This window comes from Oxyura jamaicensis (genome assembly GCF_011077185.1).
Source record: "Oxyura jamaicensis isolate SHBP4307 breed ruddy duck chromosome 4 unlocalized genomic scaffold, BPBGC_Ojam_1.0 oxy4_random_OJ72816, whole genome shotgun sequence".
NCBI lineage: Eukaryota > Metazoa > Chordata > Aves > Anseriformes > Anatidae > Oxyura > Oxyura jamaicensis.
Window position 1 is genome coordinate 714,275 of NW_023303850.1, and position 69,085 is coordinate 783,359.

The 69,085-nt window shown below is 43.5% G+C and overlaps 3 long non-coding RNA genes across 3 annotated transcripts in view; 2 read left to right on the forward strand and 1 right to left on the reverse strand.

The window, feature by feature from the left end:
• The window catches only part of LOC118157208, a 19,927-nt gene extending 18,741 nt beyond the window's left edge, over positions 1 to 1,186 (forward strand). The window contains exon 4 of the long non-coding RNA XR_004746577.1: positions 4 to 1,186. This is a non-coding gene — a long non-coding RNA (uncharacterized LOC118157208). The remainder of the gene's footprint in view (positions 1 to 3) is intronic.
• Positions 1,187 to 32,590: 31,404 nt separating this feature from the next.
• On the reverse strand, positions 32,591 to 34,874 carry LOC118157210. The gene is made up of 2 exons (XR_004746579.1): positions 34,723 to 34,874; positions 32,591 to 33,745 (listed from the first exon to the last, which is right to left on the reverse strand). It is a non-coding gene; the product is annotated as an uncharacterized LOC118157210 (long non-coding RNA).
• Positions 34,018 to 58,590, forward strand: LOC118157209. The gene is made up of 3 exons (XR_004746578.1): positions 34,018 to 35,254; positions 36,084 to 36,323; positions 58,454 to 58,590. It is a non-coding gene; the product is annotated as an uncharacterized LOC118157209 (long non-coding RNA).
• Positions 58,591 to 69,085: the final 10,495 nt, after the last annotated feature.

Here is a 69,085-nt window from a genome sequence, read left to right on the forward strand (position 1 = left end):
TAGGTAAACCCTTGGGGAAGACCTCATCAATATGATGTAAAAACAAACCAGCTGCCAGTTAAGTTGTTTGTTTTCTTGCAGCACCGCTTCACTGATCTGCCCACTTGAGTTGTAGCATTCCAGGACCAAAGTGTCTTTCATTACGTGATTACTCAGTTGCTCTTACTGAAGCTCTGAAACATGTCATGCTGTAAGGAATGGGAGGATTTCTTTATCCTAGTCTGTTTCATAGTCCGTACACATGGAAAATTCTGATGTCATTGTGACAGACCTTGAATTAAATACTTGGGTAGATGCATGCTGATGGCCACAGCTGCTATGGACACACTTATTTTGGAAGAATACTTTTAGTGCTGTAGTCCTTTCTCACTCGCTTTTGCCTGGTTTAACTCATTTCTGGCCGATGTAGGAATTCTCTTGAGTGAAACCTAAATGCTTCCATCATGTGTCAGTCCCCCTGTGTTGAAACTGGAAATTAAAAGAAAGCAGGTTTTGAGTTTCAATCATATAGCAAATTTTCATGTCAATTTTCATGATGAGAGGAAGGGGCATTATGGAAACTTCAGAAGAGAAGTGTGAAAGGAGGAGAGGAAGGTCAGTGTCCCTTTAAACACCTTACACATATTGCATGGCAGCAGGATTATATCAGTCTTGGGATGCTAGCATTTTATTTGTAAAAATAAATTCTTCCAGAAAACATCCCAAACTAGTGTCACATTGTTGAGTGCTAATGGCTGCATTAGCAGTTATCCGCGGTTATGCATATGTCCATCCATCTGCCTTATGACTTTGCATCCGAGGAAGGTGCTGTGCGTTAGTTATTTTACTTTTAAAAGTCTGCTTTTTATGTTTGTAAATAAAAAGATTACAAGTGGTGATGCACAGGGCTAAAACCACCAATTGTTAGCCAGATTAAGCTGCAGAGACACTCGTCCATGTGTAGAAGGAACCAGACTTAAAACAAGGCTGTAAGATGTACTTAATGGACTTCAGAACACCTTTTTCAAGCTTTTCTTAGTCAACCTTAACATTTTAATTTATAACTAAAAAAAAACTTTAAATTGTCTGAAGGACTCTTTCCTGGGAGCAGGTTTGTTGGTTTGTCTTGCGCAAAGCACTGGAGTATTATTGCTGGAGGGGGTCAAATCTCGCAAAATGGCATTTGCATATACACACAGCACTTCAATTGCAGTTCATTTCACCTGCACCTGGGTCTGCTTTTAACTTGCCACGGGTAAAAATTTCCCTTTTGGCAGCGAGCCAGTGCAAAATTATGCAGATTCAAATCTTAGTGAGACTTTGTGCTGAGTCTTCACATGAGGCTAGAATTTATAATAGAAAACATAGTGTTGGAACAGGAAGAATGGAAGTACCTAGCGCAATAGCATGTCATGGGAACATGTTGTTTATTCACTTCTTGCTATCTCTCTGTCTGGGAAGTTTCAGTCTTCCAGTGGGAGAGGAGAGACACAGACATGTAAGACAGATGCAAGTGAGATGTAACACATTGTGAGTACAAACGACTGCTTTGAAAATGTCTGAAACTCCACAATGTGGGGAAAAACGTCCTTGTAGCCATCTGACAAGCATGCATGGAATTGGGTTTGAAAATATATTCTGATCTCCAATGGTCAATGAGAGAAAGGAGAAAAATGTACAGCAAAATGTTACGTGCTCTTTTCCATTCAAGTTGAACTTGTATATACCAACTAGTGTTTGTTCCAGCAGTCCTCAAGCTCATAAGCATTAGCTGGTTTCTGTATGTGCTGGTTTATATCCATAAGGTTCTCGTACATCTATTTCCCTTTCTGTCCCATGCTTTTTGAAAACGTAAAGCTTCGGAAGACAAGGAAAATAGCAGGGCTGATTACTGCTGACCTGGTCAGGCAGTTGGACTTGATCTTTGTAGGTCCCTTCGAACTGCTCTGTTCTGTTCTAATATCTTGTATTCACTCTCTAAGCAGCTTCCATTTGTTCGCTAGTAAACTGATTTTTCAGTGAGTAGAGAAGAGAAACAACGTCCTGTGTATAGCTTTGTTTTGGCTATCTTGTGTGCCTTCTTCATGGTCTGGCACAAGTCTTTGTCTTTGTTTCCCTTAGTGGGATGGGATTTGTACTCACCCCGTATTTCCAGCATCAAGAGAAGGTAAACTTCTGCAGCTGTTATAGAATCTGCTTGTTGTCTGGCAGTGTCTATTTGTCTGGCTGGCTGATCCAAGTATTTGTAAAGTTCTCTGTAAAGTGGAGTGTTTCTTGCTTTAGGAAATAAAATAGTTAATTTTGTGTAGAAATACAGGTCACCAGTCTATCTTCGTGGCAACCTTGTGCAACTCCTGCCATGGTCATGGAGAGAAGGATCTGGAAAGGTATTTCCCTGCCATTAGTCATCTTTAGCTTTTGCTTTTTTTGTTTTCTCAAATGGAAAACCAACACTAAAGCAAAATTATCTTTTTTTTTTTTTTTTTTTTTTTTTCCCCTCTTACTCTTAGCTAATTGATCCTCCTGATCTGTTGTGTTTCTCTTGTAAAAAGAGGTAGAAAGTTTCATGTGATGGAATGGACTTTGCTAAATACAGTGCTGAATTTTAGCACAGGTAGTAACTACAGTGATGCCTTCCAGTGAAAGCCTCTGAGTCTCTTGATGGGAACAAAGCATTTCCTGCATCTGGCCATAGTAAGGCATCTGATACTTGTAGCACTGCAGTCCTTCCCTCCCTCAAATCAATTCAAAATTGATTATACAAATCTCAGGCAAATCTGATCTAGCAGGCAAGCTGCAGATGAAATGTGAAACAAGCACACAGGATTGCCAGCTGTGGCATTTAAGTATTACAAATATGCCCACCTCTCCAGCTGATCATATCCCAAAGGAAATGGCTGGAATACACTTGGAATAGATTCCCTCACAATCTGAGATGTATCGTGTGTTTTTTCTTTTCATTGACCTGCAGTTTGAAACAGTGAAAACTGTTCTAATTGAAGCGGTGGTGTTTTCATGCTGTCACTGATTTCTGTAAAGAAGTACAGAGGCAAGGCACCTTCCTGTTATTGACCAAGGCTTCCTCTGGTGGGCAAGTCCTGCTGGATGGAGAGCAGAGGGAGGTGGGTTGGGGTGACAGCTTTGTGAACTAGGCAAAGCTGTAACGGGGATGGTGGGCACCACAGAGGACCAAACTAATGAAATTCGCACGGGCTGGTTTTACGTTTGGTTCAGAGAAGTCTGAACCAGGTTAGAGTGTTAATGTTTTCAGTAGCTGAATCTTAGGGGGAAAAAGCACGTGTCGGAAGACTTTGGGCACCAGAGCCCTGCCTGAGCATGAAGTCCCAAAGCGTGTCCCCAGCTGAGCTCAGGCATCCCTTGTTCGTGTCCAGTGCAGTGGTGTGGTTTCACCTCCATGTGGAACAAGCCCTAGACTTGTGGGCTTCCGTTTCCAAGAAAGACTTGCTCAGTTCCCAGCCTGGTAACTGTTTTTGGGTGGAATGATGCCCTTCCCGTTCATTTTCCAAGCAGCAGATTTGAAAGGTTTTTCTCCTATTTTTAGGGGACCTTTTTAAAAAGCACTGTTTCACATTGATACAGGGCAGGAAGAAGAAAGAAATACTGAAACTTCAAAAACTCCCCCAAACCAGGACGACTGTTTCCTTCAGCATGAGTTAGGGTGGAGTATAGCAATAGTGCTCCTTTGGAATTAGTTTGGATGTATACTCCTGCATATAAGTTGAGATGTATTTCCTGCCAGCACTTCTGGGAAAATTTCTGGACTTGCATCTTCAGAGGGAGCGAGAACACCTCTCCAGAAGGAACTGATGTAAACGCTCAGGCATACAATGGTAGCAGTGTCTCTGCATTATTTGCCTTTAATGAGAACAAACCGTCGTTGGCACCGTTTCCAGGCAACTACCAAGAAATGCTTAACCTTACGCGGGGGTCTCGCAAGCCACACATTACAGCAGGTAACGGATGGCTTTACAACGAAACTAGCTTGAGAGAGCAAGCAGAAAGTGTTTATTTAATCTTAGTTTTAATTAGCATTTTTCCTGTTTTTCCGTGTCATTATTTTTCTGTCAAAGACTTGCTTTGCTTAACTAGAAGAATCGAGTAAAAGATTATATTTTTCACGTTCTGGTTATATTTAAACAGCCAAGAAATACTGTAGGCTACAGGAGCTCCTGTGGGGTCATAGGGAAAGATTGGGACAGTTTGAGAGAGTTCCCTTGTAATGAAAATGGGAAGAGCCAGTAGGCAAAGAGGGATTGCAGAGGCTCCCAGAGAGTCTGGAGCCTCATCATGCATCGTGTGCGCTGCACATGGTCATCTGTTTTAACAGGCTACAGCCTAAATCAATAAAGGATTGACAGAGCAATGAGGGTACAGTAATGAGTAAACCAACTTGCAACAGGCTAAGATCTTTCCTGATTCCCAAACAGCATCCCATGAACAGAGGGAGGCTTCGAAAATTAATTCAGCCTGGCAGTGACTGAAATTGCTTTTCACTAATTTTATGAAATAGTTGATATGTGATATTGAGTGTTACTGTGCTCCATGTTTGGCAGCATCTGAAGTCCATTTTTGTGGCTATATTAGAACGTGATCATCAACACATCTCATCACAACGCTGTTAACTTTGGTGTAAAAAAACGATAAAGTGATGAAATAGCATGCAGTCAGCAAATCCTACCCACAAAGAATATTTCTGTTCCTGCAGTAGTCAATGTGAAAACTTTCCATGCTTGTCCAAACATTAAGATTGCCCTTTAGGTACGTGGCTAGATAGGAACTTGTGGCTCTGCTGAATCCGTGAGGCTTTCTCAGTGCACATTTGTCCTTAGACTCCACAGCCATAGATGATCCAGTGGAAGGTCTTCCTGCTGTGCAGCCAGGTAGCTGGTGGAGTATATAGTAATCTGAAATGGAAATGGCCAACAGCAGTAGCAGAATCTCTCCAGTATGTTTCCTTGCCCGGTTCCCTCAGCCTCCAGGGGACATGGAGGGAAAGTGGAGAGAGGTTCAAGATAAAATATTCTTGTTGACAGACGTGTTTAAGTTACACTAATTGCCATGCTCTTCTGGCAAGTGAAATTTTTTCAATGGCAACACGTTCCCAAAAGCCAAAGCAGCCCTACTTTCTTGATCTCTGCTGAGATAGGCTTTGCTGTCTTATCTATGCCAATACACAGATGCGATGTCTTTTTTACTTCTAGCAAGAAATTCATGTAAGGCCTTGCACAGTGTAGCCTAAAGTGAGAGAGAGATTTGTCATTTTTTGACAATAATTCACATAGACTCCAAAACAAATGTACTTCTGAACAGTGACTCTGTGAACAATAAAGCAAACACTCTCAACTACCTACCAGCCCATCCATCTTTTTAAATCATGTCAGCAGACTTCAAATTGTTCCCCAAGTTTTATTGTTTTGTAGAGAAGGAAATAATTTGTGGTGAAATACACTGAGCCATTGAACTTTGCAATTGTTTATTACTTGGTCTTGATTTCTTGCACATTCCCTCTTCATCATTTCCCTGTCATTTGTTTTAGGTGACGTGGTTTATTCTCTCTTTGTAGCTATCTAAATTGCATAGGTAAATTTGTAAGCTGAACTGCACAGCCTCTCTGCTTGCAATAGCATCCACCCCCTGTTTGTAAAATTCGTGGTAGTGCCGTGTGTGTGATTTTGTTGTAGGCTAGGTGTGAATTCTTCCTCCTATCAAGAAAAACACGTTTATGCAGTCTGGCGTGAAGCTTGCTGGCAAGGAGACAGTCAGGCTTTTGTTTGAACTGGACGGCTGCTGAACAGACCTGTTAGAAAGTGAGATGGACGCAAAGTAGTTGGCATGGCAGGTAGGGTAGGCTGTATGCTGTAAGGAAGATCTTGTGGTGCAAGAACAACTCTGGTCCGGGTCATTTCTGCGACGTGAGGGAGAGAGAGGTGACTGTCTGAGCTGAGTCTGCTGCTGCTTCTCCCACATTGTCATTGCTGTTATAAATGAGTGCCCTAATTAGAACCGAGGGAATTTATGGGCAGATATGAAAATGTGGTTACTATAGTTACCAGGTGCTCCGGCTCAGTTGGGAAATGTTGCTAATATAATGATAGCCCAAGGGTAAGCTCATGAGGCAAATGATGAACAAGCCCCCCTGCTCCAAGAGAAAATCTCTTGCTTTGCATGTTGTTTCGTGGCTTGTTCTGCAAACCAACATCCACTACTGCAGTTCGTTTTCTGTTCACTTTCTTTCAGAGGAGTGATTTTTGCTAAGGATAAGGAGCTCTGGGGAACAGAAAGTGCAAAAATGAAATAGCATTTACAGCAAGGTTAAAGATCTATTTACATATGTTTTAAAGCTTTCTGCTAAAATCCCTCCCCACTCCTCTGTACACAGTCTAGACAGCAAGGTAGGCTATGTGCACCTCCATGAGCTCAAAAATAAAATTTCTCTTGTGTACTTCCTCTGTTCACCCTAATTCCAGCAACGACCCTCGATGCCGATCTCAGGCTGTGGACAGGGAAGGAGGAGAATGAGCAGTGAATCAGCTCTCCCCTTGCCCAAGATGAGGGGTATCTCAGTGTCTTGCTGCCTCAGTCCAACTGCTGGCTTTAGCCACCAGGTTTGGGAGGATTCAAGGAGAAAAACGGCATTTTAAGTGATAAAGCCCTACAGATGTGGTTGGAGTGGCCTCTTGCTTGGTGCTGCCTACAGGCAGGATTACACAGGTTATTACTGTTTGCTACAGGGAAAGGAAGAATTGTGGAGTCAGATTAATTCCCACTGCAATTTCTCTGAAGTCAACGAGGTGACACTACTGATTGCTTTGACATAGATTTTTCAGTCCTGAGTAATTACCTGGCCCTTTAGAAAAAATACAGGAGTAGACAGAAAATCAGAACAGCTGCTGCTAAGGGAGCTGATCCCCACCACCTTAAACAGCGCTCAAGAGAAGTTGCTCTCTGGTTTTGGAGGAAGCCTGCAAGAGGAGAAAGCCTAAAACATTTACATCTTGCTCAACCAGCGAGAAACTTCAGCTCTACGGAGCAGTTCCCAGCACGTTGCCTCCCACTTGTTATTGATGGAAAACACAAAACTTCTGTGAAGTGTGCTGAATCCTGTGATTCTTTACACGAGCACAAGGACTGACTCTGGTGATGTTACGGGGTAGCAGACCACAGCTGCAACAGTGGTCAGGTCAATGTCAGCACTATACTCCAAGAGAGCACCTGCTTCTCTCCAGGGCTCACTTCAGGCTGACAACCAAACGCCCTTTGAGCTTTCTGAAGCCAGAGACCATTGCCTATCCCATTTGAGGTCCTTTAATCAGATACTATAACCTCTGTCTTAAACCTTGGACAGAGAGAGAGGAGATCCAGAAAGTCGTTTGTTTACCCTAAGGTCTAAGCTCCAACCTAGCATACCTGTCTCTCCGTTGGCTAAAGATGCTAAAAGGCTTTAAACACAGTTGCTTCAGCTTGGATCTTAGTCACAGTCACGGCTGCCTTGATGAACCTGGCCATTCTGAGTGGCTTAAATGAATCGGGAAGGTGGTTTCACTTCACTAGCAAGAAGGTGATGTACTGGCTTCTGCCTCAAGCCTTCCCGCAGGAGGGTGCGTGTGCCGAGGTGCAGTGAGTGGGCTTTAAAATTTCACAAAGTGCATGTGAAAAGGCATCTGAGTTGGCAGTGCCTCGTTTCTGTAAACACTTCCCTTTCTACCCAGAGCTTTCTGGAGTGCTGTGCCAGCACCAGATGCAGATGAATCAGGTTTTAAGTGTAAGTAGCCAGCCAGAGATTACGTGAGGATCTATGAGCTGCTGCTTTGCTGTCTGCTCCAAGCATTGCAGTGGCTACAGAGGGCTCATCTGCTGCAGCCTACGATCCCATACAGAGGAGAAAACCCAGCTTATCCTTTCTGAAGGTAGTCCTTTACTGGGTGACCTGGGGCATGGCTGACAACCTCATGGTCTGTTGTTATAGTTCAGCTGCTGTTCCTGATCATCTGCTCTTTGCAGTGCTACATTTTTCCTGTAGCGGGCCCACCACAGTTAATGGGGGGAATAGAAAATATTGTTAAAAAGAGAGATATGTGGTAATAATGAGGGTGAGAATTCCTTTCTCATGATGCAAGAGAGAACACTGAAACAAAAGTGCCAAAGATGCCTGCTGTCTTAAGATAACCTAAATGGACTGTTGGTCTGACCCTAGTAATAGGGTCAATAAATCTCCCTCTCTTTTGTTTTGTGTACTCAATCCCCAAACCAAGGACAAAAGAAAGTAGTCTAGTTGTTTGATCTGGGTTTTAATTTTTGCATATTTTAAAGCATACACTGAATAGTTAATTTTACCAAAAATAAAATAATTTCAAACTAAAAACAAACAAACAAGAACAAAACAACAGCACTTCCTTTTGCAAAATACTGAATTTGACTCTTGATCTTAGGATCTTGAATCTGAATGAATTCAGCAGCACTGGCACATGCATTCTGGGGGAGTGTTAATGAGGGTGGAATTTCTTGAAAAATATTCAAATAGAGAAATGTGCTCATCTGCCGGAATCCTTTGCAGTCCCTAACTCTTGTGACAACATGGGAGAAATCCCATCTTCCTCATGTTATTAAGATCTACGGCAGCTGCTGTGTGCTGGATCTCTCTCTTTGCTAAGTTGATTACAAAGATTCCCCCCCACAAATTAATATCATGTTATAGATACTCTAATTACAATGCTGGGTTTCTCTTCACAACACGAATGCAGCACCTAGGCTTTGTCTGACAGGGTGCATCTCTTTAACTGTGTTGGATAGTTCCCCTGTTTGAATTTCGGATTGGACAGGCGGCACGAGCCAGTATTTTATTCTTTGGGGTTTAGTGAGAACCAGCTGCCAGACTGTGGGTAAGCTGTGAAAACGCTCTTCTGTAGAGCTTGGCTATTTATCTTGGCCACATCTTTAATGCCAAAACAGTCCAGGAGCATCTCCCTCTCGTGGTCTATCAGCTTTGAAATAGTGTTGTAGCTCAGGCTGCAGACCCAACAAAAGTAATTTTCCCCATACAATTTCTACAGGTTTTGGTCTTGCAGAATGTTTTGAAATGCAGTATCCACAGCAGCCTGAAAAGCAGTTTGTCTGTCTGTTTTCCTTCTTTGAAAGACAAAATCCCAGAGCCCTTCAGTCTCTGAGGACACGGAAAAGGGGCTTTTGCTCCACTGGCTGAACTGCTTTAATACTCCGGACGAGGGTATTAAATGGCAGTAAGGCAGATTTGCATCCTGCTGAGTTTTCTGGGTTAGCATGGAGTACAAGGCTGACAAGCTGGTTCGCTAAGATAGGGTAAGTACGCACCTCATTTTCACACCTCCTGTTAGCACTGAGATAAACAAGCCTGGATCTGAAAAACAATAAAGCTAGCTGCGAAATGATCTCCCATCTCTAAAGATGTTCCGGATGTCAACGCTTTGTCACTTTGGTCTCAGCTGGAGCTAAGGCCGCTGCAAAGTCCTCCTTTACATCTCTCAATGTCTGCTGTTTGCCAGGTGGCTGGGGCCATGTGGATTCTCCAGCTACAAGGTGGAGCTGCTCTAGGTGGAGCTTTTGAAACCAAGTCAGTTCATGCCATAAACGAACTTAAAGACTGGTGACTTTGAAAGCCTCTGCAAATCAGAAATCTGGTAGCTGGGACATGCAGAACAACCTGGACAAAGCCAAAAGTTGTACAGGGCTCCTGCAGGCAGGGCAAGTACCTCATGCACCACACTATCAGCTGCTGTGGGATTCAGGAGCTTTGTCAAGCAAGTTCGTCTGGAGGTTGAGAAACATTTTCTAAGCAGTTTTACCAAAATTAAAGAGCCCAGATAAGTCACTACCGTTCTGACAGTTCATTTAGGAATTAAGGAGAAGAATAAGTACTGCTGCTGTCAGTATTTTTTTGCTGATTTCTTACAGACGTGAGCTCAGGCACACTGTGCTGCCATTTCTCCATTCATCCTCCTGTTTTCTTGGTTCTAGCTTTCGTAGATAACTTCTGAATTTTTTTCCACTTGTAACCACGTATAACACAAGGTGAGATGCAGTATTGTATATCTTGCCAAAAGGGCACGCTCCACCACCGGCTGCAGCAAAGCAGTGTTGTAGAAACGTGTCCTGACAGCAGGAGAAGTTTGTAGACATCAGCAAAGTCAGCCAAAACGGTGGAACTATGCAGGAATGCAGATTTTCAGTAATAGTTCTATATGAGTGACTCATTTTCAGAAGAAATAATTAAAGAAAAAAAAACATCTTAAACAAAATAATAGTATATGTCACCTGTGGCAATACGATACCTATGAAGTTATACACTCTGAAAGCATTTTTACCAAGTGAACTATGAAACTTCAGGAAGTAACATAGAATTTCTTCTGAAATAGACTTGTTTGTTTCTAAATTAAATGCTGTTATATGAAGAACTTGAGAGATTTGTGGGAACATCCTCAGCATGCACGTTTCTGCTTAATTCCTGTTTCTAGCTATAAAAATGTGCTGTTTGCCAGTGGAGCAAGCTGGTGCCGTGGGGGGTGTATGTTATATAGCTCACAGAAAGGTGTTATAATCAGTTTATTCATCGTTGCCTTGAATTTCCATTCATTGAATTTTTTTTTATTATTTATTTATTTATTTTTATTTTTCTGATAGCGATCCCATACATGCCATACAGACTGCCACATACCTGAAGTATAATTAGCAATTGCTCGCGCGTGCACAGGCAGTGTAACAAATAGCATGAGCTCAGTGGAGTGATGTCCCAGCCACGTGCTTGCATAATGATGTCACACACAGTCCAATCTGAAATCTGGCCCTGTTCTTTCTCATTCACGTCACCCCTCAAGTACAGCTGTGTGACTTGTGAAATGGCTGTTAAATGTACCAAAATACTTCATGTTTTATTTGGTACAATTACTGACTGCTTAGTGTCCTCTGAAAGGATAAAAAATATATGGAAGCATCCAGATGAGCATGATAGGAGACAAAACAGCTTCATCTCTGTGAAATGTTCCTTTTTTGGAAAGGAAAGACCTGGAAAAGGGTTGGTAGTTACTATCTAGAGGTGGGTTCTTCCATTAGAGTTCTTTCTGGGGGTACTTTTATCTGTTTGTTGGAGAGGTAGGACATTAGAGGACTGTAATCCCTAAATGGCTGGGTAGGATTCAAGTTGGAGAAAGCAAAAGGTGGCTGGTATCTGAGTTCTGTCAGAGCTCCCATCAGCTGTGGGCTACATCTGGGTGAGTAAATTAAACAGTAGCAGAGAGCGGATTTGGGCTCTTTGGCCAGCTGGCTGGACTTGGCCTCGTCCACATGGCTGAGCTCCTTGGACATGGAAATTGGATGCTGGATGTGGTTCCTAGGCTCTGGTAGTGGCAGAATTTGGGAAATGCCTTGTTGGCATAGGCTAAAATGTGCTGGAGCTGTTCTGCAGATGTAGGAGCTGACGGTTAGGCTCCAGTGTCCAGAAGTGTCTCCTGGCACTGTATTTTTGACTCGTGCAGCTCCAACCTGCCTGTCTGCCTCTGGATGCTTGTATTTATTCAGCCAGCCTGTTATTTCAGAGATCCCAGTTATCATATAGTCAGAAATGTGGCGTGTTGTGAGAAGCACTTAATGTTTGAAAATACCTTAAACTTTTCCCTGACTTTCTGAACCTGACTTAGGCAAATCCTCATTAGTCTTGTTAATGACATGAGGTGCCTACAGAGCTGGGAGCGGGAAAGTTGCTTTGCAGTAGTGACAGCTGATGTTTTGCAAGTCAGACGTGTCACGGAGCTGTGAACCTTTGGAGCTTGCAGCTTCTTCCCATCAAAAAAGGGAAAGCTCATAGCTAGTAGTGTGGAAGGAGCATCGCCAGGCAGGCAGGTTCTGGAGTCAAACAGTTGTCTTTCAAAACGTGTCCTAGATTTTAACCTCTTAAACCAAGAACATGGCAAATCAAATGGAAAACACGCGGTTCGCTGCTCTCGGTTTTGATAGCATCAGGAAGGGGAATCAAAGATTAATGGGTGTAACTATTTTCTAAGCCTATCTGTAATGCTTTTAGCTCGGTTTCCAGCAGAACTAGTGTGTCTGTAGTAACCCTCTTCTGTTGTTTTTTCATCCCCAGTAATTCTTCCTCTGACCAAGTTTGAACAAAGGTGAAAATTATGTTAGTCCTTACACATTTTATCTAGCCATGTATATAAGAGAGTCTCGTTAGTGTCTCCGGCAAGGAAGGACAGTGTCTGAACTCAACAAAAAAAGGAGCAGAGATTGCACAAGGATGAGTGTTTCTGAAAAGACCACAAGTGAAGGAAGAGCTTCACACTGGGTTTTCTCCTTAATCGACTGAGGTCCTTAGGAAAAGATGGCTCAAAACCTGCCTTTCAGGTACTCTCCATCATACCTCCATCTTTTTCCAGAGGAAACATTTTGCAAAAGTGGCAAAGTAAATAAAAGTTACTTGGGAAGGTGAATATACCTTGCAGCTATGCCTTGATGGGTAAGATCAGTAATTGGTAGAAAAGGAGGGCAACGTGGGGCTCTGCTGTCTGGAAGTTGCATTGCTCAATGAAGCAAGTCGCAAAGGGATCTAGCAATATGATCATGCAAAAATACTGCGTGCTCTGAAACCTGTCTGTGTTGTGACTTGTTTACAGTGTTAATAGACACGAGCAAAGAGGTTTGTTTTGCCCTGAAATGTAGATTTTAAAGCACTGTGTTTGAAGGTGCCTGAATTCCCCAAGGACAGACAGACACCTACCTACCTTCATTATGTTGCTTTTTAAGCCTGTGTTTTATTTCCATGTCATGGGTCCAGCAAACCAGAAGTGTCGCTTCAGAGATGGGGCCAGTATCAGAGAGGCACAGATGTGACGTGCGTTTTCCAGTCCTGTGGAGTTGTGACTTTTCCCAGCACAGTGGGAATTGCAGGACATGATGTTAATCCAACCAAGGTAATATTAGATTCATCCTGAAAAGCTGCAGTCTGGATTAGCTCTTGGCTTTTGAGGTCTCTTTGGAGCAAAAGGCCAAGTATGCATCAGGCTCATTTGACACCAAATAAGGGGTCATGCATATTACAAGCTGTGCTTGATTTTGTCCTGATTCTTAGGATGTCGTAGCCGCTGTTGAAACATACAGATTGTGTTTCCAAAGTCAGTACGACTCTGTCTTATAGGACACTGTGCTTGGCTTTGGGGAGAAGTAGCACTCCATCTGTGTAGAGATGTAGGATTCCACTGTTCGGGAAGTGTTTGGGAGTGTAACTCCAGCAGCTGCATCCGAGATGAAGCCCAGCAACACCTTTGAAAGCAGCCAGTTCCTGGCCATGTGCTAGCAGAAATTTTGTGTGTTTTTAGGAAGGTTCTACAGGGAAAAGGTGATACCTGCCAAAAGAGAATAAACTCAAAGAAAAGTGGTATGCTTAGAAAAAAGTGTTTGTAAGGATGTGACTGAGGGTGTAGGCCTTTACGAGTGCCAAGAATTTGCAGAACAATCTCTCTAATTTGTAGCAACAATGCTGTCCCACAAAGGCTTTGCTTCATCTGCAGTTGCATTGTGTTTGGTGGTAATATTAGTAATTTTCAGTGTTTGTGTGGTGCGTTTAGCTGAAAAAGGGAAGCTGAGAGACTTCCGGAGACTTTCCTTCCTCTGTATTTCATCACTATTGTTGCTGTCTTAATTCAAGGACTGTGACTTGTGTGGATCCCCATCACATGGAGTGTATGTGCAGTACCGAGGCAAGCTTTCCTAGGTTTGATGGGGACCCACTAAAAACCAAGCTTGAGCATCTTTATTCTTATTAGAACAATGCCGTGTCCTCCCTGATCATGGCCTGAATTTTCTGGCCAGCTACCCAGGGTCATTTGACACACAGGTATGAGATTTGCGGTACGGTGAACCTGGGGCCGCTAATGGTGCTCGCAAACAAGAGAGACAACGAAAATGAGCTCTTGCTCTCAGCCATTTTGGTTTGCTATTATTTTGAACTGTTGGCCATGAATCAAGTTCAAGCCAAATTGCCCATTCGCCACCCAGAACCGCAAGTAAAAGGTCTCCAATGAAATTAGCAGACTGCTGCTCTATGCTTTGCCTTCCTGCGTGGCATTTTGTGAGCGTGCTGGCTGACCTCTAAAGGTTTGACAGCGGGGACTGATGTCTGTTAAGGCTCCGACGGCACGCGGGTAGCAACGGGAAGGCTCTTCTGCATTGTCCTTCAAGCGACCTTTGCCGTTGCTGCAGGAGAGAGGTTGCTTTCGCTGGCTTCTTGGCAGCAGTGCAGGAGGGCTTGGAAATCATAGGCATCTGCCCCAGGGACTCCACTTGGACCAGTTTCGGGAGGGAAAGGGGCATGACAGTAAAAAAAACAAACAAACGACAAGGGTTTGTTCTGGAAATGGTAGAGGACTGGACAGCTTCTATTCCAGACCCCGGAGCTGTGAGGTTTTGTGTGTTTGTCAATAATCAGGAGAGGGAACGCATCGCTTCTCTCTAATTGTCTCTTTAATTTTCTTTAATCGAGGGAATGACACTTTTTGTAGAAATTTCTCTCCACTGGGCAGGCTAACACTCCCAAAAGCTGCTTCGGGCATTTTGTGCAGCAGTGGAATGAATGGGAGAAGTGCCTCCGCCTGCACTGCATTTATTCTTTGCCTCCTCCTCGAGGGGAAGGTTAGTGTATTGCAACATGATTAAGGGCAACAGAATCTTGCCCTAAATCAAAGAAAGCTTAGGAAGAAATTAAAATTGACTTCCTCAGGCCACATATATTTGTTTGTTTTCTTTACGTGGTCTTTCCCCCATTATGGAGCTCAAGTGCTGTTGGCACGTACAGTCTAATGGGTGCTACGGGGCCAGCAGCATGATGGATTTTAATGTCACAGAGAGTACTGAGTGAAGCACGTAGGGGGGGAAAAAGAGAAAAGATCCTTGGATTTCATTGCACAAATAAATGTCAGAATGAAACAGGTCTGGCATTACTTCAGCTCCCTGCTACCCAAAGTCAATCAGAGAGAGACATTCTTAGAAGCAAGAAATACTGTACTGCTCGGGTGTGCATGAAATATGGGGTCTAGAACAAACCTTGTTCACCACTTAAATGCTGCCTGAAACTTCAGACTAAGTTTAGTAGCACTTCAGTTCAGTCTGGGGCTTTTCACCTGGCCTTTAAGCACAGGCAACCAGTCCTGCAGGTTACCAAGCCTGGGTTGGCGCGATGTGACTGCTGCTGTGCCGTGGGACCCAATTCAAGCTTCATTTACCCCTTCTTAAGTCCCGTGCATTTAATGTGACAGGTATGTAGCTTACACTGTCACCAGCAGGTCTTGACTCTGGTTTTGCACAGTGCCAGTCCCTGTTCCCCAAGTTGAGCCCAGGCATCCCCAGCTCCTGTGTCCAGGTTGGGAGCCTGTCTCTCAAGGACACACCAAAGGCAACTCGCTTTGCTGTGATGCTGGCTGGCGTGGAGGTAAGGGTACGGTCACAGGGGAATTTAGCGCCATGTACCCAACACAGACCATACGGCTGGCTGCCTGCAGATGTGCTGCTTGCAGTGCTGCTGTTACACAGCAGCTCAAGTCAGCTCCAGTCAGTAAAGATTTAACCTGGACCTGTTTGGCTCAAGGGAGCAGCTATTGCTATTTAGTGGGATTACAGCTATTGCTATTTAGTGGTTTTCACTGGGAAGCCTGTAAGGGGAAAAAAAAAAAGCCTGGGTTTGTTTTGCTTTTCTCCCTCTTCCCCACTGCTTTCCACAGCCAGGCTGTTCTCTCAGTTGGAGCAAAACATCGAATCTTTGAATTAAAAGAGTAAGATTTAGAAGTACAGTAAAATCTTTCTTTGCAAAACAGATTGCTCGTAAGACCCATTAAAAATATTTTAGCAAAAATATTCATGAAAGTCCCTAGCAAGGGTACGCTCGTGACCAGGTCTAGATTTCAAAGCCATTTTTTCCCTTCATTAGTTCCTTCATTTCACATAATTTCTGCAGGCATTGCAAGGGGCTTAGCATGTCCACCTTGGTCTGGAAACAGTCTAATCTTTATTTGCCAAAATGGTAGTTTAAAACTAGAAACTAGCCTAAGAGCCATCATGTCAATTGAACAAATAATCTTAACAGCTTCCGTGTATCCTGCAAGGTTTTTCTTATTAAAAAAAATAATAAAGAAGCTGAAAAGCAAGCACTGAATCTTTCTGTAACCTGGTGGGTACACAGACAATAAAATTGCTTTATATGTGTCCCTCTCTTACCCTTATCTTTCTTCAAAGTATCTAAAGAGGAAGGCAATAAAAACAAATACTTTACAGCATGGTAACCTCTGAACTGCAGTGCTTTAAAGAAGTAGCCATATAATCTAACACAATATGATGGTGCTGTTTCCCTTGCTGAAGCCCTGCTGAAATGTAAGGTGAGGGCTGTGTCCTCTGTGTAGCTTTTGAGCTGCAACCTGAAAATTTGGCTTAGTTAATGTGGTACAGATGTCTAGAGTGACTGGTATAGTGATCCCCTTTGGGGTCATTTCAATTAATGATTTGGTTTAATGCTGTAGTATTTTAACTGTTTGGGATGGAAATCCCAGTTCCTACATAGTTCATTAATACAATTAGCACAAAACCTTAATGTAGAACAGAATGGTGTGAATACCTTTTTCTTTTTTTTTTTTTTTTTTTTTTTTTTTTTTTTTTAATGGGTGAAATAAGGAAAAAAAGTAATTAAAAAATTCTGGTTGTCCTAGTTGAAAGAATCAAAAGCCCAGTGTGTTGAAAGAACTTATTTGACCCAAATCACTGAAATTCAGAATTTCAAGCACAGTATTTATCTTGAAATCTAAATGATACTTGTGTTGATCAGAAGTGGTGCTTACATGGCAAGAGTAATCCTTCTGGGCTCCTGCTAGCGATGTAGAGGCAGGGGCTGCTCGAGAGGGTAGCCTGAAGGGCTGAGATTAAGTTTTACTCTAACACTCCAACATGCCTTAATTTCCAGGCAGAGGAAATCATTGGCCACTCCTGTGATGAAATCATTGGCCACCTTGAGACATGCACCAACAGCAGCTTAGGAGACCAGAAGGAAAGCCACCCTCAAAACGTGGTGGTTCTGTCACTCACAGGTCCATGTAGAAATGATCAGATGCTGCAGGTGTCTGGAGGGATGTGTTGACTGTGAGCACCTTTATTCTTGATGTTTCTGGGTCCAATACCAACCCGTAGCTGCTCCACTCTTGCAAAGTCCTTCCAGCAGCAGCAGAGCAGTCTGGGCCTTCTTTAAAGAAGATGTGATAGAGCAATAGCATCTCTGTTTGGCACGTGTCTGTGGAGCAGATTGCTTCTGCAACCAGATTATTTCATTTACTTGCTTTCAGTCCATGTTCTCATCTCTTTAAAATGGGCACTACAATGCTGTCTCATTATGCACAGACTTTATGGGAGAGGTTCAGTAATCATTATGAAAAGGTCAGATGCTTCTGTGAAGGGCACCTATAAATGAGTCTATAAATAAATAGTCTGGAAGCCTTTAGGAGAGGCTAACAACTTATTTATTTTTTATCCTGCTGGTTGCAGGGGATGTAGAAAAGCACTAGTGTACTACTAATTAGTCGAGTATTTGAGTTTTGGTTTGGGGGCACTGAGACACAGCTGGGTGTAGCAATTGGCTTCATACAAGACCTGCCCAGCAATGAGCTCATACCAGTGGAACACATCTCCATGAGATCTGTGCTAAGCCTTGCCGGGGACTGCATTTCTTAATTGAGAAATGTGTGTGTTTTATTGAGATAATCCTAGGCTGCAAAATACATGTTCGGCAGCAATGTGGCACCACTTGGCTTGGGGGAGAAGAGCAACTGTTAGCAGTACTTTTTATTGACTAGTCTGAGTGTTGCTGCTTGCTTGGATACTGTTCAACAGTGTCAGGTCTGGACTTGAATTGCTCAGCTGTCTGGAAAGAAACTGGTTTAATCATAGAATCATTCAGGCTGGAAAAGACCTCTTATGATCATATAGTCCAACCTACATTTCTTCGCTAATTCTGCACTTGGGTGGTGTTTAAGGCAGATGGTAAGAAACACCTAATTTACGCTGAGCTCAGTCATAAAAAGTTCACTCTTTATGGGGGAAAACGTACCTGAGCTTCCTGTATTCCAGCAGGACAGTTAGTTATCTTCATTTATCATCTGCCAATGCAGTGTTCTGGCTGTAATGGGAAGGGCTGTGTTGGAACACAAAGTTCTGGAGGATGACAAGAGATGGAGGAAGTCTAAGGGCAACTGGGAGAACAAGACAGACTGGCCCAAAAAAGGGATAGACCAAGAGCACTTCTCTCCTGCACACTTCTCTACAAAATGTTAGGAACTTTCTGGGGTTGAATGTGTCACAGGCACCAAGAGAAGAAGAAAATACTGACCTAAAAGGTGCTGCTAAGACTGGGGGAAGCAGCCCCAGGGTAAGGCACGTGCTGTCTTGTGTTCCCACTTGACGTCTCTTTGAAAGTCTTCTCCTATGGGGCAACTCATTTAATCACTTTGGTATTTGCTTAGCTTTTCATCACAGGAATATCAGCAATTCCAGCTGCAGAGAACGTGACAGACTCGGTATGGTGTTCACAGACTCTGGCACCTGAGCCCTAAAGCACTGCTCCTAAGGAGATCCTGTCCAGCTCATGGATCCCTGGCTGCAGCCTGTAGCACACAAAAGCTGCTTCACTTTAACTGCAGGGCATAGTGTGCTCCGTCCTTTCCTCTCCAACCAAGGGTGCTGGAGTTGGATGTTTTGGGACTGAATTACCTTTACATTTTAATCCGTACTGCCCCTGGTTGCAAATCTGCTTAGGCCTCTGACTCTTCATTGTGTCGCATAGTTTAATGCCAGACAGCATGGTCATTACTTGTCTTAAAGCCCTGAAAGCATTCAGCCAGGCTCAATGTTTATTTTTTATCTGGTTTAAATATCTGGGTTGAAAGAGTGGCCTTTTTGTTTGACAGCCTGATCCCCCCGGGTTTGCTTTTGTCAATAGTCTGAAGGGAATATGGCTGAAACCTTCAGTTGCTTCATGAGAGACAGACTCACTTCTACATGCCAGGCTTAAGAAGAGTGATCCTGGGTGTTTGGCTCTTTGTGGGTGGGTTTTTAATGATTGCAACCTTTCTTCTCTTGCTGAATTAAAATCCTTAAAGCCCTTCTGTTCAGAGGGAGAGGAAATGTGAGTTCATGAAGAGAGAGAGCAGGGATTACTTAAAAAGGGAAATGTACCAATGCAGGAGGAAAAGAAAAGAAAAAAAAAAAAAAAACAAAAAACTGCTGGCTTTGTTTTTCACTACAAGATGACCAGCATTAAGAAGGCAGATGTGGTTCATGTCTTATTTTGTCTTCAGTCTGTACACTGTCTGTTATTTTTATCTCAGAATAAGGAATGTTCTCCCACTCTGGCATTTGTACCACTTTGACTGTGGAGGCAGAGAACCGCGGGGCAGCCCTTTGCTCTGATGGGGCACTGGGACAATTCAGCCTATAAAGGGGGAGAACTCACCCTCTGAAAACTAGGAGGCAATAGGAACTAAAGCAGAAGGTACAGCTGAAGAACACCTGTATTCATGAGGACCCACAACCTTGTGTCAAAGAAATCAACTAAAAAGGGCTTAGGGCTACAAAGATGGTGAAGGGCCTAGAGGGGAAGTTGTACGAGGAGCAACTGAGGTCACTGGGCCTGTTCAGCCTGGAGAAGAGGAGGCTGAGGGGAGACCTCATGGCGGCCTGCAGCTTCCTCACAAGGGGGAGCAGAGGGCAGGCGCCGATCTGTTCTCTGTAGTGAGCAGTGACAGGACCCGAGGGAATGGTGTCAGGCTGTGACAGGGGAGGTTCAGGCTGGCTATCAGGAAGAGGTTCCTCACTGAGAGGGCTGTCGCGCACTGGAACAGGCTCCCCAGGAACGGCTCATGGTTAACCTTTTGTCCACCAGGACTCCCAGGTCCATCTCCACAGGGCTGCTTTCAAGCAGGCCAGCTCCCCACCTGCCCTGGCGCATGGCGTAATTCCTCCCTAGGTGCAGGACCCTGCATTTGCCTCTGTTGAGCTCCGTGAGGTTCCTCTCTGCCCAGCTCTCCAGCCTGTCCAGGTCTCTCTGCATGGCAGCACAGCCTTGTGGTGGATCAGCCGCTCCTCCCAGCTTTGTGCCACCAGCAGCCTTGCTGCAGGACTGGAGGCAGGGCACGTGCGGGCAGAGCTAAGAAGCCAGTAGTGGGAAAGGAAACGTGTGAGCCTGGGGCTCTTTCTTCTGCAGAGCTGCATGGCGGTGCACAGAGAGCAGCAGCAGGTCCCTCAAAAGGGTGACGCAGACAGCTGCTCCTCGGAAGAAGCAGAAGCCTACAGGTCTCGTGAACCCCGGTTGGCTGGGACCGATGACCCCAAAGCAGAGAGGAAAGCACTGTTACTGGCTGTTGTTTATTATCATCATTGGCCTTGTTGTTGTTCGTGTTGCGGCTTCATCTTCAAGCACCCGCTGGGCAGCCTTCCCGTCCTCAGACCCAGACACCCCTTGGGGCTGGGGGCACAAGGGATGGCACCTCCTCATGCTCCAAGGGCAGGGGCAGGTGCTGGGGACGGCAAGGAAGGGCTGGCACACCACTCGAACACCAGCAAGGCTTTGCTCGACTGCTGGCAGACCTAGCACAAGCCGGCCGCGCCACCCTTTCCCACAGGTGGGATATCTGCATGCTTCGCCCCATCCCAGCTCCTGTCAAGCACGGGGGGCTGCACCTCTTGCAGGGAGCCACGTCTGTGAGAGGCTGGGGGAAATGGAAGACCCCCAACCGTCCCAAAACATGTTGGGCGTGGGGCATGGCACGCCATCACAGCGGCCATCACCGAGGCCTCCTGATGTCACTGTGGGATCTGCCTGCCCCCCTTTGTCCTGGGGGCTATAAAAGCCCCTGCGCCTGGACCCCCACTCACTCATCTCTAAGGTGCTCTAGCGAGACCCAGCCATGGCTGGGATGAAGAGACCCTGGGATGAGAGCTGCCCACCTCTTCGTGGGAGCAAGTGGTTTGCTGAACCAGTGAAGAAGTGGAGGCGGAGGAGCGCTGGCCGAGGCGGAGCAGCCGCGGCGGATGGTGTGGAGCCCATGGAGGTGGATCCACCTGCGGAGGAAGAGCTGATGGAGGTGGATCCACCTCCATCCTATCTGACATGGCACAGCGTCATCGTGCCAGGGCTCCCACCAGCGAGACCACGCCACCGTCTTCGCAGAACCGCCGGGACTGCTCCCTATTCCCGGCCCTGCCTCTGCAGATAGGGGGGAGAGGCCATCCATTCACCATCACGCAGGCTTGCCTGCACGATGGCCTCTTCCCCCCCCTTGCCCCCTCCCTTCCCCCATCCCTGCCTCTCCTGCAGAGGTATCATCTCTTCTGCACGGAGCGCCAAGCACTGGGCAAGAGCGCACTCGCCTTCGTTTGGGCTGCTGCCCCGGGGCCACAGGAGAACCCTTGCGAAGGCCACGCTGGGCAGGGGGTGTCTCGGCCCCAGGACGAGAAGGCTGCCCAAGAGGTGCCTGAAGACGAAGCCGTGCCCTGCATGGCGGTGCACAGAGAAGAGCAGCAGATGCCTCAAAACGGTGACGCAGACAGCTGCTCCTCGGAAGAAGCAGAAGTCTTCAGGCCTGCCTGGAAGAAGCACAGCAGTGCAGCATAAAGGCCCTTCAAGATGCTTGGGTACCAGCTCTTCCCAAGCCGGGGCAACAAAGTGATAGAACAATCATCAGAAAAATAATAAATAAAAAATACATTGCAACAAGAACAACAAGAAGGACAATAATAAAAACCAACAACCAGTAAAACTGCTTTTCTGTCTTCTTTGGTGTCATTGGTCCCAGCCAGCAGGGGTTCACAAGGGGCAGGTCCTGTTAAACAAATTTGATTTCCTTTTATGATAAGATCACCCGTCTAGCTGATCAAGGGAAGCCAGCCGATGTGATCTTTTTGGATTTCAGAAAAGCTTTTGACACAGTTTCCCATAGGATCCTACTGGACCAAATGTCCAGCATCCAACTGGACAAAACCATCATACGATGGGTGAATAACTGGCTGACGGGTAGGGCTCAAAGGGCTGTGGTAAATGGGGCCGCATCAGGCTGGCGTCCGGTCACCAGTGGGGTCCCCCAAGGCTCCATTTGAGGGCCAGTTCTCTTTAACGTTTTTATAAAGGATTTGGATGTAGGACTAGGAGTTCTGAGCCGATTTGCTGATGATAGCAAACTGGGAGGAGCTGTTGACTCTGTTGAGGGTGGAAAGGCCTTGCAGAGAGCTCTGGGCAGATTGGAGAGCTGGCCGATCACCAACCACATGAAGTTTAACAAGAGCAAGTGCCGGGTCCTGCACCGGGGACGGGGCAACCCTCACTACACGTACAGACTGGGCGACGAGACGCTGGAGAGCAGCCCCGCAGAGAGGGATCTGGGGGCTGTGGTTGACAGCAAGCTGACCACGAGCCAGCAGTGTGCCCTGGCAGCCAGGAGGGCCAACCCCACCCTGGGGTGCATCCAGCACGGCATCGCTAGTCGGTCGAGGGAAGGGATTGTCCCGCTCTGCCCTGCGCTGGTGCGGCCTCACCTCGAGCACTGTGTGCAGGTCTGGGCACCACAGTACAGAAAGGACATGAAACTGCTGGAGAGGGTCCAGAGAAGGGCTACAAAGATGGTGAAGGGACTGGAGGGGAAGTTGTACGAGGAGTGGCTGAGGTCACTGGGCCTGTTCAGCCTGGAGAAGAGGAGGCTGAGGGGAGGCCTCATGGCGGCCTGCAGCTTCCTCACAAGGGGGAGCAGAGGGCAGGCGCCGATCTGTTCTCTGTAGTGAGCAGTGACAGGACCCGAGGGAATGGTGTCAGGCTGTGACAGGGGAGGTTCAGGCTGGCTATCAGGAAGAGGTTCCTCACTGAGAGGGCTGTTGCACACTGGAACAGGCTCCCCAGGGACGCAGTCACGGCACCGAGCCTGTTGGAGTTCAAGGAGCGTTTGGACTGTGCTCTTAGTCATAGGCCTGAACTTTTGGGTAGAACTGTGTGGAGCCAGGAGTTGGACTCGCTGATCCTTGTGGGTTGCTCCCCAGTTGGTGTATTCTGTGATTCTGTGACTGTACAACTAAACAGTGTGTTGTCACACTGACAGCTTTTTTGGCAGCTGGCCAGCTTTCCTGAGTACTCAGGGCATGTGTGTGGTCAGGGCATTTGGTTTATAGAGAGTGGCAGCGCCTGAGTTGTGTAAGCTATTGCACAGGCAGCTGTAAGCAGAGGCAGTGTTTCTGGGGCCTGTCTGATCATACCTGGCAGATATTCTGACTCCTGAGATCTTTGCTCTTGGCTTGGATGCAGATTTGAGCCCCCAGCAGTAGATAGCACATCTGTTGTTTCTGGAAGAGACTTGCTTCAGAAAGATGGAGAAGTAAATCAGGAAGCATAGTCAAAAATTTTTGTTTGTTTTTGTTTGTTTGTTTGTTTTGTTTTGAGCTAATTCTGAGCTCTCACCTGAAATCACCTAATCCAGCTCTCAGTGCTTGGTATACTGTGTACTGGGAGTTTACTTGGGTGATTCTCACTGGTCTGTGGAGTAGGCTTCAAATGTGGGGATCTTTAGCAGCAAAGCAGTTCAGTTCCTCCCTCTGGATATAAACACGTTAGCCAGTTGTGTAGTCCATCTGAGTGGCCACTGAATTGTGCATCCACACAAAGAGGTGTGTTGTGCCATGGTACTGCCATGGTGCCCTGGGTGGAAACCTTGCTGGCTCTCTGTTCCTTTTTGCAGTTCATACAGCCTTGTCTTGTGGGGAAATAAAATATATATATGCATATATATATGTATACATGTATTTGTGGTATGTGTTAATTCAGCAACATGGGAGCTTTTCCACTGGCATGTCCTGTGTGAACAGCACTCTTCTGTTGAACGCACAGAAATGTGCTGGACTATTTGCTTTTCTAGGAAAATAAAGGCTGAGAAGAGCTAAAGTTTGTGTCCTAGCTAGCTGGGTAATGCCCACTGCCTGTTGTCTCACAGAGATGAAGTACTCCATCTCCAGAACAATTTGGTGGTTTGACCCCTGTCTTTTGCCATGGAGGTCTTTCCTTCTTCCCTGTTTTTTTTTTATTATTATTATTATTATTTTTTTATTATTATTATTTTTTTCCCCGCATATTCTTTTCTCACTAGGGATCGCTCTACTTCACTTCATGGTAGCCTTACAAGAGTTCAGATGTGTGATGATGTTAGACAAGGCAGAGGAAGAGCACTGATGGAGAATTCCTAGGTAAATATATCACCACGTTCTTCAGAAGGTTACAGCAAATTTCACTTCTCTTTCTCACGTGTGTGTAGCCTGTACTATATGGGCTTATTCTTAGTCCAGAACAAGGGGGTTACTTCAAAACTTCAATCAGCACTGACAGCTTGGGATCTTTCCTGAAAGGAGGCAATGTATTTTTGCAAGCAAAGAAATTAAGTGTCCTGATGACTGCTGCAATAGACTCTTTCCTTTCAAGCACAAAGACACATTTTTGCCAACCTGAGACTGCCTGCTTTGCTTTGGGAATCTCTAGTAAGTTTTATAGCAATTCCTGGCTGTAACGTCAGTCCTCCAGGCTCCATTTGCAGGAGTTAGTATGTGATGTGTGTAAATGAGATTTTTCCAGACCAAGACTCGCACCACATAAAAGTGTATGAAGCCAAGCCGAGACAGGATGTAGCATTAGCTGGACACTACCGTGTTTCAGCTGTAGGGTCATTCATTCAAGCCCCAATTTTTGATTTTGTTATTACTGTCCAAGTGCTCTTCTAGAAAATTTTCACCTAAAAGTTTCACCTAGAGAACTGGTGAGTTCATTTTTATTTTATTTTTCTTTCTAGTAAGCTGGTGAAATGAGATCTGTTTCCTCAATACCTCTTCTGCATGACTTTTTTCCTGCAGTAATGGCAGGAACACTTAATCACTCTTTGTTTATGTTTCCTCGTTTTGAAACAGGCATTAAAGTGTTGCCTTGCTGGGCAAATGTATGAGAATGATGAATTCAGTACTACACAAGAAGAGGACAGATCCTGCATTGAGTAACTTCCATAAACAAGGAGACGCTGAGCTTCATCTCAGTATATCACTGCCCAGGCTATGGCCTGGCCATGGGAGATGACAAGCAGCTGCTAAAAGCGAAGGTATTTCCGCATAAACAACAGTACTTTTTATCTCAGGGTAGAATATGATCGGCTTGTTTATGCTTGCAGCCTTTTCATTTCTTAAGGAACAGATTTGTTACATTTGCTAAAGGAGAAGTGGGGATATTAGTTCTACAAGTACTGCTTCAGACAAAATATTTCATCTCTATTTATATTCCTTCTTTCTACAATGGGTGATGTTATTTTTGTCTCATTATTCATAGACCTTTTGAGGATTAATTAAGCAATAATTGTGAAGAGGCCGGATTTCTTCTTTAAAGGTTCCAGATCAACAAGGCAATGAATAAATAGGATAAACAGATTTTACCAGGGCTTACAGTGTATTAACTTCATCTCATTTTTCATTAGTTTGGTATCGAGCTTTTCTTTCAGTCTGCTGGAGTTGCACTGTATACAAAAATCTGCTCTCAAAAGCAAGTTGGTAGTTTTGGGGATTTATGAATATTGATGGCTGAATGTGGCTCCCACTTGCATTATGACATTTCACACTGCAAGTAAAGAAAATTCAGCAGCTGTGCAGTGTCTCAAGATCCCTTGTCACCAGCCTTTTTTCCTCCCCATTCAGCCTTTCTTTTCAGCCCTCCTAAGGGCAGTGACATTTTTTTTTTTCTTGGGCTGAATTTATTTGAAAAAAAAAACCCTTTGCATGTGTAAAATCCAATAGCTAACTTATGTTTTTGCTACTCTTGTTAAAAAGCGTATCTTATCCACATGCCTTTAGCTGTGCTCTCGAACATGGTCAGAGGTTGTGCCATTCCATGGTCATGGACTGAGCCGTCATAGCTGTAATGGTTCATTTCTGTGAAGAGGCTGCTTGAGTTCTTTGCCAGGCCCAGAAATGAGGAATAAATGTCATGCATGTCCCTAGGAAGGGAAGAACATGTTGTTCTGTCTCTCTGCAAAGTTCATCACAAAATAGAAGATACTTGTGTGTGTTTGTGTCTTACTGAGATAAAAGTGATACTCTTCTTCAAAGCACAGACACAGAGAGCATTCAGGGTATTGATTTTTTTGGCCCAAGTTCTTTTGTTCCAAGGAAGAAGGTAATTCATCCTTACATTAAACTGTGGTTGGATTAGACACTAGAAATTTGTATAGCAGGGAGAAAAGAAATGGCTACCATAAAAAATCATATAAAGTCTGCATTCTCTCTGGAAATATCAGTGTTGTAGCTTACAGAACTGGTGATATCTCATCATCTTTGAACAGTTGTCCCAAACAAGGGGCTTTTGTGTGTTCTTCATTTTTTTTTTTTTTTTTTTTTTTTTTTTTTTTTTAACAAGTTTCACCTTGGAGGAGGGTGGCTGAACACCAGTCTCTGTGCAACAGCTTTCTCTTGTAACGAGCAAGTAATGACATGTTATATGTTTGTGTCTGTAAGCCCCTCTCTGTCTAAGCAGCTCTTGTAATAATATCATCTCACCATGAAAACTTGCTATTATGACAGATGTCGTAGTAACTGGAGTGATCAGCTGTTTTAGGAAGGGGTTCCACTTGTAAACTGATAAATAAACAGAAAGCCTGTTTCATAGTGCTTCCAGGGAAAAAAATAAAGAAGTCACGTTTCCCATCTCTGTACCTCTTATGAAAAAGGTTATATATATATATATATATATTATTATTATTATTATTACTTTTTTCTGTGACCACTAGACCACCAGAACAGCACGGTATTTGGGCAACTTTCCCAAAATGCATTGAGACAATCAGCTGTTGTCTGCTAGTGTCCACAGTTACTGTGTTCAGAAAGGGTGGGACCCGGTGTTTGATCAGTCATGCTTTGTTGCAAGCTTAGATGCAAAGGATAACCTTTTTTCCCCTGTTACCCTAACCCTCTCATTTATTCCTTCAAGGAAAAAGCAATTCTGTTTAGGAGATACAGAGGTGATGCAACAGGACAGAGTCAAGATAATTTTTTCCTCAAAGGGATTTAACCCTTACTGCAAGAGATGTATGTATGGATGGAAAGAGTTTTGGTGCTCAAATGTTTGGAGGTTTGGGGCATGCAAGCTTAAAATATGAGTCTGGAAATGTAGTGATTCAGTTTTGCCTCCTGGTACCAATGAGGACTGTATAAAAATATACTCATTGTACAGAGATGAACTGGCACTTCTTGTGCCCCATCTTGTCCCACATTTATGTACATGTATGTGTCTGTCTGTCCCCCCTTAATTATACACTTCATTACTCACTGTATGGGTGCAACCTTGAAGTCTTAAAGGTGCTTCTGTGAATTTTGTGAAAATGAGTGTCCAGATAGAAAAGAAATACATTGTTGAAGGGAGGACTTCCAAGTTCATGCTGTATTAGACCTTGGGGAAGCCACAGAGTGGAGCTCGTTGGGTAGCGAGTTACATTAACTCTGTTGAACTCAAAAAACCAACCTGTTGGGTGTGTTTGATTTTCAGACTGCCAGCAACCCCCCCGAATCAATTAGTCATGCAGCTCTACTTGCTGTGCATGTTTTCCTGCTGTTCACAGGGAGAAGCCATTTTATGTTATCTCTAATTATTTTTGCATTCAGCTTTTCTTGCCAGCTAAGGCAGGCGCTACCCTTTGTGGGGGAATTAGGTCTGAGGTAGCTCCTGGGCTTTTTAAATCTGCTGTAATCCACAATGAGTGTGTGCACTGGCATCATATTCCAGCCACTGTTCGTATCACGATTTGGCACACTTACTGGGGAGAGAGGCAGGCAGGTGACTGTTTAGCCTCCCCCCGGAACCTTTGACGCCACTGTGTAAGGTAATTAGAAGTCCACTTCTTCTTCCTATGGCCTGATCTCCCTGTGTCTTTCCCAGATTCAACTGGAACTTGAGAATTCAGCTCAGAAAGCAGGAAAATTTGATCATTTGGATACATTGATTTTAGTAAATTGTGTACATACTGGTATACTTGTGTGTGCGTTGAAGTCTGTGATGTACATGAGCCTCACTTGGCTGGACAACGTGCTCAGCACCTGTAGGTGTTGCTCTGTTTGGGGTGTGCTCAAAAGGTTGGGATTCAGTTCTCCCTTTGAAGAAATTTCCACCTGTCAAAGATGCTGTTTGTCAAATGCCCGTGGGAAGAGGGAACCTGCTGTGGTTTGCATTGGGAAGTGCCTGTATTATCCTAGGAAAAAATGTGTATCTACGTCCTACTGCGCTACAAGAAAGTTCCACTGCAGAAATTCGTCTGTGATCCAGGCATACACAAATGTTTTCTGTCTACCAATGGCCCATGTTTTAATCTTAGCTTTCAAGCCTGGCAGAAGGTCCTTTTCCATTACATTCCAAAGGGTTCTGAAAGACGTGGAAATCATTGCTAGGAAAGCTGTACTTCTGCAGTAAGCTATGTAAAGCTAGGTCCAATGCCTATTGCAGGTGTAGACACAATCCTATTCTCTCCTGCGCTATAAGGAATTTCTTTGCCAGCCCATCCTATCTTTTTCAGTCTTCCTGATTCTCACTGCAGTGAAGTGCCCAGAACATTTTCTGAGACTACCACCACGGTCTTCACAGAGGTAAGCACTTAGTCCAAGGAGTTCATTGTTCTAGGCCATCTTCACCAAGGGGAGAAGTCCAGCCCACAGGACGCTGCAGGAGTGGTGGCCTTAAGATGCCACACGGCAAACGACTGTGAGCTACTGAGAGCGTGTACAGGCAGGAGTCAGCAGGTATTAACCACATTTTTAGTTTGCAGTCTGAGCCATAAAATGAGGATTTTAGTCATCGATTTTACTGAACTAAAGCTGAACCTTTTATTTATCATGGCTTCCTCCTAGCCATCAAGCAAATGTAGGAAATCAAAGCAGTTTATACTGAATGCTCAGCCAAATGCTCTTCTGTTCCCCAGCATTTAATGAAATTTTTGTGTTCGGTTGCGTTCCCCTTGACAGATTGGTCTACACAGTTCAGGTGTGTTTTCTTCTGCTTTTAGAACATGGCCCTTCTGTGAAGGGGAGGTAGAGAAAAGGACTTGTGCCTGAGCACAGTGGGAAAATTTCAAGATGTGCATTTTCCTAATGATGTTGCTCTAAAGCATGGACTCCTACAGAAGCAGTCATTGCTGGCTTTTTGAAGGGAGCAGCTGTATGTGCAGCAGTTAATGGGGAAAAGTTTGCTTGCAAAACAAACTGGCAATTGATGGTCCTTTTAAATCTGCAGCAATCCCTCCTTTAAAAAGCTGCGTCAAGCTTCCACATCGCAGGGCAGAACATGGCCCTTGTTCAATAGCCTGTGCTCCTTTGTATCTGTGCTTGATGCAAAAGACAGCACATGTATCCTTTATTTTAGCCATTTAGTCAATAAAAAAATAACAGTCCTTTTAGTGAGAAGAATTGTTTTGGCAGCTGTATATTTCACACTGGGAGAACTCATTTACAGGGGGATTATATCACCCGCATTGGTAAGGTCGTCTGGGATGCGCTTTACATTTCGTAGTGTTTTCCTTTCCCGCAGTGATCTTTGTGATGTGGGATGCAGGCTTTGGATCTGTTGCTGTTTTGCAAAAGGGTGCTTTGATTCCTGCTCTTGGAAGAAGCGGCGTTAAGGTTGGACCCTAATTCCCCAGCTGCCACCCTGGCTCTGGGGAAACATTACCCTGAAGGCAACATTGAGTACTCCAAGGAAATTTGGCCAACTTGCAGCTGCCTCTCTTGCAGGCCACTGTCCTGCCAAGGAAAATGCAACTGGGGAGAATGTTTCAGTTACCCCCAACATCCCTTATTTTCTTTATTTGCAGAAATCTAGCTCTTAATGCTTCTCAGTGCTGAAGGGGATTCTCTCCACTACCTCCTACTCTCCTCCACCCACTTGTTCCAGTTTGCCCTCATCAACCTGGCCTCCTTTCTCGCTCATCTTCAGCTCCCTGTCCATGAGCCCATCCCTATGTCATCTGCTAATGGTTGCCCAGGCTGGCAACAGCATGGTTTGAGGCTCACTCTGAGCTGCCCTGCTCTGCTCAGCTACCTGTCAGGATGCACGTCATGAGGGACCGCAAGAACCTTCTGCTTACCCTCAGTTTTCACAGCCTCCTGGGAGTCCTCCTGGAGATCTCTGCCTCAGACATTCATAGTGCAACCACGCAAACTCATGCCTTTAGAAAGCCAGGGCCAGAAACTTCCCGTCCCATTCCAGCTTAAGAGTAAGAACATAATGGGATCTGCTCACCCCAGCAGAGAGGTGCAGGGTGTCCTGTGAGAGAAAAAAAGGAAGGGCTGCCTCTATCTCTGCCCTGTCCACTGACTGTCCTAGGAGCAGCCTGGAACCCGAGATAATGTGGTAATTTCAATCTTATGACTTCAGCTACCCTTAATGACCTTTAAAATTGATTTGCTTCATTTGCTTTGGTTTTAAGAGATTATGCTTAAGTAATGCTTTGCTGCATTTAATGTTTTGTTGTATTCTAATGTACTGTGTAATGACTCTCTATATTAAATAATAGTAACAATATCTGAATTTATTCATCAACCAAACATGACAGACAATGCATGTTAAGCTCTCTATATATTTTGAATCCCGTATCTCCCAGGTAACATAAGAAAACTGTTAAATCATACTGAACTACATTCCTCAGCTGATGTAAATCAGCTAATATACAGCAGCTGAATTTCTGGCCCATTATGTTTTTCCATAAAAGATGTCTTTGCCTTCAGAGTATTAATTATCCATGATTCTTTTACTTTTCTTGTTTTTCTGCCTTTGCAGGTGCTGCTAATTCACCCGTTTTCTTCCAGAAATGGGAAAATTGATCTATATTAGGAAATATGTTCTTCCTTTCTTCAGTAAGCTGCATTTTCATTTTTGGCATCCATATTTAAACCCTAATGTACATACACATATGAATGATGTGGGCTTTACTGCTGACAGTTTTAAATCCTACCATGTATCAGCTGCACAGGCAGCTTAACCCCTTCTTGGCTTCAGCAGAAGACAATAGTTTTTTTTGTTGTTTTTTTTTTTGCAAAGAGGAGGGTGGGATGTAGTGTGTCACACTCTGTGGAGAGGTCTCCGTTGATAAACCACCCCTAACTTCGAGTCCTACCATCCAAAATCAGCTAATAATGCTGATAGTAAGTGATGCACTGAGCCTGGATGCTGGGGGAGGATGAAGGGAAGGCTCAGAGCTCCTCACCCCACAGCCTGCTGGCAATGGCAGATGCACCAGAAGTTCCCACTCAAAACGGATATGTTTGCAGAAGCTCCTTTTCCCCCCTCCTTGATGACCCCTTCAGCAAAGTGCAAAGCGAAACCCCAAATATCTGGGCATATCTTCTCCATGTCTGCTTGCCAGGGGTGGGGGCTTTTGAGCAAAAGCAGGGTGATGCCCCAGAGGAATTCACCCCTGGGGACATGCACGCAGCAGGCACGATCAGCACTGTCACCTTGAGGGCCACCCTCTCCCCGTGAGTCTGTGGGTGCAATTCATCACCTCACAGCACGGCACCCAGCAGTCACAGGGCGCACAGCCTGGACAGAGCAGGGCAGAAGATTAATCCTCCTGTCCCTACTAGATTGTAATTGGAAGGGAATCTGTCTTTGACTTAATTTCCTCTCTTGTCTCAGCCAAAGTCTAGTGGATCAAAAGAGATGCAAATTGAAAGAGAATATTTTGGATGTGCCTGGTTTTAAAGTTGAACACAAGTAATCTTTCATGCCTCTGACTTAATGTCTGTATCATTTTTCTCACAAAAGCATTGAAACAACTTATATTGCCTTGCGTGACAAAAAGATTTCTTTTTTTTCAAGAGAGGAAACCTGAATGATACTGTTGTAGTATTTGAATGTAGCTACTAACTGCCTGATGTTATCAAACCTGAAATTATCCTTTACATTAAAATACTATATGTTTTATTTTGTAATGAGAGGGCAAAGACCCACTTACTGCAGAGTGTCAAGGTAATGTATGTGGGCTGCCATTATGTAGGAGGGTACTATTCACAAAGAACTTCAATCGACTGATTATCAGATTATTGGCCAATGAAATTTAATATTAAATCTTTCTTTTCTTTCTTTCTTTTTTTTTTTTTCCTTTTCTTTTCCTTTTTATTTTCCTTGTTATTTTGAATTACAACACTACAAAAGTATTTTTCAAGTGGTTAACTTGAGTTTGCTTTCCAACATCTCTTTATTTGGGAAGAAATGAATTCAATGGTTCTGTTTTATTTTTAGTGCTTGTGAAAATGAAGGATGGTTGTGCCTGCACTACAAGAAGGGTGATTTAGGTAAGTGTCTCCGAGGCAGCTTGAGTCAATTTACCTTAGACTTGCAGTGAAATTCTCTATTGCTTTGCTGCAAAGCTTCCCAGGAGAAAAGATTTACTCTTGCTGAGCTGGATTTGAGTAGAGGGTGGTTTTGTTGGTGTCCTATGTTACACCTGAATAAAATGGGAGGGAAAAATGCTACGTTGGTTGAACCACAAAAGGAAGGAGAAGAGGGTTGTTTATTTATTTGTCCACATATTCAACCTGAGGGTGATGGATGTCAATTACGGCATAAGTAAAATTCACATCAGACTCAGTCAAGAAACCTGTAAGGATTTTTTGTATCAAGTGTCCTTATTAGTAAGTATCACTTGGTTTATTCCTCATTTTCAAAGTGAGACTTTTCTGCAACCACTTGACTGCAGATAGTAGAGCCTTACATGTTGGCTGCTGTGTTGGTAGGATAAATGTCCAGCCTTCTTCTCTGCCCTCGCTCAGGACAGTCGAGATGTACAGATTTGGGGGGACGGGATGGGACACAGGACTTCTCTGCCATTCAAATCATACTGTCGTGATCACTTCCCCCAGATCTGCCCCAGGGAGCGTATGGAAAGGCAAAGCCCTGAGCCCACACAAAGGGAAAAGGTGCAAGGGCAAGTGCTGTTTTTCCATTATCATGGCACTTGTTTATAGATTGAGAGGAATAACTGGCTCCTGTTCTCTGAACAGAGCCATTCCTTTGCTCATGCAGAGACATCTCGCAGGCCAGCTGTGCTGTCTCCGAGTCACTTGTTATCAATTCTTACAAGTGTGAGGGAAAGCAACAAAATCATGACAATGATAAATACTGCTTCTTTACACACTTACATGATGCCAGCCCAGTCTGTGGTCCAAATACGCCAATGTGGTCTGGCTCCAAGTAAACAGAGCTATTAGCAATCACAGGAGGCTGGCAGGTTGCAGGTTTGAGCTGACCAGTTGTTACAGAAAAATAACAGATTCCTCTTTTTTTTTTTTTTTTTTTTTTTTTTTTTCCTCCTGGACTCCTGTTATTGCTGAATCTTTGGCACTCTAGAGAAGAGCACTGCTGTTGTCTGGTGGCTAAAAGCAAAATCACATAAAGAGAGGAGAGAAAGGATCATAAAACAAAATGTCTCTCATTCTCAGCTTGATAACAAACGAAGCAAGTGATCCCTTGGGCACACCAGGTAGTGCCCCAGTAGGCTGGCACAGCACCTGTGCATGCCATCTGCTGAGTATGAAGCCTTCTTCTGCACCCCACCCTGCAGAACCTCCTGCAGCTGGCTGCTGCTTTTCTTCGCAAATCACTGCAGCACATAGCCAGCCTGGGTTAGCACCTTGCTAGCATTTACTACAAAAAAAAGGAGAGAGGGAGAGTATTACACAGAGGAAAGTTAATGTGTGCTTTGTATTTGTACAGTTATAAACTTCACCTTGCTATTTGTGGGTGTAATAGGACATTTCTCTAGCTATTTAAAACTGGTCAGGACAAAAGCCCTAATTCCTATATGCCCTTTCACTACAGATGTTGATGTTTGGCTACTTTTGCTTCCTAAACGTAGCTTTTAGATGGAGGTTAGTGAAACTGCCTCATTGGAATCCAGGGGGTTGAAGGGGAACAATAAATAAAGATACGTTGTATATATATTATGAGATGCAGGACTCAAACTGATGAATGTACAAGTGGGAGTGAAATGAGAAATTCAGACCAAGAAAAAGCAGTGATAAAGCATTCAGTATATTATTTCATGTCAGACAGTTTCTTTTCTATCTAAACTGACATATTTCGCAAAAAAATATCCTTTAAGAAAACAGCTGGTCCATTGGAACATTTTCCTGCTGCTGTGTATCATCAGCCCAGCGTTTTGTTCTGATCAGAAAGGTAAAGAACATGAGCAGAGAGCAAGGCCTGAAGGAAAAAAAAATCCTGTCGTGCCCCTAAACAATACAGCAACTCAAAGCAGTATAAAAGAACCTCACTGATAAATCGAGCATTTACATTTTCAGCAGGAGAAACTGCAATGCCCTGACTCTCATAAGTTCTTTTAGGTTGTATGAAGCCAGGTCATCAGTACTTCAAATTAGTAACAGAACACAGATAGTCTCGGAGATTGCTATAAAGGCTATAAAGCTTTCTGATTTTCCACTACACAAGAAATTAAAAAATAAAAATTCAGGGTTCGCTGTATTGGAGAGTAGCTGCATTTGCAACAATTGTCTGTGCATTGATATTTTGTGTTGGGGTTTGAAGTCTTCAGTAGGCTCCTTAATAAATAACAAGGTATCCCGAAAGGATGAGTACTAGGTGGCACCTACTGAGTTACTAACCTTTACTGTGTTCATTTTATATATATATATATATTTTTTTTTTCACTAAATATCTTGTGATCTCAAATGCAGATCCACTAGTTTAGATGATTTTCTTCTGCAGCAGCTCTGCTCGATCACTACTAAGGTTTTTAGAGGGAGACTTGCCAAATTTGCCAACGCTAATCTGGAAGCCAAAATAAATATCTTTGTGTTCTGAAGAGCGGAAATGCTGGAACCTGAATATTTCGCCCAGAGCTGTTAGCTCTTTTCAAAGCCTAGCATCTGTATCGCCACCTCTGCTGAAAAGCCCTGAGGTCTTTTGAAAAATAGAGCTCCACATACGCAGGCTGAGCATTGAAAAAGTAGGCTTTTGGTTCTTTTTGGAGACAGGGGTCTGCAGCCCGTTTGGATCAAGTTGAGGCAACCATGGTGTCTCCTAAACTCTGGTGAATGTGGAAAAATGGCAGTTAGCATTGCCTTGAGAAGCTTCATTGCATTTGGCTAAAGCAGACATTTTTGCTGAAAGCATGTCTCCCCAAGAAAGGTTCAGGTACAATTTTTAAGATATTGAAACAAATTGTTGAGAACTTTTTTGTTTCCTAAGATACACGTCAGTGCTTTTGCATGTAAAAATGCCAGTTCAGTTTCAAGAGGTTTGCTTGAGGCTGTAAACAGAACTACTGAACAGCTGTATTACACAGGCTCATGACGGAAACTCTAAGTACGTGGGGAAGTCATAGTTTCTGGACTTGCTACAGTTGATTTACTGCAGTTTTAACTTGACAATCTGAAGTTGTATGTCAGAGGCTTACATTGCTTTTGATTTACTAAAACGCCCCTCTCTTGCACAGCTTGATTTCAGCTAAAGGTGGGTTCCCTCCTTTTCCAACAGCAGGATGATAGGGCGAGGAGCTTTCCAGCTCTGCAGCAGTAGTTGCTACCTGGGCTCGCTGCCCAGCTGGGGCAGCCATCCTAAGAGAGGGTGCTCCATCAGCTGGCCCAGCTGCAGCTGAGCCAGCCCCAGGACTTGCTCAGGAATCCCCACGCTGCCTGGTGGGGGCCAGGGAACTTCAAATTTGCAGGATCACAGCTGGGTGAAATCAGGTATTGCAGTTATTTGGGAGAAGAACAACATTCAGCTGGAGCTAACTGGAAATGGTTTATTTTTTTCTTTTTCTTTTTTTCTTCCGCAAGCAAAGTTTCATTTCAGCTTGGCTTAAGGCATTCTGTTCAATCGCCACCAAGTGTTTCAGGTTGCTCGTTTGGGGGTTACTGCTTTAGGCTGTGCCTTTTTCAAGTGCTTTGTCCAAATATTTCTTATTGAGTCTATCAGCTTGTAGTGTACTAGCGTGTCTTATTTTCGCCTGCCTCTTCTCTAGGCAAAACTGTTCCATCAGGCAGCAAGAACTTGATCTTCCCATTTGCCACAAGCTGGTCCTTGGGCTGGAAAAGTAGCTGCAGGATACTGCCTGCTGAAGGAGCACAGGATTTAGGATCTGTCAGCACCACAGTACCAAGAGTTTGGGGACACACCAGAGCTTTTATATAGCATCTACTGACCTCCTTTGGGCAAGCACATAAGGATCTTCTGCGGAGCCACCCTCGAGACTACGTGTTGGGTGAGTACATCCAGTCACAGACTTGGTATGTGCTGGTAGTTGTCCTATAATAAAACTCAGGGTTTCTGCTAGTTATGTTGGACCCTCCACTGAGAGGTGTAAGGTGTTCCAGCAAGCGTGCAGCCTAAGCAAGGATGTGAGGTAGGGCCGCTTGGGCTGACCTTTCTGTTGGAGCTGAATTTTAGCCTTGGAGCCATGCACAGAATAAAATGAGCTCAGAGGACAGCAGAGCTCCTTTTCCTGAATGTTGAAATCCCTCCTGACAGATACAGGGAAGCTGGAATTGCTGCACAGCCCCCTCAACTAATGCAATTGCATTTTTAACGTTTAAACAACAGTTTAGTTTTTCGAGGAAGGAAATTTCTCTCAAATTTCTGTGGGGAAAGCAAAGCAAGCCTTTAGAAAAAAAATGCAGATGGAAAGCTTGCATTTATGTAAAATGGAAGCATGCTGCGAGTCATTGGAGAAAACCTATATTTTCTTGACAATTATAACAATATTAGGTAGCAGCGGAGGTTTCCAAGGCAACCTGGCCACGGGTGCATTCATGTGGAGTGTGTGTGACTACCTGCTTTGTCAAGCCAATGGATGGATGGCAGGAGGTGGTGTGCGTGTGTGGGGCGAGGGGGGGGATAGCTAGCATTTCATCAAGCTGCACTAGCAACACCGTTTAAAAGCGGAGTTATTTTTTTTCGAAGTATGTCTGACTGCACCGAGCCTTTGCTGATTTTGTTTCCAGAATAGTCATGAGGAATGTATGGGAGCCAGGTGGAAGCAGCTGACCACTGAGGCGTCCCGCAGTTAGAGGAGTCCTCTGGGGCTATTTAGCGTGGGGTACGCTTGTAGATTCTCTGGCTTAAATAAATATACAGCATTTGCCCTGAATACCTTTATTATATAATTATATTTATATAATTACCCCTTCCTTTTGTGCCAAACGTTCACAAGCCTGTTTTTCCCAACATGATAAATTAAAGGTATCCTCCCACCACCTCAGCTTTCTTGCCATCTACTGCAGTGCTTGATACCTTCTTGCCTTTGCCTGTCCCTCCTTGTTCCTCTCCCCCACATCTCTGGTTTGTGTATGGGAGCTTTGCTGGCCTCCCCAGCCTTCCTGTAAGGTGTAGAAAGTGCAGCACATGGAGTGTGGTGTCCTGTACGCTGCTCCTCAGGCTCTCTCATGTTCCTTCTGAACAGTCATTGCATTTAAATGCTGTACAGGAATCCCCCCTGTTGATCTCCAGGGATTTCACTGCCTTGTCTTTGACCTGTAAAAACTTCCAAGAGTTGCAGATGCAGTTGGCTTAGGAAAAAGTGCTAGGGCTGTACAAATACCTGATATTTCTGTCGGGAAAAGGAAAATACCCCCCAAAAAAACCTCCAAGGGGATCAGGAGAGGAGTGTTTTCCATGTGGTGGGGGCAGGTGCAGCTCAGCTGTGATGTGCAGCAGCTGATGCCTCGTTTCAGCAGGTCAGGGAAGCTGAGCTCACAGGTTTGTGCTGACATGGCAGCAGCACAGGTTGCTGGGGGATGCTGTTGTAGGCTGAGGTTTGGCTGAGCATTTCCGCTGTTGTTGAATAATAAGTCCCCTTTCCAAAGGAGTTTTGCTTGGGAAAAAGAGAAGGAGGCTTCTGCATTCTCTTTTTCTAAGCCAAAAGCATTACTGGGCTGAAACACGCAGCTTCCCCTGGGAATTAGCCAGTCACGAGGGGCATTCAAAGGTGCAGATATTCAGGTATTGAAAACCGCCTGTGCAATCCCTTTCGGCTCTGGCGTGAGGGCTCTCGAATACATTGAAACTCTCGCAGTGTGCACGGCTGCATCCCCATCGCACTGCTTTCAGAGTAGCCACGGCAGCTGCTGTGTGTGATGAATGTCAATCGCACCCCGAGCACTCAGGAAGAAGCTTGAGTGAAAAATTAAGATTCTGGGATTTTGTGTTTAAATTATTTTCCCTAACCGCTGCTTTTTACCGTGGCTTGCAGAACGTCCTCTGCGCATACAGATGTGCTCGCAGCCAGCCTGCTCTCGAGAGCTCGCACTTTTGTGCCTACAGCTGCGGCTCAGATGTGCGTGGTGCTGTGCCGTATCCCTCTCCCCGCGCCAATGTGTACACTGCCATCCAGAGGTGTGACGGCAGCATGTGCAGGTACACCTGAGCTAGCTGACAGCCCGGGGCTCCCAGCACGCCCCTACGTGATGGCAGGGCTGCTTTTGCACCTACAGCAGCTGAGACGTGGCCGGTGCCATCAGGTACGTGCGCTGCACCCAACTGCAGTGCAAACATCGAGGAGCCTGAGTGCTAAGCACCCAGCTCTGCCATAGCGCAGGAGAAGACCCAAACTGCCAGGACACCCGCTGTGTGAGCCAGTTGGGTGTGTTGCAAGGCACTTGTGTTTTGAGAGAAGACTTTATCCACTGGATTAGAGCGTAGGTGAGCTGCTCAGTTTGCTTAGGGCTTCCAAGATGGTTTTCAGTGCTAGATCTTGAGCATGGCTATAACCAAGACATTGATGGCAGGTATCTATTTGGCAGTAGTTCCTAAGTGTTGAGTGTGTTACTGAATATTCGGGCCCAAGTGATTCAGGCACTCCTAGCACAGAAGTCTTGTGTTAAAGGCCCTCAACCCCCTTTAGGCTGTGTTTTATTTGGCATTTTGATTCCCAGGAAAAGGTGTCTCAAGCTTTCATCTCTGGAGGCAAAATCAAATGCTGGATTGAATTGCCTTGCCTTTGTACAATGTGGGGCACTTGACAGAGCTATAGAAATCCCATTTTAAAAATGATAGCTGTTGATTTTCTGCTTGCTGAGAATTATTAGGATTTTTCTATCCTGCAAAACCAGCCATTAAACCAGCAAAATGCTTTGGCATTAAAGCCGTTTGGATTGTAAAAAATACTGCTGCTTCTTGTTGAGCTGTGAGCGTTCAGTTGCAAAGTTAAGGAGAAATCTAAAAGGACAAATAATGATCTTAATTTGAAAGACATTTTACAAGTAAACATGTTGCAGTTGTAGCTACAAATCAGATAATTGCTGAACATTTTAAAACCCAGGAGTATAAAATTAAAAACAAGAAAATCAAATTTAAGCGCAAACAAATAGCAGGGGAATTCTAAGCAGAAGGTTCAGGTTCTTTTTTTTTTTTAATGGACCATTTCTTTTTTTTCTTGGCAACCTCAAATATTGCATAGTGGTCTTTATTTAATCATCCAGGTTATAATATTTAAATGAACAGGTACTTTAAAGTAGAATGGTTTACAGTCATTTTTTCTATTACTGTATAAGAAATGTAGCCATGAAACATAAAAAGGTCAATCACTTCAATGAAATAACTTTTAAAAATAATACAGTTTTACAGCCATACATAAATATATGTATTCTGTTATGTCAAAGAATATCAAATAATATGGCTCAGTGTTAAGCTGCAACTTTTGCAAGGAGGATACATTAGCTTTAAACTGGGATATATGATCATTGAAATACATTATTTCTGCTTTGGACTTCACTTTTCCAAGCAAAATGGTTTTATTCTCCCTACTTCCCACCTTTAGCTGTTATTTTTCCTGACTTATAACGATTTACCTATCAGGGTACTAATATGTCTTGTCACCAAGTGTATTGGGGCTGTGACTGTCCCCTGCATACTACCCAGCTCTCCTCTGCCGGGACAGCCTGGCTGCTCTGAACTCTGTTTTGAGAAGGTGCTGGCAGCTGGGTGGGGGTGCCAAGCTGCGGAGCAGCCACGGTACAGGTGTCAGTGAGGCTCTGGATATATCCCCAAGTGGGATGGAACCTCTGCTGGGAGGAAGATGCAAGGAGGTGATGCTTACGGTCATGCAAGTGGAAAACTGCTCTGCAGAGCTTCCTGAGATGGTAGAACGAAGGGGAGAAGAGGCCACAAAATAGATTTTGTACACACATTTGGTCCTTCTGTCTACCTGTGACAAAGATTTGCTCATCCTCTGAGAGCTTCCAGATTCTTGGGTAGGTTTTGCGCCTTCTGGCAAGTCTGTAGTAGCCCAGTATTTACGCTGAGCTGCAAGCTAACCAGATCCTCCTGCACAGCTTCCCAGCACACGACACTCAATACTAAAATGCTATAAATACAGATTCCAAAAGCATCCATTGTTGCATCGTTAACTAGCATCATCTCTAGGTCACACCTGACCTAAATTTTATGCAAGTAATTAAAAGGGTGAGTTTATTTCGGAGGAGCAGCTGTTCACAGTGTCTGGAGATAGAAGTAAGGTAAAAGGCATTCTCCACTCCCTCCACATCTTTCCTCTAAAGCAATCAGTAAGTTTAATTAGAGTGGTTAGGAATGAACTATGAAAGCAGCAAAGTTAGTACCAGATACATTAGGGAAACACTGGGACAGAAGATATACATATGACATTTCTAACAGAAAGCTGATGTACATAAATTTAGCTGTCCTGGATCACCTCCTTGTCCTGCATGTGCCTTAACATTGCCTCCGGGAGGATTTGTTCCATCACCTTCCTAGGCACAGAGGTGAGGCTCCATTGGTCTTTAGTTCCTCAGGTCTTCCATTCTACCCTTTTTTAAAATGGTAGTGATTTTTTTCTTTTTTTCCAGTCACCAGGAGCTTCGCCTGACTGCCATGATTTTTCCCATATAATGGGGAGTGGCGTGGCGACAACATCAGCCAATTCCCTCAGCACTCTGGGATGCATAATGGAAAATATTTTTCTGCATTTTGTATTAAAGAGGGAAATCCACCACAGCAGTCCTTTTCAGAGTACCACTTGAGACAAAAATACATCCCAGAAGATGTGAGCACCCCTAGATTTATCCCTCCTATATCCCAGATACTTAGAATTAGAAGTCTAGTTGGCATAGGGGAATGAACACGAGATCTTCCAACTGCCTACCTACAGTTCCATTACCTTTTAGCGATGCCTGTCTCTCTTTATTGGCCATGAAGGCCCTCCCAGAATAAGTGCTGTGTATCTAGGCCGATATATTTCTACACCATGTTTCAGAGGGTATCTTGAGCAATTCAGCAGAGCTGTCATCACCGAACTGGGTTGTGCAAGATATCGCCGCATCCTTTACAGCTGGTCCTGGTAATGCCGTGAGCTTTGCGTGCAGTTCAAAATAAACCACATCTCTCCTATTCCCTCTCCCTGGTGAGATCCACCATGCTTGGTGAAGATACACAAGCAACCCCGGTGAGTGTATTTGTAACAAAACAGTCCCTCAAACTTTCAACGAAAACATCTCTGTGAAAAATGCTATAAAGCTGTCAATGCCAGATTGTTTTGTGGGCACATCCTTTTTGCTGTTTTGATGCATTAAAATACCTGAAACTGGAGGCGCTGAATTTCAACATTGTGTTAGCTGAAACATCTGGTCTTTCAGTTTAAAATAGCTCTTCTGGAAGCTTAAAATCGAAATGTTTTGGTTTCGTTACTGTGAGGAAAGGGTTTATTTAGTTTGGAGGAGAGATCAAATTGGATTACTTAGTCTAAAGGAGAGAAGATGATGGAGGATATCTCTCCAAATAAATAAAAGGCTGCTGCAGTGAGGAAGGCAATAAATCTGCTTTGCATGTTCATGGAGGATATAAGAAAAAGTAATGGGACTCCAGTAGCTGAGTGGAGGAAAAAAAAAAAAAAGAAAAAAACAATCATTAGGAAAATTTCCTTTTGGTAAGGATAGCTCTTGTAGAAGACCGCCCAACAGGAGATCTCCACCAAGAGATCCCAAACCTGTTCTTGAGGACAGACACCGGTCAGGATAACAGGAAGGCCTCATCCTGCCCAAGTACTGGATGAGCTCCTGGGTCTATCCAAGCCTTGGGAGTCTTTGATGTTGACATCTGTTTTCTTGAAGATAAAACACTATTTATACAGAAGCCATCTGATAGGAAATTTTAGGTGCAGCAAGGAGACTCTCAAAGAGAGTTTCTTTCAGCTGGTGCTGGCCGTAGCAGGCTGATTGTGACTGTCCACAGTGTCCGTGTGCCTTGCCCGCACATGCTCTGCATGTGCACAGGCACAGATGGGGCTGGCAGAGGTGACACATTTCTTTTAATCCTTCTAAGAAATTACAAATTAAGATGTGATTATAGAACTGCTAAAAAGGAATTACCACAGAGGAATTTCCAGATGGTCATGCAGAATAACTAGTGAAGAGTGAATAGCAAGGTTGAGCTATTTATCTAAAAACACTTCTCTCTTCTCCTTGTTTCCACTTGGTGAGTCCTTTCCCTTGTTTTGTCTTTCAGCCCATGTGATAAGTTCTTCCTCAGTCCAACTACAACTACTGGTCTGCCTCATTTTCTTGTCTAGCGCTGGCAGTATTATTTTAAACTGAATTCTTCAGGAAAATAAAGTGTATGGGATTGGTTTGGAGGGTCTGTTCCACACTGTACAAAATAACTTTTGGATTTTCTGGCAGATGTTAAGCCTATACAATAGCAGATAGTGGATGCTTCAGTACTGTTCCGTGGAGCATCCCTTAGGGCCGATTGAAAGCTCTGGGACAGGTTGCCCAGGGAGGTGGTAGAGTCACAGTCCCTGGGGGTGTTCAAGGAAAGGTTGGACGTGGTGCCTGGGGACATGGTTTAGTGGGTGACAGTGGTGGTAGGGGGATGGTTGGACCAGATGATTTTGAAGGACTTTTCCAACCTTAATGGTTCTATGATTCTATGACCCACTGTAATCAGAAAGCCTGTGACATTTCCAAAACGGCCAGCACCTGTGTTGTGGACAGCTCCTGCCCCAAACCCGTTGCTCTGTTATTTTTCCATCCTTGACACTTTCTCTTAGAAAGTTCTTGATTTCTCCTGTTAAAAAGTCTGTGGGTTCTGGGAGTAGGCCTCCAAACTCAGCATCAGCTGTGGCAGCAGCCTAGGGTTCCCAGCAGTGCCCTGTGATGTTCCTATGGAAGTATATTGTGAATATAGAGACCCACCTAAGGGAGAGGATCTAGACAGAAGTGTGTTTTTATTCACAGTATAAATGTACTAAGCAAAAGATATGTGTTGATAGAAATGGTTTCTTTAGCACTTGGCAAGATCTTTTTTCAGCACAAGGACTTGAATAAGATCTTTGAACTTGCGGTGACAGTGAAGGAACTGCGTTTGTAGAGAAACTGGGCCACAGAAATGCTCTCTTCACAAATAAAGGAGCCTTTTTTCTGGAGGTTCTTGTTTATGTATCCATTCATCTGCAGCTGTCTTCCAAAATGACATAGGTCTCCAAATGAATAAAATAAAAATAAACAGGCAACAACAACAAGAAACCCTTTACAGTAAAGCAGAAGGATTTCCTATTGTCAGAGCAGTATACATTTAACTACTTGTTTAATGGAAAATAGTTGTAGAGGAAGGTAAAAGGAAAGCTCAGAAGAAATGCATGCAATTCTGTGTGATAGGGTATCAGAACAAATTGCTGCTGATAACCTCCCTGGTTAATTGTTGTGCAGCGAGTGACCCTCTGCTTTGAATCAACACATTACGTTTAAGCTGAGAACACTCTGTGGCTGCCTCTTTGCGCTGACTCAGTAGTGCTAGAACTGGTATTTATGGATGATTGGGTGATACTTGCTTCAGAGCATCTAAGTGATTTAAATACAGCAGTTTAAACATTTTGGAGGATCAAATCCCTGTAGAAGTTTCAACACATTCCAGCTGATCATAATTCCAGCAGGTAATTCCTTATCCCCATCAAAGCTTGTAAATCCCTATTTGTTCTTTATGCAGTGGCTAGATTACTATCTTTTTTCCAAGTGCTGAGTGCTGAACATAAGTTGTAGAGGTCACAATTAAATCCTGATGGATTTATAACCTAACTGGAGGATTCTGTATTTGATAATAGTGGCCAAATTCTCTATTACTCTAGATTGTCCTTTGGGACACGATCCCAGGGATGGAGGACGATGTCATTCAAACCAGTGGGAGGATTCCTGCTGCTGTTGCTCCTTTGGCTGGGGTCCTTAGAAACTGTACAGAAATCAGAAACCTCACAGAGCATAGAATTTGTTGCTGCTGAGGATTGGACTAGATTGCAGTTTTACTAAGGAAAATTTCCCAAGGCACTTCATAAGAACTAGATCCATGTTCCTATTGACTTTTCTTGGAAAGTTAAATTTTGGTACCTCTGAAAAAAAAAAAAAACTGCCGTTCTGATCTAACTGGAGCAAGGCTGTTCTAGTCCTAAAAGGCATGCTACTAACACGGCATCGGTTTCCCTAAAATAAAATAGTAACAAAATAATACATTACTGCAGGGCTGCACAGATTCTTGTTCACAACTTCATGGGCTAGTCAGAAGATGAGGGGGACTGTTACTCAGTGGTTCTTCACTGTCCACATCACTTGTCTTCAGCCTCCTTTTCCATCAGGTTTTGTGCTTCTAAATCACAACATTTTTCATAACAATTTAAGTGTTCTTGCCATGGAAGTCTGCAAAAGAAACAAGCTTCTCTTCTTCTAATTTTAATTCCGAAGAAAGTTCCTCCCTGCGATGCCCTGTCTTTCATTTATTGCTGTATTGCTCACAGCTTTATTTTACGTCGTCTCACACCTCTGCATTTGCAGCATGCAATCCACAGTAATCAGGAGTGTGACTGAATTCACATCACCTCGAAATGACAGGAGTGGGGGAAGAAAGGAAAGGAGACAATGCTGTAGACACCCTGTTCGTTTAGGCAAAATGAAGTCTGTGTACACAATGCGGCTACCCCAGGCACAGCAAAGCCTAAAGAAAATGCTGTTTCCCTGCTTTGCAGTCAGCAAGGAACTATTACAAGAACTTCTACTACAGGGGTCAAAATAAATCTGTACTTCCAGATTGAGCAGTATAAGTTTTCTTTGCAGGTTCAGAGTAGCTCCCAGTCTACTTTTTAGATATAAAATCTGTGCAGGGAATGTGTATTAACCATTCCATCAAAATGCAGATCTCTGTTCTGTAGCCTGTGAGCCTTTCCATTACTTCCTCTTTGTTTTCTAGGCTGGTAGCGTGCTGCTGGTTAATGCTGGTAAAAGTTGTTTCTCTTCAATTCTTCTCCATCGCTGGCTGGATGTGCAGCCTAGGACTAGCTTATAAGCTTTAGAACTAACCTTAAGCATCCATGAATGGAACTTACTGCAAATATAACTCAGTGGTCTTACTGTAACTTTTCTGTTTAGTTTGAGGAACTTATTTCTTTTATTATTTAAAAGTTAAACGATATTTTAAATGAGGATTTGAAACAAAATAGCCTTCGAACTCATAAAATCCACCTTTGTAAAAGGTAGCATGTGGTTCAAAATATATATCTGTGCAGGAGTCAGCTCTGGCAATGATATGCTCTCAACAGCTCTTCCCAAGCAGAATGACTAACCTGCTAAAATCATACTTATCAGCTCATACAAATGAGCAGATAGAGTTCAGTAAAATACAGGATTTTTCTGATCAATTGCCAGCATTTCCATGGAAATGACAAGGATTTTGCTACTCAGGCTATTTCAGTGTATCCTTTGTGTCACAACTCTATACTCTTCTCTTCACGCTGTACCTATGTGAAAGATGTTACGGGCTGGAAATCATGATCTCTTGTTTGAGGAGAGGTTCTGTAAAGACTATCTGCTGCTGATGATCACACCTTGGTGTACTACAGCTCTATTATTACATCCAGATCTTAGCATTGTCTACGCATTAGGCAAGGCTTGAGGATACTTAGCCATAATGGGTAATTTTGCATTGCAGTTGGATGGGAAAAAGGAAAAGGTGGGAGGTTGGCATTCAGTATTAAGTAGGAATGTCCTTCAATTGCAATGAAAGCTGCCTTATATATGCAATTATATATAATTGTATATATAAGATACATTTATATATGTATAACTGGTAGTGTATATATTATATATTGGTATACGTACAGTACCAGTAGTTTTCTTCTTGTACCATGCATACTTATCCGTACTTTTTCCCCCTTCTATTTTGTAGAAAAGTCCTGGAAGAATTTTACTAGTGATTCTTAATTCTTCTAGAAACCAGGGTATGAAACTTGTGGCTTAAAACTGGAATACTGTAGTGTGTTATAGGTACTTTCAGAACAAGAGGTTTTTGTTTGGGTAGATGCTTTCAAAACAAACTTTCATCGATAGTAAAAAGTTTCCATAATGTTATGAGGCAGCAAAACGTTATTTGTAATAATAAGGAAAAAATAATTTTAAAAAAGGAAAAAAAAGCCACTGTTTTGGCCAAAATTCAAACCTTTGGGGGAATCATACGTGATTTATGCACATTTTTAAAATAATGGAAGATGTAATCAATGATACATTCAATGCTATATGCTGGAAATAATGGGGAAATGAAAGGCTCTTAATGAGAATCAATGTTTTCATCCTGAAAACATTCTCTGTGCCTTGCTTCCTAGCTGCATGAATGCAGACACCATCCACGTAACCTTCTCCCACACCATGTTCCCAACACGGAGGGTGGTTTGTAGCCCATTTGTTGCGGGGTGTGTATGTGGTGGGAGGTGTCTATGCATTTACACAAGTGTGTCAATGTTCTGTACAGGGGGGTACAGCCACCTCTCTATCGCTGTGCATCGCTGCTGCCACAAATGAACAGGCAAGAGCAGAAAATGCAGCTGGAGAGTTTCAGATGCCCCAGTCCGGTGAGCCCTGGGCATTTCCCAGGTTCAGATTTTGCAGAACCCTTGCAAGGAATTCACTCTGAATCATGAGATCCACCCCTGCTTTTACTTACAAGAAATCTCAGCTTTGTGAGTTGAGTATGGTTGGAAAAAGTCCCGAAGGATGTTGCAGGTGGTACTGCAGGTACAGAAACGCTGTTGTGCCGTACGCCTCTTCGGTCCCTGACAGTGCTCTCCAGTTAGATGAAGTGATGGATGTGCCTTTGCCTAGCTCAGTGTCAAGTATTTTTTTCATAAGTTGATGGGCACAGCTAGCTACAAGGTGTGGGCAACCAGCCCTTGGGGTCCATGAAGCTCACATCTGCTTCCATGATGTTTTAGGCCATACTGGCTAACGCCTGAGGCTGCATTGCTAATCCGACCCAGCTGGTGCATGACGCTGTGTGTACAAATTCAGCTACCTAAAGATAGCTCTGTCATGTTGCAGTTTGCCTGTAATCTTTGTCCAGTTGCTTTGGGTGCTGACATGCTGTAGGATTTTGGTATCTGCATTCTGGATTAAAACAGTTTTGTGATTGCTCTGACTTTCCCAGGGATCCCGGGATTAGACTTAAAAACGTGTTGCCTTCTTGGGAAAGAACAGATCCAGTTTAGTCTTAGATATCCTAAGATATTAGGATATCCTTAGATATTAGAGCTCCTCATTACATAATGTCCCTAAATTCAGCTTTGCAGGGATGGGAATGACCAGAATATTAATAGCAATGAAATAAGGAGGAGAGAAAAGGCAACAGAGTTTTTTTTTTTCATGTACGGTTGTCTCTTTAGAGGAATGACCTGTAGAGAGTATTTGGTAATAGCTAAAACTCACTGAGCAGTCTAATCCAATAAAGACGTGTTAGAAATCAGCTCTGCTACATGAAAAAGGTACAGAAAATTAACGATGCATTCCTGAATATAATAAATATTTCTTAACAGAATAGGCAGAAGATGATGCTGCACAAGGACCAATCTTTCATTGCTTTTGTGTTTTAATGAGAGCATAGCAGCCACCTTTTGTCATGAGTAAAAAGTGCTTTCTTTGAACATAAATGCTGGTGGTTGCATAATATGAAACTTACTGATGCATATAATGTTAGCAGAGGGCCGTCTGAGCAGAATGTACACTTTAAAATTAATCTCTGCACAGATCAGCAAGCACACGCGCACTCTCCCTTGTTGACAAGAGCAACATACTTCTTTAGGAGTAGCCAAACCTTCAAAACCTGGCAGCTGGAGTTTGCAAGCTTGTCGTTCCGTTATTAACTCTGTAGACCTTAGGGAAAGGGTAATGGATGAGATGATCCCTTGGGGTCCCTTCCAGACCTACTTTGTTTGGTTTCATGGTTCCTAACCAAGCAAGCAATAAGCAAAAATGTTTTCTGAAATGAGCAGAGGGAAGGGAATGGGTATTAATTATGCAAGATGCTCAATCCAGTTCAAAGCAATGTAGCTGGCACCAGACGAAGTTTGTCAAAGGGCAGATGAGAGGAGCCCTGAGGACACTATTTGCTGGGGACCCCTGTGACCCCTCCAGCAGTGTTGCTGATGTACCTTGAGGATGAAAGCGTGAGGCTGTAAAGGACATGTTTTGAGAGGAAGTGTTACCAAAATCACTCAACACAAACTGGAAATACTAGGGTTTGAATCCTGCAGCCTCTCTGCATCTATTTCCCTTTCCTTGACTGCCCTCACAGAGAGCACAATTCAGTCATACAAGGAGCCATAAAACGCTGGCCAAGAGTCCGGCAGATCCTTCATCTGCTTCCAGGACCAGGGTTGCCAGAGGAAGGCCCGCAGGTTTCCTGAGACCTTCATGGAGAAGCAGCAGCTGTAACTCAGCTCTTTGCAGGTATTTTGGTGCTCCAGTTGTCATCTTCACTTGTCCATTCCCTCTTGAGTTAAAGAGCTTTTATTTTCTTGCATTTTTAGCAATTTCAAATAATATCTCCCCTTCCTTTTGTGAGGAAGAGGAAGGGCACCTTTGTTTTGAATAGTCTGTCCCAGTCTTTTTGCAGTGCTTTGACCAGAGAGAAACTACAACAAGGAATCTGTGTTTTCCTCCCTCTTACCTTCTTCCCGTAAATCAAGTGAGCCCTCAGTTCCCATTTTAAACTGAACCTGAATTATCTGTAGGCACTTCTGTTACATATTGCAGAATATCTGTAGGTTTATGAGCACGGGTTGATTTCTCCTTCTGCCTAAAAGAATTAGGTGTCCTTCTCCCTTCAGCTTTCTAAGGGTCTCAGGAAAAGATGCTGAGTAATTTAGGTGCCTGTTTTCCACCAGAAGGCACTGGGGCACAGGCCCCTTTTAGTCCTTTCAAAAATGTAACTATTTTACAATGTGTTAAAAATCCCAGCTGGGATAGCTGTAGCAATGAGGTATGAAGTTGAATTGTTCCTTTTTTAAGACAGGATAGTTTTTCTGTGTTCTGGCAGATTTACAGTCCAGAAAAACAAGTCATTATAAGATACATTTATAAGAATAAACAGAGTTGACAAATAAAGCTGGCTTTTGAAACTAGGCTGAAAGAGTATTTTTTCTAAGGAGGTGATGATAGGTTTCAAAGATGAGTCCGTGCTACTTAATGCCTACACCATAATTCTTCTCCCAATTAGCTGGTTGTAAGGCACTGCCATCTTTCGCTTGTCACATTATAGGCTTTATTCAAATGAGATGCAAAGGGAAGAACAAGCTGATACTGCTGTCATTACCTGAAACAAAAAAGCCCAACCTGTCCAGCACAACCAAGCAGAATTCTATTATGTAAATCTACTTCCATATTTGGGGAACAAATGATAGGCGGGACATAAAATGGAAAAATAAATTATACTCACACAAGTAAAAGATCAGTCAGGCAACGTACTGAGATATCATTAGGGCTGATGAATCACTATTATCATTACAAAAATAATGCATAATACTTCAAATCCAGTATCGTGGTTGACTTCTTTGCTGATGAATATTTATGCAGTTTCTTTTGTTTCTTTGTGTGTCTAACAGATGCCAAGCTAAGTTCAATAGACAAATTGCATCTCTCTGAACTGTCACAGCCTTGTCCTTGTTTTTTCTAGCAAACTGAAGTTAAATAGCAAAATGGAATAAATAAGCAGAGGTCAAAACCTCCATCTCCCTACAAGATTCAATCAACTGATAAATAATCTTTGGAAGTTTTCTGTTCAGATCAAAGGAGGAATGAGTTAGAGCTCCATTATTTGAAATGAACAGTTTGCTTATCTCTGCTCTGAGGATCGTAAGTTCTTTAACCAACGTGTATGTCATAATCAAATTAGTCACTTACCTCTACTAAATTTCTCAATATCCCTTGTGCCTGTGCTCCTTACCTGCAGTGCGTGAGGGGAAGATTGTTATATATGTATGAGTGTCATTAGCAAATAAGGCTTTTAACCAAATGGAAGATTACAAGAAGGAAAATAAAGATGCTTAGAGAGTGGGGTTTGTGGGGGGTAAAAGCTGAAGTCGCTATCATTTATTACCCATTTCAAGTGATAATAAATCTGTTCAATTAATTCAGTGTCTTAGCAAAATCTTGTTCCAAAGCAAACTTCAATCTTGGCGTGATAGTATTTATGGCAAGTGATTAATTTTGTCTGTGTGTGAAAAGAGAGAGGGACCTCCAAATGTACATTCCTATTGATTTGCTTTGCAAGCTTTCTGTGGAAGGGAGAATCAATGGTGCCCTGTCACCCAAACAACTCTGAAGTAGAATTTATAGATTTGGAGAAATAGCTTAATTGCTGGAATGACGCTTGCAGCTAAGCCCAGTCACTTAAACTTGTGTAATGACTATATGTTATCCAGGTATCAGGCAAAAAAATGTATAACAATATAGCAACATAACTGGGAAATAATGAGTATTTCTGGGATGTTATCACTCTTGTGAGGACTTATGCTGTATTTAACTGATGTTTACATAAGGGTACGGTCTCTGTGCTTTCTGCCTCGTTCTGCCTACAACAGCTTGGAGTCTCTTGACATCTTTAGGGATACGCAGGGCTTCACACAACTAACTTCAGCTGTAAGCAGTCAGAATTTCCCATTTAAAAACCACACCAGCTGGAATTAGACTAAGGACTTTCTCCTGCCTCAGTACTATCCATTTCTTCCTGTTATCATGTGGATGGCCTCCACTTGCACGTGGACAGTGTGGGATTTGGTAGTGATTTGAATGGCTGAACAGGTACATACCTTTTTGGAGGTATTTAGCTTGGCATCACTTGGCTAAATGATACATTTGCAAAGAACAGTTGCCTACTTGGATATGTAGAAACCTACACAAAAGCAGGTCCCTTGTCACCTCAGTTGTCCCATTGACTGGTTTTTCAATGTAGGTGGTGTCCATTGATTAAATTCCTACCTACTAATTGTTGTGTCCCACTCTCTTCATAGAGGTCCTGTAGTCCCTCTGTTGCAACTTCTCCAGAGGATGAACTTGATGATGATAGCAGTGACAAGACTTCAACCAAAAATGACTAATTATTTTTTTGGTCCAGTAATGCAACATGAAATGTATCATCCAGATGACTAAGTAATACGAAGCATCGTATACATCTTCTGCTGAGCTTTGTTTCTCTTTCTTACAGGGCCATTTTGGATCAAGAGGAAGAAGCTCTTGTTCAAAACAGGCCAGGATTTGAAATGTTTAGCCCAAGCTGGGTGTTACCTACTTTATTGCAATCCTGTAGGAAAGCAGTGTAGCTGCTGTATGTATTCTGGCAACTTCACCCAAGGAATTTTAATACCTGCATAGAAATCAGTGTCTGCCGACACAGAAGGTATGAACACCTACTTTCTTGCTGCTTGGCCAGTGCCAGTAGGCTTTCTAGAGTTGACTTTGCTAAGAGATACAACAAAATGTAACACCACACCATTTGCTAGCACTCCTGACTCCTAAAGAAAACATTGGGTCTGAGCCTGGAAGACAGTTTTTATGGGGAGATCTTCTCATACACCTGCATGGTTCTGTCTTTGGCTGGTAGCTTTCCAAGTGGCAATTTAAAGTCATTTGAATCCCCTGCTTGGTCAGTCTCTAATTGGATATAATGAAGCAGTGTGAAACAGCTGTATGCAGTCCCTTTAACACTGCTTGATGATCTCTTTCCTCTCTGTGATAAGAAGAGCATGACCTTTTCATACATGTGGGGCTCTTTATGCAGCTGCCAGTCCCACCCAGCTTGTCAGGCTTTGCTCTTGTTTAGACATTGCTATGGTTTTGCTTGCTCATCAAGATTTACACTTCATGTTTGCCTCCAAAAATACTACGTGAGTGTATTGGCTCTTTAATGCAAAACAAATGCATGGTCTGTCGGTATGTATTACACATACATATCTTTTACTAAAAATCAGCTGTGCATTAAATGGATGGTGTTTCTATTTAAAACAGCAAGCGTGCTCTGAACTGAGACATACTGTGACCAAGTTGCCTAGGCAACAAAATTCCTCAAATTGGAGGGATCTGTAACAGAACATGTTTAGATAGCTTTAATTTTGGGGCATGGTTTCTAAAAATCTTAATTGACTCCTTTCAAATGTATTTTATCTAGTGATAATACTATGTTTTAAGTATCAACTAGTACAACTTCATCTACTGTATCTCTGCTACAAATTATAGCTATAAAGTGTGTGAAATAGAAGGCAAAGGGCAAAGAGAAACTTATTTCACAGTTTGGCAAGTGTTTAGGTCAATGAGCCTTGCTTCTTAGCTGTTTTAATTACTAAACTTATTTGTGTATTTTTTTCATATATACAGATCTTTTTAAAAGCACCGAAAAGTACCTTCTTCAATTCAACTCCTATTGGGCTAACAGATACCAAAATTCTTGACCATGTTTTTATTAAGTTTTGTATTTTCTGTGATTGTTACTACAAGGCTGTCTGCAGCACGCTCACTGACTCCGCATGATTCAGCACCATGCAAAATGGCTCTTGTCCATCCTGGGAATAAAGTCGAACCCGTTATTGAGGTATCACAGACAGTTTTGCCTTTGACCCTGGATAGGACTTTTCCTCGTGGTGGAACATAACTGCAGCCTCCCTTAATAACTCCTGCCCCACAGATGGATATAGAGGCACGGTCGCAGGTTACAGTGGCATTGCAGCGAGGCTTTGGGGCTTGTCATGGGGTATTTTCAGGGCCCCCTCAGGCTTTGCTGCCATACGTGATGCTGTGGGGTGTTGCTGTTTGTCAGAGTGAAGGTGGGGTTGTCTGTCCATCTATCCAGATGGATGCTGCAGCACGGGCTAGGGGATAACCATTTCCAAGGCATCAGTTTCGCAAAACTTCAGTGCCTACAGCTGGAGGGAAAGCATCAAAAGGCTCATGTCCCATTAGTCACCTCTGAAAGATAGTTGACCAGATAGTCAGAAATACTCAGTATTATGATTCTTCTGTTGTTTCTGTAGTGCCTGGGGTCTCTCTAAGACCAAGCTGGTCGTGGCTGCACATAGATGGCAGCTGACAAATGGCTTTCAGAGGCAGTTGTTTGCGTAAAGTTCTTCGTGCTCAGGGGATACCTCAGGAAACTCGGTTTGCTGGCTTTCTGGAGTCTTTGAAATGAATGAAAATTAATAGGAAGTGAGCATTCAGATCTCTTAGGAGGTGGTTTCAAAAGCACAGGCTTAATGTTTCTGTAGGCGATTTTTCCAAAGCTCTCCAGAGATCTGAGAGCACGAGGCCTCCTGCGAGGCAGCATGCCTACACTCCTCGGTCCCATGAGGTAGGTTGGGGGCTGCCTACCCAAAGCTGGGTAGAAAGCAACTCTCCACGAGCAAGAGGTTGAGAGTTTTTTCCCTTGGGTTTCCTTTCTGTCTGCCTAGATTAAACTGAACTGCACTTAAAGCAGATGTAGGTCTGAGAATCAATAGCGTATAGGCAAGTGCTGCTGTCTGGATTTAGTTGTTTCTTGATCTCTGTCTGGAGCTGAGGTGCAAAGGAAGGATGTTAGTTTTTGTGAATCGTCAGGCCTTTGGGGATAAAGAATTTGCCCTGCAGCCTGCTCTGAACAGGAGAGGAAAAAAAATAAAAAACTTGTGCAGATGATAATATTCCTTTTTTTTTTTTTTCCTCTAAAACTGAATTTATTTCATCTCCCGAAGTAATACTTATGTCACCAATGTTAACTGAAATTTCTCAGTGCTTTGTTTCCTGAGCATTGTTGCTTTTCAGTACTCTATTTTTCTTGGACACATGCTTAAGTGGAACAAGTAGGGGGGAGCCATCTCCTAGTGTAATGCTAATGACCTGACCACCAGTCACACTGTCTTGGTTTTTGTATGTTGTAGACACCTGAGGGTATTTCTGAACTGATCTTCAGTAGGGAGTTCCCTTGCCCTCTCACACAGTATGTCTCCAGGAAGAGTGGTAATAAAAAAAGAAATTGTTGAAGCTTGGGAAGTTCTGCTTTACACTTCTGACAACATCAGAAGTTGTGACCAAAATGGAAAACCAAATTACAAAAACCTTACACTCTTCCACATTTTTCCTTTGGGAAAAATACTATGAATGCAACATGTGGAAATAGTTGTGTGCTCTTGTCTTCCCACAATGGAAATGAACTAATTTGACAATGATTTGAGGAAATCTGTCAAAAAATGACTTTTCAAATGTTACCAAAGTCCCAGTGCCAAATGCAGGCAACGAAACATTTTTTAAACTGGCTCATCCTCTTCTTGCTGAACACCCATGTGCTCTCCTGAGGGCAAGATCTTTCCCTCTCGCTCTCATTAGGTTTCCCTGAAAATTCATAGTGTTGTTTGTTATTCTCTGCTGATGGCTTTTGGCCTTTTAAGGGTCGGTCTTGCAGTATGATTGTTTTAGTTTTATCTGATATCCCTTAAGCTTTTGTGAAAGAAATTGAGCAATCAATACCTGTGCACCTGCTCCATGCTACTCAGGATTAAAAAGTAAGAAAATCTCTGTTTCAGTTTGAAAAATAAACACAAAAATCAAAGCTTTACTTAACTCAAACTTTTCAGAGCAAACATTCCCTAGCTTTATGTATTTTTTTTACACTGAGCTTTTAAGACTTTTTAAGTAAGATGGAAAGAAGAAACTTCTGAAAAGGAACAGTCACTTGGAACTGAGTGACAGGAGTGCTTTGTTTAAAGAAAAAAAAAAAAAAGGTAAATACCAACCTGAGATATCTAGATTATTACCATCTTATATCTTGTTCCCTCCCCATTCTCACTGGCATGAAGAAAAGAAGTGGAGCTAAACTGACAGGTTCTTTTTTCTAAAATACTGTAATATTACTAGATCACCATTTTCCCCCAAAACATTATTTGATAGAAAAAAAAGCACTTTACATAGTACTTGTCCAGGAGCATGTGGCATGCATCAGAAGTTGCAGGTGGGCACAAGGAGATCTACAGATCTTCTGCTATCAGCAAAAAACAGCTTTAGAGTTCAGCTCTGCACTAGAATCGCTGAAATTGCATTGAACTACAGGCAATGGCAGCACAGTCCTTTAGGAGAAGAACAAGCAAACTGAAAACAATATGTGGAGCATTTATGAAATCACATAGCCAGAATAATGCATTCAGTACTTAGTAAAATCTGCTTGTGGGAAATATCATAAGCACTTTTGCTCTCAAATATATCTTAGCATCATTTTACTTTGCTTTATTTTTCAAGTTATATTAGGAATAGCTTTAATGCTTTTCCTGAAATGTGGTAGTGCACAGAATTTAAAAACTGGAGAATGGCAGGAAACCTAGAAATGCAGGTAAGCAGTATATACAAGTGGCTGCTGAACATTTACTGTCCTGTGTATGGCTTACCTGAAAGCCAGGCACCTGATGCTGCTATATATGCTGATTTGCTCTTAGGGACAGCAGAAGTAGAAAGTGCTAAGGTGTTTACTCCTAGAAAATGTCATCTTTTCCTTCATATCTGTAGGAGGCTGACAATTTGTTAGAATTTCTAGGACATGAGCCTAGAAGCTGGTGGGCTGCAATGGTCCCCGCACTTCATGAAAAGGAATCGAGAATTTTCTTGTGCAGATTCAGTGACCTGGCCTAAGACGACGATCCCTGTGTCAAGTCACTTCATGAATCTGTACTGCCATCACTTGTATCATCTGCGAAGTCACCTGCAAAACAGCTAGACAATGATTTCCTGTGTTAGACGTTTAGCCTGTAGCAATTGCTTGGGGATCACTTCAGAAAACTTATGGTCAACAACTTGTTGGGCCTGGCTGATTAGAGAGATGTTTCTCCAACCTCCATATGTAGACTGCTGACCCACGTTTTTCTGCTCATCTGAATGGAGAGAATACTTTTGAAGCCCTTTTAAATCAATTTAAGCCCATTAAATTTAAATCAATTGAAGCCCATTTAAATCAAGGGAAGTAGATATGGTTCCATCCAGTAAATTACAGAAAATTTTTCCTTGAGAGAACCCCATTGTGAAGTGGGAAGCCTAACTTCATGCAGCTAGTTCTGTGAATACATGTAATGTTAACCTGTTTGCTGAAGAGGCAAATTCATTTCTCGAGTTCCATTCTTCAATTTTCCATGTTTGCTCTGCATTTCTTTAAGCTGCCTGAATCTTCTGAGGTTTAGGGTCACTTCATCCTGCTCTGCAGGATATGGGACAGTACTTTACAACCTCTGATGGTATCTGTCCTTTTTCTTTGCAATCATTTTTGCTTTTCTTCCCCATTTCTATGACAACTTCTGACAATCTCCCCTCTGTTATGCAGTTCAGCATAACTTGCTGGAAAAGCATGGAAAAAAAATGGTAACTTTTCAGTAGGGTCAGATGTCAGGCTTTTTAGAATGGGAATGAAGATTTGGCTTGCAATCTCGTGTTGGCAAAAGAAAGGAAAATTCCTTTGTGAGGAATCTTGTACAAAGAGTGTACAATATGGTCTGTGGTTGCAGGTGGTATGTCTCTGCCTCGTGTTGTCATTTACCCCAGTGTGAAGTAAATGCAGGGTGACAACAACAGAAGGGAATCAGTCACCTTTCTGGAGTACCTGCATCCTTTTAGGCAGTTGCATGTACTTCTGTCATTGTACTGCTTCATGGGTTTCTCCAAAGAAACAAAGCGCTCAGCCCTCTTGTTCTCATGGCACTGTGACAATGGGACATGTTATAATGAGGCTTTGCTTTTCATCTCTCTTTAATGAGAAGAATCCAGCACTGCCCAACCACTCTCTCCTTGCCTTGTAGCAGTCTTGCACAGAAGAATCAATAGGAAAACTCCGTGTGGCACATTCCGTGCTCATCAGTTCCTCAGCAACTCCTCATGCAGCCGCTGCACTGATCTGAATGACAGTATTTTAGCTGTCTTATAAAAGTAGCTGGCATGGTGATTGGTCCTGCAAGGGGAAGTTTTCGAAGTTCATGCCAAAAATGACAGCAGCAGAATCTTTTTCACCACCTTCAAAGAAGCCACAGGTGTCAGACACTCATGAAGACCTAGACTCCTCAGTGTAGGGCTAAAATATTCATGGGTGCCTTGTGAAAGTCTCACCCCAAGTAGTTTTGCCCCTCTAGAACTGAGACCATAGAATGGTTTGGGTTGGAAGGGACCTTAAAGATCATCTAGTTCCAACCCCCCCTGCCACAGACAGGGTCACCTCCCAGTACACCAGGTTGCTGGAGGCTTCATCCACTATCCAGCCTGGCCTTGAACACCTCCAGGGATGGGGGCATCCACAGCTTCTCTGGGCAGCCTGTGCCAATGCCTCACCACCCTCTCAGTGAAGAATTTCTTCCTAATATCTAATCTAAATCTTCCCTCTTTTAGTTTAAAGTCATTACTCCTTGTTCAAGTGCTACACTCCCTGACAAAGAGCCTCTCTCCTGCTTTCTTGGAGGCCCCCTTTAGGTACTAGAAGGCTGCTATAAGATCCCCCCAGACCCTTCTCTTCTCTAGGCTGAGCAACCCCAACTCCCTCAACCTTCTTCATAGAAGAGCTGCTCCAGCCCCCTGACCATCCCTCTAGCCCTCCTCTGGACTGACTCTAACAGGTCCATGCCCTCTTTATGTTGGGAGCCCCGGAGCTGAACGCAGGACTCGTGGTTGCGTCTCATGAGAGCAAAGCAGAGAGGGACAATCCCCTCCCTCGCCCTGCTGTCCATGACTTTTATGATGCTGCCCAGGATCCAGTTGGCCTTTTGGGCTGCAAGTGCACGTTGCCAGCTCATGTTGAGCTTCTCATCAACCCACACCCCCAAATCCTTCTCATAACTGCTCTCCATCCACTCATCCCCCACTTTGAACTGATGCTTGGGATTGCCCCGGCCTAGATGCAGGACCTTGCGGTTGGCCTTGTTGAACTTCTTGAGGTTCTCAAATATCGTCTGGTCTTAAATAAAAATAAAAAATAAAAATCACATACATAAGGTGCAGCCAGCAGTCGCAGATGTCTTGGTTATCACTGATACAGTTCGTTTAATTTTGACTGTATCATAATGATACAGTTCATTTAATTTGTCTTCTGTCCTAGGAAATGCAATGTGCTGAACAAACATGGTGAAGAGAATGGGCAGACTGATAGGCTACCTTAAAACAAGTGGCTTCCCTCAGACAAATGGAGGAGCAAGCACCTGTGTTGTTCAGACACTATCTGTCAGCCTTGTACTGAGAGGTGAGGGAGGGGCTGAGATCCTGACCAGCCTCACCTGAGATGGGTGTTGAGGTCTGGGTCTGGGGCATTCCCAGCAGGAGACGGCAAGATGTATCCCCAGCTTCTCTGTGAGCTGTGGGAAGCCAACGGGTTGCACTGGGGCAGTCCTTTTCTTTGCACTTGTGTGCACCTGGATGGTGGTGATTGAGGGGAGACAGAAATATGGCACTTGTTATTTTGAAGTGGTCCTTCCCTCCATTGCTCAGAGCAGCTGGCAGAAGGAGTATCCCTATTCCATACGTCTGTTCCGTGTAAATGCAGCTCTGAAAACAAAGACCTGCCTGGAATTAATCCCAGGGTGACTAAAAATACGTGGGCATGTTTTTGCTGGCGCCTCTGCCTCAGCACTTAGCACAGCACTTGAACCTATCATAACTGATAGATATTTCCATTAATGCATGCACAAGCAATTCAGAGTTGCTGCTAGCAGGTCAGACTGGGGCTTTTCAGTGGCACAAACCTGAAGCAGAGAACAGAAGCCGTGTCCAAATGCTACAACCAAATGCCGTTGTGTGGTAGCACTGTTGAAGCACTTGGTGCAGGGAACATCGGGTGGCACAGAAGGGTCGCACTGCACAGTGACACCAGGCTAGGACAGCTAGTCATTGCCTGGCTGGCTCTTTTACTCTCTCTGGGAAGTGTGGTGTATTGAAAGCTGCAGGCTGGTGCTTATAGAAACTGCAAGGATGGTGCTTACTGTGCATCTGGTCTTGGCAGTAACGTGCCATAGTCATACTCTGCCTGGTTTCAGAGGCTAACTTACATCCTTGAGCACACAGTCCTGGTGGGGGCTGCTCCCTGCCTAGATATATCAGTCATTTTTCCCACCAAAGAGTCCATGGGAGGGGAAGATAAGAATAGAGGCATGATTACCTGTTTCAGAGATTTATTTTCACTTTTATTTTGTGTGAAATGTTTTTTGTTTGTTTGTTTTTCAGGAAAAAAAAAAAAACTAAAAACCTAATTTCCCCTCCCCTTTTGAAATCATAAGCATATTCCGCTGTGTCTAGTGGAAGCTTGCATTTTAAACAACCCAGTGCTTTGAAATGAGCTTGATATTCAAACACCATCCCTTCCTCACTCAGGAACTGTTGTATTTCTGAAAATTAAAGAGAACTCAAGGGTGTTGGCACATGCATTTCCCCAGAATGGTCCCACAGTGCAGATTTTGAAGCATTTATGAGCTATTTTGATCATTCCTCTGTTGAGCTACTTTGTAACTCTGGGTTCCAAAATACTTCCCTGAATCTGGCCCAAATTACTTCAAAAATGGTATTTAGGCACTTAAATCATTAGGAGAAATAATTCCTACCAGTAACATAAGCTCTTTTGAGAATATGACTCCATGCCTTTGGCAGGAAGTCCATAGACCCTGTATGTCAGGCAAGAAAGCAGGTTTTGCTAACAGGAAAATCCCCTCGACATTGGGAATTAAACTGCTGTGACATTCTACAAGTCATACGCTTCTTCCAGCAACCTGTCATCAAAGCTCAACAGCTTGTTCAGGTCTTGCAAACAAGAAGATGGTTGCCTGTGTAAACCAGAAGCCACCCAGGCATTCCTCTGGAAAGAGGGAAGTGTGACAAATACCTTCTATGTCTTGTCTCATACAGAAAAATCATTGAAGAGTTCTTAAATAGTGCACAAAACCAGAAACAAAAATTAGTGTAGGGAACTCAGATCAACTACCTAATTATGCAGTAGACAGATGATGCCTTTTTAAGTACGCATAGTACAAGACTTAGCTCCTGACTGAGGTTCTTCAACAAGTCTGTTCCAAAGGTGTGGTTAGTTGGTGTTTGTAAGGGAAGAGTAAGCCATATAATCAAGCAACTTGCAAATGTGGTGCTTTGTAATTCTCTGCACCCTACACACAGAAATAGTTCCACACAGACCAAATTCAGACATGATGTTTGCCTAAATCTGGATGCCTAATGTCCCAGAGCAGATGGGAAATATGACCTGCGGGAGGCAAAGTTTTTTCAGGGAGAGGTAGCCCACTGCTTGGTTAGATACAGAATATAGGCACTGTTTTCATCATCTGTCTTCAGTATGCCTCAGTCACTAGTTTGTACAACTCACCACATCACTGGCTACAAAGGGAACATTTACCTATGCTTCCTCATCTTTATTTTTCCTTCTGTGGTGCATGTTGGATGCATCCCATGAGATTCCTTTTCCAGGAGCTCAGGATCTTCTTTAGCTTTCCCATTTTTACTTGGAAGAAAAAACAAAACAAACAAAAAACAAAACACTGATTGATATTTCTCCTCTATTAGTATGCACTTGGCTTGGGTTCCCCTCCTCTCCCTCCCCCTTTGTCTTTTTGTACTTAGTGGTGAATGCATGACATGCGTATACATAATATATGGCATACTGTTACTGACGAAGGTACAATTTGATTATTCAGCATCAATATTTACAGTAGACTCTTTTCCCTGAATTACAGACAGGCTGCTCCCATTATGGAGTCTCTGAGACTGTCAGCTCCACAGTGCAGCAATGAAACAGCCTAATTCTGAGTCTTTAAAGGACTGAGTTTGTCAGTGTTCTCAGTGCATAATGATAACCAAGGTATACGAGTGTTAAAATAGTTAGGCAGATTTTCATGAAACACGGGAGAGTGAACCAAATTGACCCTATTCCCAAAACCTTCTGCTATCCTGAGACCCCTGAAATGCAGTGCCCACAAAATAAGTGCAGGAACCACTCGTTTCATCTTGATTATAATGATCTCAACTGTTCCTCGCTGAAGGAAAACTGAAACGCCTGCAGAACTTGCCGTGCTTGATTATCCCACTGGACTACTATTTGGTATAACTGATACACGCTTAAATCGAGTGCTTCCAAAGTCTTATCTGTTCATCAGTCGTGTTATTGACTCAGTGCTTTTTCTGTTACAGATTTTGCTGATTTTATTTTGGGCAGGGGTGGAGTATTCACATAACTTAATTTCCTGTGATTTGCTTGTTTCTTGTACATAGGATCAGATTTTTAATAATGCTAAGTGTAATGCAAGTTCATTTTCAGTTGTGCAAAATTATGTTCTATGAGTTGAACAAAAGGACAAGTATAGATCTCTGCATTTGTACAGTTTCTTTAACAAAGTAATACTGGAAAGTGAGATTTCTGTAGCACTGGCACAGGATGATATATGGCTGCATTAATCTAACTTAGCGCACGTTGCACGTTTTGATCAGTATTGTTTAATTTACTTTGATCAAATCAGAGAGCCATCATAGGGAGGGCAACTCAGAGCGAGCCCCTTCTGGTGCTATCCTGATGCAGTCCGCAATCGTGTGATTCCAGTATTCTGAGCGCAAGTTCGTTATGCCAATAATACAAGCATTATATTCTCAATCACAAAAGCCTACGCTTCTCACCTACTGCTGTAAACAGCTTTACTTTCCACAGGGGTACAAGATGGCAGTAGTTTCCTTTTCTCCTTCTGCTTTGGAGCCTGGCTGACATGGTGTGTGCAGGGCAGCCAAGTCCTAAGGGGTGCGTTCCCACCAGCCCCAGAAATGGTACAGAGACACCATTTCTGTCCTCCTCCCTCCTGGAGGGTTGTGTGTTGTTACACCTGTAATTGTGTGGTCCCTGTTTACCTCTGAGACCATGCTGTAGCAACATGAGGTGTGCACCAAATCTAACTCTGCAGGGAGCCAGGTCTTCACTTCTGTGGTACATGGAGTGACATTTGTCTTTTGTTTGGCTAGTTGATTATTTCTGATTGCATTTCCATTGTGGCAGGCACCTCACAGCAGAACAGTGTCTTGAAAGACTTCCCTAGTAGATGTGTTCCCGCTTTCGGGTTTAGGGCCACCTCTTCACTTCTGCACCACCTTCTGCTGTTCAGAGGAGGTCTTTTATGTCAGAACTTCCAGGTAAAGGCTTGTGGATGGTATTTTTTTGCCATCTTTGCCAGTAGCATTATAGTAGCAGAAAAAGGTTCCATTTCTCTTTCTCATGAAACTCTTGAGAGAAGGACACTGGTACTGTTTTTCCTGGATTGTCCTTGAAGCTCCAGTCAGCTGAGGTTTGCAATAGATGTGACACCTGGGATAAGCATTCTCTCTATCCCTCTTGACTGCCAAAATCCTTATTATATGGGTTTTCCAGTCCAATTGGAGAGCTCTCAGTGAAACTAAAGCTGCAGTTAGCTGTTTGGGCTGTAATCGGCCACTTTCAGCCATCCTCTTGTCTCACTGCTACTTATTATCGTATTTTGGTGGGGCTTTTTTTTTGGTTTTGCAGAGGTATTTACCTCATTCAGCAACACCAGTGGTCCTGAGGCAGCCCATCCTTTTGAAAAGGGAATTAATCACATACCAGCTAATGACAGAAGCTACCTGCTGCTTTTGCACATACAGACTGCATGCAGTAGATTAACAGCTCGGTGAAATACAAAGTAGTCAGGAAAAGATGCTCAGGTTTTCTGTGTTTTGAAGAATAACATCAGTAACTTTGTTATGCCAGGAGAGCTACCAGTAAGTCAGGAGGGAATACGTAAGCCTAGTCACAATAAACATTACGAAATGAGGCTCTGCCTATCTCCTGAAGTTTCTCTTTGGAGGTGTTATTTTAAGGTAGTAAAAATAAGTAAAGAGATCTTGCTGAGGTAGGTTTGGAGCCCACAAAGAAATCTTATGAAGACAAGGTGATAGATATGTTTTGACAGAAAGCGTGGCTTTCAATTCAGAGTTGAAATAGTTATCCTAAAAACGTTTGCAGGAAGGCAATGTCTGGCTGACCATAGCCCAAATGACAGGGGGACTCATAAGTCCACTTGGAGAATATCTGGGGCACTTCACCTGAATGTGTTACTCTTTCTCTCCATAAAATTCTCCCTGAACACAAGTGTTAGTTTTCTCAAGTCCTTAAAGCCAAGTGTGTGGGAAGCTTACAATAAACTTTTCATACAGTTTGTGCCAATGTCCACTGCTCCATCTGCTTAGCCTTTCTAAGCGTATGCTCATCTTTGAGCTCCTCTGTTTGTTTTTTTTTTTTTTCTCCAAGATAAAAGCCTGGCACAGTAGCACTGTATGGGCCACCGTACAAAAATTGAATTCAGAAATGTTGGCGAATGTACTAATAACCAACAGACTCCTTTGAAATACTCTTTATGCTTCTTTCAAGTGAAGTTGAGAAACATTTTTATATGGAAAAGCTGCAGGAGGTTTTCCTGTCCCTGGTAATTTGACCATTGTCCTTTGTACATGCAACCTGATCCTGCTACGCAGAAAGCAGGAGGCAGCTCCTGAATAAGCAGTCTAAGGAAATTCTTATTTTTAGAGCCTTTACTACATTCAAAGCACGTATTACACGAGTGAAGGCTTTTTGTTTTGTTTCCTATCATTTGCTTCCATTTTCTTCTAGTTCGTCTGTGCTCTACAAGAGCCCAGACAGTTCTGCTTCAGTTCATGATCAAGCATTACCTGCACATCCTGGAAGTCTGGCATGAGGAAGCTTGATAGGATTTATGTGGGACTTCTGCTCAAGTTCATCAGATCTTCACATCTGAATTTTGGAGCTGTTCGGGACTTAGTGCCTCAAATGCAGAAAATTCACTCTCGCCATGCCGTAGGGAAACAGTTTTTATTGAAGAACACATTCTAGCCTGTGCTGACTGTGCTCAGGTTCTTCCAACTATAGCATTCTGCCTTTAGATTTGATACAAATCAGGGGGACATGCACACAAAACAGAACTGACCACATGCTGTTAGAAATCTTTGTAAACTGAAAACCCAGCACTCGGGCTTCTGAAAGGCATCCTGGTTTCATCAGGCTCTGCCCAATCTCCCTGTCAGTCTCTCCCACCTGCAACGCTAACAACGCTGACTGGAGGGAGCATGCTTGATCAGCACCGAAGTTGCAGCACTAGTAGGCTGTTAAGCTTTCTGCAGGTGCATTACTGGGAAGTACTTACTGGCTACCTAAATGACTGTTAGCTGCTAGTGTATCTTCCAAGCTCTATTTGCTCCTTAGCATAAAGGTCTAAACTCTATTATCAGCCAAGAGCTGGAGGAAAGGACGATGCATTCATTAGAGACAATTGGTTTGCATGCTAGCAGGCATGCAGGCTTCATGATCTGCCAGTACAAGGTTATGGGGCTCCAAGAGGATGCAGGTCGAAGCCCTGCACAGCTCACCAACCCTTCAGTCCCCAGCAGGCATCGCCATAGCACAGCTTACTTGCCCTGGACACAGCTCTGACAGCGGGAAGCACTGCAGCCCACTCACTAACCTCTTTTTGCCTGCTGCTAGGATGAAAGCTTTCACCATACGTGCCCAGTTGCCAGTGTGCTGTAACACAGGCATCAACGTGCACTTGGCACTCTAACAGTTGCTAATGGCACTTTATAGTGGATCATAAGGCCAAATGCAACAGTCCCAGGGCTGAGGGGGCCTGAACAAGCTGTATATTAGGAGGCTACCGTGGCTACTAACCGGCAGGCTGTAGAGATGCATTTTGGCATGGTAGATAACCTGAAACGCTGTTATATGCTGGTAATGCAATTTATTCAGAAATCACAGAGCAACTTGCTAGAAGCAATTTTTATCCATGCGTGCACAGTGCTGGCTGCTCTCTTTGTGCCTATGAACCCCCACTGGTTCAGGCTCTGCTGCTGGTGGATCGTGTTCTACTACGGGTACAGTGCAAGCGCAATTTTGAAGTGTGGTCTTACTGCTAAGGTAACATGCTACATGTTTTACAGATCTGCCCAAAGGACTTCAGTAGGAAAATAGTTAGCGTTCAAAAAGGGCAAGACGTATGAGGAGCAGCTGAGGTCCCTTGGTTCGTTCAGCCCAGAGCAGAGCAGGCCGAGGGGAGGCCTCATGGCGGCCTGCAGCTCCCTCACGAGGGGAGCGGAGGGGCAGGCGCTGAGCTCTGCTCTCTGGGGACAGCGACAGGACCCGAGGGAACGGCATGGAGCTGGGACAGGGGAGGGTCAGGCTGGGTGTTAGGAAAAAGTTCTTAACCAAGAGGGTGGTTGTGCATGAGAACAGGCTCCCCATGGCAGTGGTCATGACAGTGAACCTACCAGAGCTCAAGAAGCATTTGGACAATGCTCTCAGACTTACGGACTGATTTTTGGATGGTCCTATGTGGAGCCAGGAGTTGGACTCAATAATCCTTGAGGTTCCCTTCCAACGCAGGATATTCTGTGATTCTATGATCCATATTTTTACAGCCATTTGGTTAGTCATTTAATAACAAACCTTTCCATAGCTTTCCAAGCTGCCACGTACCTACGAACTACAGACACAGTGTTTTGACATCTCTAATCAAGAAAGCTCTGGAATCTACCAAGTAGTACTTTTAGCTTTTTCTAACCTACTTTTTACCTCTTCAAGGACCATTGATTTCTGTAATGGTTTTCGGAAAGACGTGAAAATATAGTTCTCACTTCTGAAGTTGTAGAGATAGCTTAATGATAACAAATTATACTTTGCCAGATTGCATGTGGGAAACATTTGGACTTAATTGAATCACTTGTTTCTTCCAACTGAAGTATCATTTGCAAATACACGTAATTATATCTATACATACTTATATACACACATCACAATTTGTACATAAATATATTCATAATCAGGTCATTCTGATCACATTTAGCAGTAGGAGGGAGACAGAGCTGCTCTTGCTTGGACTCGAGAGACACCTTTGAATTTGTGCCACTTGGGTTCCTTATTTTCTTTCCTATAATTGCGGTCATGGCCGTGAGTTAAGTGTGGCATCTTTTTCTTCTCATATGTGCTAATAGAAAATAATAAAAGCAAAGTTAGGCAGCAAGTAGTTATCGGTATCTGTGGAGTAGAATGAATAGCTTGCTGTTCTGTAATATTTATGAAAGATTTAAAAATTAACATAAAAGTGGTGTTAGTGATTATCTTAATTAGAACATCTTCCTCCATAGGAGTCTGATTCTAGCATCCTGTTTAGATTTTTTTTTCTTTTTATTCAATTTATTGGCTATTCTTCTTAAAAAGCTGTTCACCAGATTGTTTGTATGTTATTTCTAAATTCCATCTCTTTCCTACAAGAGAGAAAGTTTATAGCTTAAAGTTGCAGCTGTTAAGTTTAGGTATAAATTTCACCATCTTTTTTCCTTTACAGGAAAGGCTTCAACATACAACTTAAAATCATGCACTTTAGTGTCAACTTCAGGAAACATGGAATGTGGCAGTTAAGCCCCAGTTATTATGATTATCCTCTACTAATCTATGCCATCTTTCTTCAGTGTTACTTCTATTCTAGTAGAATTAACATTTTACTATTCATTATCCTCTCCCTTGAGATTTCTCCTATACTTAGACATACTTGCTTGAAAGAACATGACTGAAATCAGCAATTCCATTACTAGGCTCAGCTGCATCTTTAAGCTCTTCTCCTTTGGAAGGATCACCCTGTACAACAAATCTGGGAGCCCTACCACAAGCTCATTAAGGTACTTGATTCTGTAGTATTTTCCTGGTAGTTGGTTGGGACAGAACTGCTTTTTAAGACTATCTTTTCCTGAAGTATAAATGGTTTGTCAGTATCTTCATTTACTTCATAATTTGGGCAACCCTCTCCTTTGTTTTCCAGTAGTTTTTTTGTTGTTGTTGTTGTTCTGTTTTGTTTTTCAGCTGAAGATAGTATTTATTTCTTGAACTTGAGGGCTGTTTCTGCTTTTTAACTGTCCTTTCTGGGCCATTATCTGGTTCTCATTTTTGTGATTAGCCTCTGTAGCAGGCTAGCATTACCAATTAGTGTTTTCACATAGTCTTTGATATATTCTACTCACATATTCAGCTTCTTCCACTCTTGGTTATCCTTGTAATAAATGCTGTGGCATTTTGTCCTGTATTTAAGAGTAGTTATTTGAATGGTATTCATTAGAGCCTGCACCTCCCTAAAGTTTCTACATAACATTGATAAGTGCACCAGTGTCCTACAGAACCAAAGTAGTATTAGTTTATTTAAACTTTGTTTGTTAAACATGAAACTGCAAACTAAAATAAATGAGTAACAGCAAAACTAATGAGTTTACTGCCAGTCCTTCTTCTAATAATTCACCATCTCACTATTTTTAAGGATACTAGGAAGTCACGTTGGTAAGTGTATATCTATACTGAGTACAGTACACACATATTGAGTGCAGACTGGGTGAAGAGCTCACTGAGAGCAGCCCTGCAGAGGAGGACTTGAGGGTTCTGATGAAAGAAAAGCTTGACGTGAGCTGGCAGTGCGCGCTTGCAGCCCAGAAGCCCAACTGCATCCTGGGTTGCATCAAAAGGGTAGGAAGGCTCTGCAGGAGGATCTGGATAGGCTGCACCGATGGGCTGAGGTCAACTGCATGAAGTTTAACAAGGCCAAGTGCCGGGTCCTGCACCTGGGGCGTAATAACCCCAAGCAGAGCTACAGGCTGGGAGATGAGTGGTTGGAGAGCTGCCAGGCGGAGAAGGACCTGGGAGTGATAGTGGACAGTCGGCTGAATATGAGCCAGCAGTGTGCTCAGGTGGCCAAGAAGGCCAACGGCATCCTGGCTTGTATCAGAAATAGTGTGACCAGCAGGGCTAGGGAGGTGATCATCCCCCTGTACTCGGCTCTGGTGAGGCCGCACCTCGAGTACTGTGTTCAGTTTTGGGCCCCTCGCTACAAGAAGGACATCGAGGTGCTTGAGCGGGTCCAAAGAAGGGCGACGAAGCTGGTGAGGGGCCTGGAGAACAAGTCCTACGAGGAGCGGGTGAAGGAGCTGGGCTTATTCAGCCTGGAGAAGAGGAGGCTCAGGGGCGACCTTATCGCTCTCTACAGATACCTTAAAGGAGGCTGTAGAGAGGTGGGGGTTGGTCTGTTCTCCCACGTGCCTGGTGACAGGACGAGGGGGAATGGGCTAAAGTTGCGCCAGGGGAGTTTTAGGTTAGATGTTAGGAAGAGCTTCTTTACTGAAAGGGTTGTGAGGCATTGGAACAGGCTGCCCAGGGAGGTGGTGGAGTCACCATCCCTGGAAGTCTTCAAAAGACGTTTAGATGTAGAGCTTAGGGATATGGTTTAGTGGGGACTGTTAGTGTTAGGTTAGAGGTTGGACTCGATGATCTTGAGGTCTCTTCCAACCTAGAAATTCTGTGATTCTGTGATTCTGTGAAAAGAGTGACCAGCAGGTGGAGGGAGGGGATTGTCCCCCTCTGCTCTGCCCTTGTGAGGCTCTACTTGGAGTGCTGCATCCAGGTCTGGGGCCCCCAGCACAAGAAGGATGTGGGGCTGTTAGAACAGGTCTAGAGGAGGGCCACAAAGGTGATCAAGGGGCTGGAGCACCTCTCCTGTGCAGAAAGGCTGGGGCAGAGCTCCTGTGCAGAGCTGGGGCCATTCAGCCTAAAGAGAAGGCTCTGGGGTGTCCTCATTGCAACCTTTCAGTACTTGAAGGGGACTTTAAAAAAAAAAAAAAAAAAAAAAAAAAAAAAAAA